Source organism: Gymnoscopelus braueri (assembly GCF_963280865.1).
Source record: "Gymnoscopelus braueri genome assembly, chromosome: 3".
Lineage (NCBI taxonomy): Eukaryota > Metazoa > Chordata > Actinopteri > Myctophiformes > Myctophidae > Gymnoscopelus > Gymnoscopelus braueri.
Window position 1 is genome coordinate 28,286,540 of NC_137612.1, and position 72,089 is coordinate 28,358,628.

The 72,089-nt window shown below is 41.3% G+C and overlaps 2 protein-coding genes across 2 annotated transcripts in view; both read left to right on the forward strand.

Moving 5' to 3' along the window:
* Positions 1 to 7,072: 7,072 nt before the first annotated feature.
* Positions 7,073 to 32,907, forward strand: uqcc1 (ubiquinol-cytochrome c reductase complex assembly factor 1). The gene is made up of 9 exons (XM_080424766.1): positions 7,073 to 7,272; positions 9,964 to 10,071; positions 12,699 to 12,812; positions 18,516 to 18,588; positions 21,165 to 21,222; positions 21,422 to 21,530; positions 28,734 to 28,811; positions 29,387 to 29,500; positions 31,305 to 32,907. Exons 1-9 carry the CDS (start codon positions 7,207 to 7,209, stop codon positions 31,437 to 31,439), a joined length of 855 nt encoding a protein of 284 aa, XP_080280892.1. The 5' UTR covers positions 7,073 to 7,206; the 3' UTR covers positions 31,440 to 32,907.
* Positions 32,908 to 57,471: 24,564 nt separating this feature from the next.
* The window catches only part of fam83c (family with sequence similarity 83 member C), a 19,383-nt gene continuing 4,765 nt past the window's right edge, over positions 57,472 to 72,089 (forward strand). The window contains exons 1-5 of the mRNA XM_080425267.1: positions 57,472 to 57,826; positions 58,515 to 58,949; positions 61,777 to 61,944; positions 64,094 to 64,218; positions 71,481 to 71,693. Of these exons, the coding sequence (XP_080281393.1) occupies positions 57,719 to 57,826; positions 58,515 to 58,949; positions 61,777 to 61,944; positions 64,094 to 64,218; positions 71,481 to 71,693 (1,049 nt within the window). The 5' untranslated portion in view covers positions 57,472 to 57,718. The remainder of the gene's footprint in view (positions 57,827 to 58,514; positions 58,950 to 61,776; positions 61,945 to 64,093; positions 64,219 to 71,480; positions 71,694 to 72,089) is intronic.

Consider the following 72,089-nt stretch of genomic DNA (forward strand, 5'->3'; position numbering starts at 1 on the left):
AGGCATGTACATATTTACATATATTTACATATAACATTTACATATAACCGTGAGTGAGAAGCGTAGTCACATAAGGGACTTCAGTATGCTCAATACCTACTTGCCATTGCGTTTCATTCAGTGAATAGAACACGTAACAAAAGGGGCCATGGGACCACGTCCCCTCTTCCGACTCCGGGAACGAGAGGGTCCGGACCCCTCAGGGGGTCCCGACCAAACGGGGCCAAGTCCTTCCCACCAATAGGTGGGATTTGCACAGGGCTACCTGGCCGGGCCTGGCCATGGGACCTCCCATCCATGGGAGCGGACCCCAGCCCCCCCACTCCAATCTCGGGGAGCAAGGGGGGGTCTCGGGGGGCCGCGACCAAACGGAGGTCCAGTCCTTCCCACCAACAGGTGGGACTTGCATAGGGCTACCTGGCCGGGTCCCCAGACCTCCCACTCCAATCCTGGGGGGGTACGGGGGGGTCCCGGTCAAAAGAGCGCCCCCCAGTGGTGAAGTCCGGAACCACTGGTAAATGGGACCATTCCACAAATTGGAACGATACAGAGGAGAATTCACAAATTGGAACGATACAGAGAGGATAAAGGAGCGCCCCCCAGTGGTGAAGTCCGGAACCACTGGTAAATGGGACACAAATTGGAACGATACAGAGAAGATTCCACAAATTGGTACGATACAGAGAAGAATTCACAAATTGGAACGATACAGAGAGGATTCCACAAATTGGAACGATACAGAGGAGAATTCACAAATTGGAACGATACAGAGAGGATACAGGAGCGCCCCCCAGTGGTGAAGTCCGGAACCACTGGTAAATGGGACCATTCCACAAATTGGAACGATACAGAGGAGAATTCACAAATTGGAACGATACAGGAGCGCCCCCCAGTGGTGAAGTCCGGAACCACTGGTAAATGGGACCATTCCACAAATTGGAACGATACAGAGGAGAATTCACAAATTGGAACGATACAGAGAGGATACAGGAGCGCCCCCCAGTGGTGAAGTCCGGAACCACTGGTAAATGGGACCATTCCTCAAATTGGAACGATACAGAGGAGAATCCACAAATTGGAACGATACAGAGAGGATACAGGAGCGCCCCCCAGTGGTGAAGTCCGGAACCACTGGTAAATGGGACCATTCCACAAATTGGAACGATACAGAGGAGAATTCACAAATTGGAACGATACAGAGAGGATACAGGAGCGCCCCCCAGTGGTGAAGTCCGGAACCACTGGTAAATGGGACACAAATTGGAACGATACAGAGAGGATTCCACAAATTGGAACGATACAGAGGAGAATTCACAAATTGGAACGATACAGAGAGGATACAGGAGCGCCCCCCAGTGGTGAAGTCCGGAACCACTGGTAAATGGGACCAATAGGACAAAAATTGGAACGATACAGAGGGGATCATTCAATGGTTTATGACCTAGAGGCCTAATAGAGGCTAGACAACTTAAGGAAACCATTTTTTTCAACGGGACCAATTTTAACAGTTCCGGCGTGAAAAAGTAAGTCAGACTAACTGGTTTTTATCAAAGAAGAAATTTTATTGGGTTTTTAGGGGCCAAAAAACCTACCCCACACGCTTACCTGACATATATCGAAGTGTCATAGACTCTCGAAACCAATTTTATTGGATTCCCCGTGTTCCCCACATACACAAATAGGTTTGTTATTTTCCAAAATGGTGTCTGCCTAACCCCTATAGGCTATAGAACATGGATGTTTTTCAAATTTACGGAATTTTACTGCTGCCGTTAGGAGTGTCATAGAGACATAAGACCAAGTGCACTGGATTCAGCTTAATGAGACGAAAAAAATGAGTACCTGATCGCGCCAAACGGGTAATATATGGATTATTAATGGATTTTAACGTGTAGGAGGTCACCAAAAATCCATTTTACAACATTTATATCTAAAATTTCGTCCCCCCCCTAATTGGACTAAGGGAAATCTAATGGTGATAGTCCGCGCTGTCTAAACAACCGAAAACTAAGTGAAAATGCTGTTTTGAAGTTTAAAAAATCCACCATTTCATGGATTTTGGTCATTATGCTCCCAGGTATTTTTTCCTAGAAAGAACTAATAGTTTAATGTCTGCCCACGAAACAACAACCCTTAATACCTTATAGTGATTTAGGAAAAAATCGTAGACTTCTGGCCCCTGTAACATCGCGTAGGAAGGTCGCCCAGAAATGAACCATATGTCAGTCTGTTTGTCTTGAGGAGTTCTATCACTTTCTAAAATATGGGACAACCAAGATCCTCCTAGGAGAAATTTTGTTTCAAGGAATAACTTTCAACATGGTGTTAGGAGTATAGCCTATAAGTAGCTTGTGGAAACTAGCAGACTCAGGCAAAAAGTGTCGTACAAGAATGAGACACATATACGCGTGTTCGTCTCGGCGAGCTGTACAACATATCTGAACGACGGATTCTAAAAACGTATCGTTAAGGAGTTATGTCGTGTTATTGCGTGAAAAAGGTAAACTAAGACCCCCAGTCAAAAAGGGAGAACGGTAAGGCCGTGTGCAAGGAGACTTACACCAGCGCGCTCGGGGCGGCGTGCTGATGTTAATACTGCTGTCCAATTTCATTTATACTGTTAAGGAACAGTTTCTCTATTATCCCAGCCACTAGGGTAGTGGCCACACCCCACTGAGTTCACCTTCATACTCACCCCCCACTCAGGTTAGGGTTAGGATAGAGGTTAGGTATAGGTCTAGAATACAAGTGTCCTCACTGACTCCCCCTAGTGGTCATCCCCCACTGAGTTCACCTTTCGGATTCACCCCCCACTAAGGTTAGGGTTAGGATGAAGGTTAGGTTTAGGTCTAGAATACAAGTGTCCTCGTTGACTCCCCCTAGTGGTCATCCCCCACTGAGTTCACCTTTCGGATTCACCCCCCACTAAGGTTAGGGTTAGGATGAAGGTTAGGTTTAGGTCTAGAATACAAGTGTCCTCGTTGACTCCCCCTAGTGGTCATCCCCCCACTGAGTTCACTTTCAGAATCACCCCCCATTTAGGATGAATGTATTAGGTATAGGTCTACACCGTCATTGTGGACTGTGCCTGGTGGAGAACTCCGATCTTCTGAGTCCATTTTTCCTTTTTCATTCATAAAGATCCATATGTGTTCCATGTTCCTTTCTATATAGAGGAATACTTCCTCCAAGCTCACATCCGATGTTGCTTTTCGGAGGTATTCCCATGGACCAACGTCATAGGATGATGTTCGTTTTGTGAGAGAGTCTGGCTGGGTTAGGTTTTAAGATCAGTCCCACAGAGGGGATGCCGACAGGAGAACAGGTACGGCTCGAAGCCCTGGGGTTAGGCACCCTCAGCCAGAACGTGAACGTGTAAAAACAGTAATCAGATAGTGACTGAGGGCCCGGCTGGCAGCATGTGCACACCTGCTACACACAATTTTACTAATCATCCTATCGTAGGTCCATATCTAACTAAAGAAATATTCAGTCCCCAGAGGGGGTAGTTGAAGGATCCCGGTAATGTATCCTAGAGTCCATCCTTCTTTCTATAATCCTTCTTACGTGAAGTGTACATCACGCCTCCTTTTTTGTCAGATGCAATAGCCACCCGGAGTACCCTCCCATCCATGTATTACTTTGAAAGTAGCAATGGAGTCCCCAGATCAGGTCACAACCGATCTTCCTGGTCCGGGGCTCCCTGCGTAGAGAATTGAGGTAGAGCCCGTGCTCACTCCGTCAGAGAACGCCTGCTCCCGAGATTCTCATCGGCCGAAGAAGCGTCATGCAAGAGCGGGCGTGAGATCTACTGATGGGAGACAGGCGAATCTCCTGTAAGTGAGCCCCACTCAAAACCCCACTCCCTTGTTCATTAGTCCCCATATAGTCCTCCCTTAAAATTGATGAGAACGGTTGAAAGGAAGGGGGCCGCACCCAATCACGTCCCGGAGACAACCTCCTCCCCTGGGAAGATAGACCCAGCTTGAAAATGTCCTAAGTGCATGGTCAGAAATGGGTCCAGTTCCACGGCAAGGAGAGGGCGTCGCTCCCAGAACACGACCGAGTAGCCGCGTCCCGTCCCCGCAAACGTTTCCTAGACTAAATGTTATGAGTATGATGAGTTGGTGTCCCAGGTGGCCACATCCGAGACCCAGGTAAGAGGATTTTTTAAGGACGTTCCAATGGTCCAGCGGTTCAGCATAATAGAGATATGTAGTTCCGTTATCCATCCAGGACCCAAATAGGAGGACTTTTAAGGACGTTCCAAGGTCCAGTGGGTCAGAATAATAGTATGTTTAACCATCCGTGAACGTCCTAGACCAATCCCAAACACGGAGCGCGCGCAGCGCGCGACTTGTACGTTAAGTAGGGAGTTGCGTCAACAGGGAATTGCGTCACCAGGCGAGTGCATACCTAGGAGAAAAATGCCCCCAAGTGGGCTAAATCATACTCGAAACTCAGACCAATCCCAAACACGGAGCGCGCGCAGCGCGCGACTTGTACGTTAAGTAGGGAGTTGCGTCAACAGGGAGTTGCGTCACCAGGAGAGTGCATACCTAGGAGAAATGTGCCCCCAAGTGGGCTAAATCATACTTGAAACTCAGACCAATCCCAAACACGGAGCGCGCGCAGCGCGCGACTTGTACGTTAAGTAGGGAGTTGCGTGAACAGGGAGTTGCGTCACCAGGAGAGTGCATACCTAGGAGAAATATGCCCCCAAGTAGTAGTCACCCCCGGTAAGAGGACTTTTAAGGACGTTCCAATGGTCCAGCGGTTCAGAATAATAGAGATATGTAGTTCCGTTATCCATCCAGGACCCAAATAGGAGGACTTTTAAGGACGTTCCAAGGTCCAGTGGGTCAGAATAATAAAGGAGCAGATCGGGATGGAGGCTGGATCCCATCGCCATCAATGGGTCTGCTGTAGAGAGAGTCAGCCGCTTCAAGTTTCATGGCGTTCACATCACTGAGGACCTCTCCTGGGATGAGCACAGTGGCCATGTGGTGAAAAAGGCACCAGGCAACCAGGTTTATGAACAATAGACACAAACAGCCTGTTGTTTGTCTGTTTGTTACACACGCACGCACGCACGCACGCACGCACGCACGCACGCACGCACGCACGCACGCACGTACACACACACACACTTGTGACTGCAACTTGTTCTTGTCCGCGGATGACTCGGCTTTGCTGGTCTCAGACAGTTGCAGGTTGAAAAAGCCCTTAGCTCTGAACTCGGTAGAATCTGCACCTGGCTCGCTGATAACAAACTAACACCTGGTTAAAACTGAATCCATTCTCCAACATTAAAATCGGCAAGGCCGACAGCTTCACAGTAAAAGTGGGTGACAATGTTATCACAAGAAAAGAGGAAAATCATTTTAGAGGTAAATCTTTCAAGTGATAAAATGGCAACTAAAGTAATCAAAAAAGTCAATCAAAGAACAAGATGTTTGCACAGGATCTCCTCACTGGTCAGTAAGAATACATTGAGCACTCATCCAAGTCACTTCGACTATATGCATAGCACCACAAAGGCCTTAAAAACAAGGCTCCAGACATTCCAAAACAAACTGCACGGGCTACTGCTTGGCCTTACATCTAACACATTTAAGCCCTGCTCATTTTGCCAGGGTGGGATGGCTCAGGGTAGAGGATAGAGTACAGCAACTTGCAATGGGCCTGGTCTACAAGATACGCTACACCACAAAGACACCCATGTACCTGCCAAACTACTTCACAAACGTCAATGATGTCCACAATCACAACACCAGAGGGAGCTCCGCTATTCAGGTTCAACCAAGATTTGTCTCAAACAAGGGGCTAAAACAGTCTTAAAGAAGTGTAAATCCCTACTTCAAAACCGCTCCAAAAGTGCACTTTCATCAGGTGGCTGCAATTAGAAAACTTTGAAACTGGCCCCTGTAAGAAGTCAAAGCCTACTGTCAAAGCCTAAGAAGTCAAAGCAAACTGTTTACTGTACATATTTTTCTTTTTTTAATATCTAACTGTTTTTATGATGTTTTGCAGCATAGTATTGTATATTTGTCTGTCATTAAATGTTTCGATGAATTGAGTACAAAGGACCCCAATGGAAACAAGCCACAGGCTTTTTTTTGCAAATAAAGTATTCAATCAATCAATCAAACAAACAGACACGCATGCACACGCGCGCGCGCACACACACACACACACACACACACACACACACACACACACACACCCACACACAATCTTGCTGCAGTGTTTGTTGAGGAGCCGAAACCAATAATTGTGTATCTCTTATACTTATGTAATGGGATGTATTCAATAACAATCTTGGCTCTTGAAGACACAAGAACTGACTTGCTGTATTTTATAATAAGTATTCATATTTTTATTTCACAATGTGGTAATCTTTTTTAACAGTCATTTACATTATTTTGCAAAAAAAAAAGAAGAAAAGGTTTAGCAGTCATTACGCAGGACTGAAACTACGAAACAAATTAAAAAGCTGAATTATGTTGTTGTAGGTGATATAGCATGAATGTGACTGGCGCCCTAACCTGGGTTTGCACTTTCTCCATTTATGGTCTGTACATCTACATAAAGGTTCAAATTTCAAATATAAAGTGCTTATTCTATGTTCACGGATGTTAGAATGATATACGGTTCCTTAAAATTACCCGTATTATCTGTATTATTCAATAAAAAGCATTTTAATCTGATTGGTGGCCATTTTCTCATAGAGTTATAATGTATCAGAGAGCAATACATCTCCTAACCAATAGGGTCGCGTAGTATGGAGAAATACCAAGAAATCGGATTAAAATACTTTTAATGTAATAATACGGAAGATACGGGTACTTTTGAGGGCCCGTACATAATTGTAACATCCGAGGGTAAACACTTTATATCTGACATTTTAACGTTTATGTAGATGTAGGGGCCAAAAAGGGAGAAAGTTCAAACACCAGGTTGAAGTTCATCCATGACGGTCATATAATATATGACATGTATCAGGGCTACTGGTGCCCTAGCGGAATCAGTATAAGCGCACCCTGTTCCAGACGGACAGAATTGAAAGTGGGACAGATTCCGTTGACATTGCAGCCAGGGAAAGAGGAGGTGGGGGACGGTTTATGCGTTACTGTAGGTTTACGGTAATTGGGAAAACAATTAAGTGACATATCATAATAATACTGTAGAACTCCTAACGCGGTCATGTATCGGCGACCGCTACAGTTCGCAGTCAGAAGCATTCATGTGACAGCAGCGACCAGAGGAAAGGTAACGTTGTTCATCACCAAGCGTCGTTACCTAACGTTAGCTTGGTTGGCTAATAATAGCTGTCTCTCAGCCTGAGAGCCAACCATCATGTCCTACAATGTTGTTGGTCAATAATAACAGGGTCAATCAGCTGTGATCCCAACATGATACTAACTAGAGGATTAAGTAAGAGCCCACCGTGAAACATGTAAACAAAACACCTACTACAGCTAAGCTAACTATAGTCAGTGGTGTAAAAAGTACTTTTGACTTAAGTTAAAGTATTTATACTGCAATGTACCTGTAGAAATACGCTGTTACAAGTAAAAGTCCAGAATTCAAAATGTACTTGAGTAAAAGTACAAAAGTATGTCGTTATGCAGAATGTCCCATTTCACAAGTTTTCAAATGTATACAAAATTAAAAATCATTTGAAAATAGCAGATCTGCTATTTTCAAATGGCCAAAGTTTAAATAGGGCTGAAGTAAGTATTGTATGTTTTGTAATAATAATTCAAATCTACAAAGTAACTAGTAACTAAAGTTTTCAAATTATTGTAGTGGAGTAAAAAGTACAAGTATTGAAAATTGGAAATACTCAAGTAAAGTAAAAGTACATTAACTTAAGTACAGTACTTGAGTAAATCTAATTACTTTCCACCACTGACACACCTACTGCTAGCTATAGTTAATAAGATTAGTCCGCCTACTCATTTATCTTATTAGCTTGTGGAGGTGAACTTGAGTCTTGGATTCTCTCGTATTACACATTTTAAACGGGACAGACCCACCTGTTGTATGTCTCTGATTGAATGAATGGCCTATGACCTACTCTTCTCAAGCTCAAGAGACATGGGCACAAAAATGACTGGCATTCACAGGGTGGGGAATTAACACTGTCTGCCCACCAGTCAAATGCATGTAGGACTTTGTCTAATGTCTACCCACCAGACACATTAGATTGTAGATAACAAGCCAGGTGGTTCTGTGCTTAAAGGGATATTTCACTTCTTTTTTTTTTATTGGTAATTTTATCGTCTACTCAGGCTTTTGTGAGCCCCCCAGACAGTTTTTAAGTTGCTTGATTCAGTATTTAGATATTTGATATTCATTTGATCAGACACGCCCCCTTCCTATACAAACCCATTATAACTTCAAATAGATTCATCAAAAACACCCATCGTTGGTTCTAGTGACTCATCCTGCCCTCCTAATATACGTGAGGGGCCTTGTTTTTTCGATTACTTTTTTCATTACATTTTTTTATTGTATTACATTTTTTCCATTTCCCCAAAAATATATTAAAAAAACATGAAAAAAGTAATTGAAAAAACACCGTCTCCTCACGTATTAGAAGGGCAGGATGAGTCAACAGAACCAATGATGGGTGTTTTTGATGAATCCAACATGGTTAAAATGGAGTTTTAAAGGGATATTTCACTTTCAAAACAACTTTTGGTCATTCTATCGTCTACTCAGGCTTTTGTGAGCCCCCCAGACCGTTTTTAAGTTGCTTGATTCAGTATTTAGATATTTGGTATTCATTTTATCAGACAATTTTCTGATTAATTAAAAACACCCGTCCTTGGTTCTGGTGACTCACCCTGCCCTCCTAATACGCGAGGGGGCCGTGTTTTTTCGATAACGTTTTTCATTTATTTTTTTGGGAAAAAATAAATAAAAAATACTTTAAAAAAATTAAATTAAATAAATGAAAAAAGTAATCGAAAAAACACGGCCCCTCACGTATTAGGAGGGCAGGGTGAGTCAGCAGAACCAAGGATGGGTGTTTTTGATGAATCTAACAGGTTAAAAATGGAGTTTGAAGTTATAATGGGTTTGTATAGGAAGGGGGCGTGTCTGATAAAATGATTATCAAATATCTAAATACTAAATCAAGCAACTTAAAAACGGTCTGGGGGGCTCACAAAAGCCTGAGTAGACGATAAAATGACCCAAATTTATTTTTAAAGTGAAATATCCCTTTAAGTTACAATGTGTTTGTATAGGAAGGGGGCGTGTCTGATAAAATGAATATCAAATATCTAAATACTGAATCAAGCAACTTAAAAACTGTCCGTGGTGCTCTGAAAATAGTGTCAAATACCTCTTCACTTTTTAATTCTCTAGCGGTCACAGCTGTCACCCTCAACCCTGTGTCCTCCTCTTCGCTCCCTTCATGTCTCTCCCCGTTTCTGATAGAGATGTACCGATAAAATAATGTCCTTACTCATTACGATACCCATAGCTTGCGTATCGGTCGATACCGAGTACCGATCCAATACCAGTGTGTAATATCAATATAAATCTAGTGGGGACCCTCTGGGTTCCTTGAGGGGGTTCCAAATGACCCTCACAGGTCTGTAACGGGTCCATTTGGTTCCATTAGAGTTAAGGTGGTCCTTGAAATTAAAACCGTTTGAGAAGTGCAACATCAACTGAAGCATTCAAAATCCCAAATAATTGATTACTGTAAATGACACATCATCATGTGATACATTATGTGGTATCGTGATGGCATAGACTGCCATACTCACCGATACCAGTATTTTAGGCCGTATGGGCAGCTTTTCCCATACTGGTATCTGTATCGGTCGGAACAACTCTACTTTCTGATGAACCACATTTCATTCTTAAAGTTTCTTCACGGTCATCTGCCTTTGCTTCCTTCTCTCTATGATCTATACTCTGTCTGTGCTTTAATCCATGTAGGTATTAGATCAAGAGGCCTGTTTGGCCAGAACATTAGTGGCCTGTCGGCTGGCCAGAACCTCTTCCCCCTTCCTGACACCATGTCGGACACTGCACAGAACCGCACAGGTAAAGACACACACACACACACACACACACACACACACACACACACACACACACACACACACACACACACACACACACACACACACACACAGGTTATGTACGATCTTGTTGGGACTGATTCATGCAGTCATAAGTAACATTACCACACAAACATTGCACAGAAGATCAAAAACTCAAAAGCTGCTTAATTCAAATGCACACAATGATGACAATTGTAAACCTATTGTAAATATTGTAAACCTCTGCAGAATCCTGACACTGTATCCCGATAATAGTTTTCAGACTTTTCAGTTCACAATAACATACATTTGAATGTGAGAATGCCGGAAACTTGAAATTGAATTTAGAATTATAAATAGCATTGTGTAAATCAAACACACCTTGATTACTCATCATGATGAGTCGTGAGTTTTGATTCTACCCTTCAATTGTCCCAAGAGTAGGGATGGGCATTTTCCATTTTCTCCGCCCAATAGCCGATTAGTAAAGATCATTTTCAAGTCAACATAATGAAATGCATCCAACAATGACAGCAATTTATTATAAGAAGTTAGCAGGATACATAGCCTGCTATATATTGGAGAGGTGCTGGCCTCACCAAAAGTTAAAAAAAATACTTTTCATGCCCTTCCCTATACAAGAGTATAAACGCAAGAGGTGAACAAACTTAGGGGAGCAATAGTTCTCGTTTTTTATTGAATTGTACGGTTCAATATTTACTTGCGAATTGTGGATTCTTGGTTTTGCAATGAAATGATTTTAACACTTTAAAAGTAAAGAAAAGGCCGCACACTCATAGCCACAACGCAGGATTTATTTAAAGAATACCAACATTTTGACCTGGAAAGGTCGTCTTCACGGAATTCAATCCCTGAAGAAGACCTTTCCAGGTCGAAACGTTGGTGTTCTTTAAATAAATCCTGCATCGTGGCTGTATTGAGTGTGCAGCCTTTTCTTTACTATTAGACGTATTTACCAAGGTCAGCAGCACCTCATCAATACTGGTGTGTGGCGTGCGCCCTTCTCCTGTTTGTTTGCAAGTTACTATACTTTACACACTTCTTACTGATGAAATGGAATCGTGTCTGTGTCACTGGAGAAAACGCCTCCCTGCGAGTGAATCCAAAAATGTTGCCTGCCAAAATTAACCGATCTACAAGCATCTTAACACATTGTGAGACTGTAGATCAGATCATCCATTTTTGACGAGCGACACCGTTGGATTAATAAATGAGCATAATGATTAGCCTGCTGCGTTGAAGTGATTCCATGATAGGTAACAGGTCATCAATTCACAGTTGTACACGGTTGTAATATTACAGTGCATGCGTGTGTGAAGTTGGATGCGCACTGTGCTGTTGATGTGATACAACACAGACAGAGCATAGAACCTATTTTGGGAGCAACATGTCCCTCGGCTTGTTTTCATTTTGTGAGGCCTCTCTCTGCAGTATGTGACATCTGGACGTCTTTATCAAGGCTGTTCTCACGCGCCCTCTTTTCACCCCCTTTTCCTATTTAACTCATCTCTCTGCCCCCCTCGCATTCTCTGGCCTCTGTTTTTCTCCGCCCATCATGCGCTCTCCCCTTCCCTACATCACCCTCCTCTCCTTTCTTTCTCTTTAACTCTCTCTTCCCCTCTACTGTACTCAAACTCCCCCCTTTCCCCCCATCAGACTCTTTTCCCATACTCTTTCTCTCTTTCAGTTTGCCATGGTTTATTTGGCATGAATATTGAGAACAGTGTTGTCAAAGCATCCAGATCCATATAGGATCAACATGATCTCTCTATTATTCAGTTTGTCAGCGTGATCACATAAACATCTAACAAACGTACGTATGTTACTATATAATGGTGCAATAACCTTTTGCGTCTTGAGGCTTTCCACGTGGCGAAAAAGTCTGGTTTTCATTCCCAACTAACTAGTGTGATCCGGTCTAAGGCGCAATGTTTTTGTTCCCCCACATGAATGCCGAATTGAGTAGCCTAGTCCCCGCCAGTCGCTACGAGTTAGAATAAAACATTGACATACCAAACACAATATACCAAGAAATACATGGATAAACTTGCAGGATTTGTACAGTTTCATAGGTTTATGGGTAGGCCCTACCAGAACCTGTTTTCTAAGGGAATTACGGTTAGTAGACTGGAAGGTTATTAGACTGGATCAGAAAACTGACTGAGTTGATGCCAGTCTAAATAAATTTAACCCATTCAATCCAGGAACACATCTCTGTAATTTTAAGATTTCATTGGCTATTCAAAAGTAGCAGATCTGCAAGATCATAGCGCTACAAGCTTGTAGTAGATCTGCTATTTTTGAAAAAATATATATATTTAAAGCGAACATTTGAAAAATATTTTGTTCCAGGGACCCCCAGAAGCAAAGATTTGAGTTATAAATGTTTGCTTAAAAATATATACCGTATATTCAAAGATTTGCAAAAAAAATCACGATATATTTTTTTTGCAGATCTACAAGCTCGTAGCGCGGTGCCGCGTTATGAGCTTGTACAGTATATCTGCTATTTTTGAATGGCCAAAGAAATCTTAAAATGACACATAATGCGTTCCCGATCTTAATGAGTTAAGGTCCACGTTCTTATCTTTTATCTCTCCCCCCCAGCTCTTTAATGTGAAGGACTCACCCCAGGCCCAGCACTCGGAAGAGGAGGTGGGAGCTTTCACCAAACTCATCGAGGCCATTGGCTTCACAGGACCCCTCAAATACAACAAATGGGTGAGTGATGGTCGGTTGGAGTGGGAGAAAGTGAATTATTGGGAGGCAGGATGCCTGGAGAGGGAGGAAGCGTGGAGCTTAACCAAGCGGCCATCGGCTTCACAGGACAATAAAATATGATAGATAGGCGAGGGAGTCAGGGGAGGGGGGAGCGAATGAGTGATTGAGAGAAGGTATTATGGAGGGATGAAGGAAGCCGGCATTAAAAATATACAGAGGCAAATGGTTGAAAATGGACCCAGATATCTCAAAATGCCCCTGAAATCAGACGGATGGGGTAATACTTGCTCCCAGTTTTTCCCAACCCTTTTTTTTTACATTTGCTTTTCCAGGTTAATATTTTGTCATTAAACTGCACTTTCAGAGACAACTGTTAATTAAAGGAGAATTTCGCCTTGGCGTTTTCCTACCTTGATTTGACGTTCTTAAGTCTTGATGAGAGGGGTCCCGGACCCCCAGTTCAAAACGAGCAAAGTTCTCCATTTCGCGGACCCCCCAAACCGCAGCTCAGAACGGCCGTCATTAGATCTAGGCTAAATCCGCTTATTTCCGTCGCTCGAAAATATTTTTTTCTTGTAGTGTGTAAAAGTGTATAAAAGAAAAGATGAAGGAAATCTTTTCTCAGTAAATCAACTTTACACACTATTTTAGATGCTGCACCTGATACTGCCAGAGATGCAATTGTATAGCTGTTAACACATTCGTTGCCAGAATTTTATAATAACAGATTACGTTCAGTGCCAGAAATCTCACCGTTGAGCTGCGCGGCGCTGTTTAAGCTGTGGACTCCAAGACGAGCAATCCATGTGAAACAAAGCATGCGTGCATTTTGCACGATGGTCCTGGCTAACGCCTGGAACGATAACATCTTTCACGCGGGTCACAATGGCGCAGCGATCGCGCATACAAAATGAGTCGTTTTCCCCAACGTAAAAAGTTTTGGAGTTATAGGGGTTTTAATGTGTTAATATGGTCCGTACATTTTTGAGGAAAATATACATATTTTCATTGTTGCAGACTCACAGTAGTACATTGTCTCCATATTGTCTGTTTAGGCTACATGACACCAAGCTGTGTTGTGTTTGAGCACTGCTTGGTTAAATGAAGCCCACAGACCTTTTGGCCATGGTCCCATGTCTGTATGAAGCAAGCATGTAGACCAAAGGTCATATAGGAATGAATATAGGCTAGAGTCGACGGGCAGAAGGTGTGTGTGTGTGTGTGTGTGTGTGTGTGTGTGTGTGTGTGTGTGTGTGTGTGTGTGTCTAAAAGAGGACAGGTGTTCCAAATGTGTGTTGGTTACATATACACTGTAGAGTCGGCAGATAAGGAAGCTGTCCTAGTGTCCTTACGTGTGTCTTTGTGTAGAAAGAGGTCAGATAGACAAACGCTATGTAACTAACACACATTTTGAATGTGTGGAGCAACGGACATCTACCTGTAAAGATCATGGGAAATCAGATGTGTGTGGGTTTGGATCTGGGTGGGTGACTAACTGGGTAATTATGTGTGGTGGTCAGGGTTTCCAGATCCCTTGTGGTCAGTCAGTCAGGCAGGAATGCACCAATCAATCCACCCAAACACGTATGATCTGTATGATGTCCAGTCGGCGACAGAGGCAAATATCAAACCTGCTAGATATCTAGAAAAACTCGGGAAGGCATCGCCGAGAGCTATTATCGCGGCCCGATCCTCTCGCAGAGCCTTTCACACACAGCGAGCAAAACCTCTGCGATCAAAGCCCGATCTGTGTCAGATTGGGGGTTTTGGCGGCGAGCGCCATAAAAGGTCCCCGACAGCATAATCGGAGCAAATATCCTGCAGTGTGTACTAGCCCTAAGAGTGTAGATATAGAGGGGAAAAGGAGCAGGCCTTGTATAGAGCCCTGGGGGACCCAGGTCAACTGAATATAGGGTTTAAGTGGTTAATATCAAGACCCTGGTCAACTGAGTATAGGGTTTAAGTGGTTAATGTAAAATATATTGGTAAGATCAACTGAATTTAAACCCAAAAGGTTATTTTATGATTTTGACTGTGATTCTTATTGACCTATTGTTTCATAGTCTTGTTGAAAACCTTATTGTTCAGACTTATTGTTATATTGTCTTGTTGAAAACTTTGTTGTTCAGACTTATTGTTTCATTGTCTTGTTGAAAACCTTATTGTTCAGTCTTATTGTTTCATTGTCTTGTTGAAAACCTTATTGTTCAGTCTTATTGTTTCATTGTCTTGTTGAAAACCTTTCTACTCTTCATTAAAATAAAAACTTTAGAAAGAAATTGAGCATATGTGTTCCCACAATGGATACAAATTCACGTTCATGTGTGAACTGTCATTGCTCCATTGAAATTAATGAATTCCGATTGCACTGCAGCCCACAGTCGGCGGAAAGCTGGTTCAAATTATACATACAGTTTAGAAAATTAGGAACACAATTTAAACACATGAACCCTAGAGTCCATATTCTGGCATGTCATAAATTATAAAAGACGAACGTTCTGCGAACATTCTGCGAAAATAGCAGATCTAAAGTACAATCTTACGACGCATTGCAATTGCAATTGCACCAAAAATAGCAGATATACAGCTCTCAAAGTGTCGCACTTTGAGAGCTGTATATCTGCTATTTTTGGTGAAGGGATTTTGGTGTGGAGGGAAAAAAGTAGTGGACCAAGTATAGACCCCTGGGGGACCTTGGTCAACAAAGTATATCATTTCAGTGATATTTCTCACTGGGATGAAATGTTTTGATGTGGTTGATATGCAAAAATGTTGATATTGATTATAGGTGCAGAAATCATATGGTACAGGAGTAATTGTGCAGTCTTGTGTGTTTTATATTCTGAGGTGTGAAAGCTATTATTGACACTATCACAGGTTGGGGGGGGGGGGTGAGAGATGGAGGCAATAGGGGAAAATAGTGTACAGCAGTGGTTTTCAACCTTTTTCATGCCAAGGACCCCTAAATTGATATACATTTGGCCTCGGACCCCCATCTGAAAATGTTTTGTGCCAGGGACCCCCAGAAGCAAAGATTTGAGTTAAAAAATGTTGGCTTTAAAAATATATATATTCAAAGATATGCACACATTTTCAAGATTTTTCTAAAATAGAAGATCTACAAGCTCATAGTGGTGCCGTGCTATGAGCTTGTATATCTGCTATTTTTGAATAGCCAAAGCTAAGTGGTTAAAATGATTGTGACGCTATGTTAACTAATTTAGCTGGGGACCCCCTGGTACCTCCTCAAGGACCACTGGTTGAGAACCACTGGTTTACAGTATACAAGGGAAAAAACCCCTGGCCTGTAAAAGGATGTGAAGTCACACAGATTGCAAATTGTGCCCACACGGGCACTGCTCAATTTTGCCAGTCCAAAAAGAGCCTAGGCTCTACATACCTCTGTTACACCACCTCTTAGAAAACCCAAACCCACGCTTGCCACTGCCAAGCCCTTCGGCCTCTCTGTCACATGTGAGCAACTTGCACAAGGATTGGAGCAGAACAACAAGCAAAGCAAAGGATAATTTTCCACTAGAGGGGACACTGGGAAAGATCTGATCACACAGACACTAGTGTATGGGAGATAGTGGAAGGGGTGGTGTTTAAGGGAATTACCACCGAATTACACCATTTAAAAGACCACTTGCTGAAACTGCAGCCTTTTTATCTCTGGGCTAATAATGATGATAGAGGCAATCATCCCTAATGAGATGTACTGTAGATAAAGATTTTTTTTTAGGAATGGTCTGGAGAGGCGTCCAGGTGTTGCAGGGGTACAGTTCTTGCCGACCACCATAGAGGCTAGGCTAGGAGTTTGAATCCCCTACGACAGGGACCCTTTGGGGGTCCAGGACCCTTTGGGGGTCCTCAGAGTTACTCCATGGGTCCGCCAAATCTTTGTGATAAGACTTTATATTTTATTTTACATTAACCACTTGAACCCTAGCATCTCTATTCTGAGGAACATTAGCCGAAAATAGCAGATCTACAAGCTCGCAACGCCTCGCGCTGCAAGAGGTTGTGCGCTTGTATCGGCTATTTTCGGCAACGATGTTTGGTGTAGATGGGGAAAATGAGCAAATCAAGTACAAGTATTGAAGGTTTAAGTGGTTAAATGTCTGAAATGAACAAAAAACATAAATTTACACCACTGATAGACAAAAACATTCATTTACACAACACTGATGAGTCAATGAAGCTATCTATGAAATCTATGAAAAAGTTTAATCTGCAACACAATTGTATGCAATGTAGTGGGGGTCCCTGCTTCGTCTCTCTCTCAGCTAGGGGGTCCTTGGGCTGAAAAACGTTGAAGACCCCTGCCCTACGGTGCACCTTGCTTGGCTGGGCTCTCCAACAAACATACTGTAATTGGCCGTGTTCACGGGCGGAAAGCTAGGCGGGGCCGGGGAGGGAGATTGGTCAGGGTGCCCGTTGAGCTTGGTGTGGAGTCAAATGAGCGTGGCCCTCCGCATGCGCTGCATCCTCCCCATGAAGCTCCTCACTGTCAGGTGAAAAGAAGCGACTGGTGACTCCATCTGTATCGGAGGAGACATGGTTGTCTGTCAACACCCATGACCAGCTGTAGGGGTTAGAAGTGATGTGGACTACACATGAGGGGAATACTCGGAATTGATATAACTACTAAATTGGGGGGGAATTGGGGTGTGGGGGAAGAAAAGAAAAATGTCTGGAAAGCATTCTGTTTTTGTGCAAAATGTTTCAAATCTTATTTTTACAGCCTCAAAACAGATGAGGCACCCCCCAGGTTGGGAACCACTGCTCTAGGACATATTCAGAAAAAAAAAAACAAGACAAAGGTCTTTAGTTGTGTGAGCAGTAAAGTTAATGTTTATCAGCAGCTCAATTTATGTTTTCGGAAGTCTGACACAGTCAGTAGGCCTACAGCTGGTGTTGAATGACTAAAACATGGGCCTAATCAAATCACCCAAAACATGTTATTTTCAAATCCAGCATGCTCATTTGGCAACTGTACATGTTGTGATGATGTGATTTCAAAATGGGGCTGGGCAAAATCAAATATCAGATTTTTTTGGGCCAAAACGCCTGTATCGATAGTGTATTGTGACGACAGTTTCATTAATACTTAGTAATATCTGCACTAATAGGAGATTTTAGTTGGTAGTTATAGGCCAAGGGTGCTAAATGACTAAAATGTTGACATTCACTTCACTGGGTGGTTCTGTTTTATGATGTAATGTTCCTAGAGGTGTGTGCTATGATTGGTCTACTTTTGATGGAAAGACATACTTTACAGACAATTATGTATACAGTATTGTCTCTGTACATACAGTCTGTCATCATCATCCGTTTTTACGTCTGGAGACTCCCGTCTAAGACCTCCTCAGGAGACTTGGCTCAGATCTGATTTGATTTGGCGCTAGGAACCCGTTGCGACCGCATGCCCTTGCTGACGTCTACCCTAGGCAGGGTTCGAACCCCAACCATCCGTACGAATGGCGTGTGCTCTACGCTAGGGCGGCACAGCATTGCACTTTATGTACAGACAATCCGTGTAGAATGCAAACCCTGTTTTAATAAAACGAAACCATTTCACTATTGTTTTCTACTTATGTATGTACATGGCAGAGCGTGTGTCCCTAGCTGGAAACACTTCTTTGAATAGTTGTTTTGCTAATGATATTTGTTTTCTCTTTTTCCCCCTTTGTCTCTCAACAGAAAATCAAGATTGCTGCCTTGCGGATGTACACATGCTGCGTAGAGAGAATCAATTATGATGACTTTTTTGAAAGTAAGTGTGTTGTGTATGTGAGAGGGACATGTGTTGTGTATATGAGAGCTGAGAAGAACGTTCTATGGCCTGGCATCCATTTCAATACTGTACATACAGCGTTTTTATTACGTCAAATTAACCACTTAAACCCTCTAGGCTAAGTACACTGGACCCGAGTTGGTCTGTAGTCTGTACTTGGACTGCTTTTTTGCGGTCCTATCAGGTTTTTGGGGACTGATCATCGATGCCGATCTTGTGCGTAATGGGGGAAATTCTAATATTTCCAAAAATGATTGTCAAAACCGTTCCCCTGTGTGTGGGGGGGAAGGGGAGCATGTCTGGTCCTGTCACAAAGCTGCGAAGCGATATTATACGACCATACATAGATTTACTTTTATACCACTCAAATGGTGGCCATTAAAGATCTGTTTCTCCGGATCGGGTAAATTGCCGATCACCGATTGAGTAATTTGAAGTGAAAATCGGTGGCCGATAATCGGAGCACATGTTCTCCATTTGTCTGCGACACAGAGCCACGATGAAATGAGCATTAAATGAGCATCGGGTCCAGTACGGGTCTAGAGACCAGGTCGGACCGGGTCTAATAACTTCGAATTATCCTCGGTCCGTTTCGGGTCCAGTTTACCCCGGTCCCCGCTTCGGCCCGGGTCCAGTTATCCACGGGTCAGTTTTGGACCGGGTCCAGTAATTTCGTATTTTTCCTTCGGACCGGTCCCATTATCCACGGGTCCGCTTCGGTCTGGGTCCGATTTCTTGGACCCATGCTACCCTCTACTCCAGGGTCCATTAGGACACACACACACACAGAGAGAGTTCAGTACTTGTTGTGTACTGGTACTGGTCCAGCTACACAGTGCCGCGTTGGTAATGGGACTGATCCAAACAAATATGATGGCCACAGGGACATTGTCACCACCCGCCTGACACATTTATAAGATGTTTTACTGCCACACACGCATGCACACATCTGGTTTTCCATTTCTCTCTTTTTCATATTTTTCATTGCTTTCTCCCGCTTCTCTTGTTTCTCAACAGCCATTATTACATTTAGTCTCAGCTTTGGATAATTGGCCTGTGGTAATTAGGCTTGTTCCGTTTAGTCGTATGTCACCAGTAGTTTTTTTCCCACGCCGATATTAAGCGATTTTAACCAATTAACCGAGATCTGACAGCCTGCCTCCATATGCCTGCTCATCAAAGCATTGCTCTGCACATTGGAGTAGTTTCATATGTATGAGATTATCTCCGCCAGGCCGGAGCGGCTGGGAGCCAGCACAGACACAGACTTTTCAAAGGGAGCTGCTGTTTGACTAGAGGATGCACTTTTATAAAAATCAATCGTTTTAATGTTTCACCTCTGACCGCTGGGTTAGGGTTAATATTTTCAAATACAAGACGATATGTTATCTTCACACACAAAGATCATCCACACTGGCTTTGATTTCACTTAGTTCTATACTGTGACCTAACCCTGCTGTAAAAGACTATGGAGGCTTATATTTACTCCAATAATAAACTCAACCCAAGTCTCAAATAAATCTCTCCGTCTCGACAAGCCAAAGGTCCAACTAGATCTAAAAACACATGCAATCCCCTTCCGCACAACTCCATTACCGTACTACCTCTAACACCCGCACATGGTAAATATTTACTGTATATGACACCCTTCTACTCCTGCCACCTCCTGGCGATCCAGTCATGGTCATGTATGTATCAGCGATTTGTAATGGGCAACGAATCACCATATGAAAATGGAAAGGATCGCCCCCTGCCAAGGGGTAATGAGACTGAATCTTTGAATGTCTTTTAAAGGGGCACTGTGCCAAGGTTGAACATCAGAATGTGTTTCCATGATCTGCTGAGTATTACATTAGCATGTGATGATGTTCTCAAAAGTGCCCTGTGCCTGTAGAGCGAGCGATGGAAAGTCTGAAAAATTTCCCCAAGTGATGTCAGGTAATCTGACCTGGTACTAGAGACTTAGCCTGGGACCAGACGAATCTGCGAGTGCAAAAAAAAATTGCACTCTGGGATTTGGGTCTGGCACCGCTCCATAGAGAATCCATTTCCTGCTCCAGAAGACGTGGGTAACCAATCACGGCCCAGTATTCGAATATGGGAGACTGTAATTGGTAGTTGGTTGTAGGTCTAACCAATTGTGTCGAGGGCCATTGTTTTGATCCCGCCCCTTGGGAAAAAAAACGTCCTCATGGAAGCACCAGACTCATATCCACGCAGTGATATAGTCTAGCTACGCCAGGCTACTAGAGACTACCAGTTAGTTGGTTATGCCACAACCCGGTCAATTTGTGTTGCCTCCAGTAGTATCCTGATTTCCCCGATCATCTGACATAAGAACGCACATCCTGGCGGGGAACTCATGTACATTGTAAATCTGACATGTTAACATTCTGGGTAAGAGAGTACTAACGTTTTTTTGCAGGTTGAAGCCTAGTCGGTAATAAAAGGGTCAGCATATCTCTGGTACTGCTGCATTGGTTTGGAGTAGACATTTCTTTATTGTCTAGCAACTTAGCAAAATTAAGTGTGTGTGTGTGTGTGTGTGTGTCTAGGATGCTCCCTCCCAGACACGCTCAACTCTTGGTTCCTGGTGGCGCAGCTACATGTATGGTGAGTTGCAACGAGAACCAAAAGTTACAGAAACGTGCACACACTTAAGGATATGCATGATTTGCTCACTATTGAATGCTCAGTGACTAGTTCCTGCCTTCACCCCCTACAGTATATGTCCACCCTGTCCTTCTTTGTCTTTAGTCTGTCAACCATTGTCTCTCTTTTTAATGTTTGTGTGTCTTCTCTGTCCCACCAGGATGTGTTTGGTGAGGATGCGGCAGGAAGGCAGAGCAGGGAAGTACATGTGTCGTTACATCGTTCACTCCATGTGGGAGGATGTGGAACAGAGGAGCAAGATAATGGGGGTAAGCTCGCGTTTGTGTGCTTGGTTTTACATTTATCCATGTGTATGCAGATTTAGTCATGTTTTTATTTTTATTTTATTTAGACATTTCTTTTATAGGATAAGCCCCTTCAGACGCATCATCTTGTTTTCAAGGGGGTCCTTGTTCATCCACACAGGACATGAATTTTACGCATGCCATGATTCTATGACACACACCACAGCACACTATGTGAGGAGGACACACACACTATATACACACACACACCCTAAAAACCCACCCCCTAAAGCCTGAGTTATACATGAAAATAGACTGTGTGTGTGTGTGTGTGTGTGACCTCACAAACTCCATAGTCATTTCTCATGTCTGACCCCTTTCTGTCATGTTGGACCCAAGGAGTAATACTAGAGACCTCGTAGTGTGTTCACCGCTTAACCTTGGCTCCCACTCCACAGCAGCATCATGGCACATGGAGCATCATGGCACATAGCTCCCCATTGAGCTCTTTATATAAATAGCACCAGGAGTAGCGAGCTACCTTACATCACATACTGTTCAGCGTTAAATATTTCATCCAGTGGCCACAGTGGCCGGTATTTTACCAATTCATATCACTCGGGATTTTACAGGCCCACAAGAGGTTTAGAATGAAATAAGAGCTAGACATTGCCCCTATATTTGAATTCATTTAAACAAATAAATTAATAAATGCAGTGTTTGACACTGTAGGCTACTCGCACTCAGTACTTGAGTCAAAGTATAGATACTCTAGGTCAAATATTATAAAGTGAACGTTCCTCAGTCAAGTTTGTACTTGAGTTTAAGTACTGGAGTACCCGCTTTTAAAAATACTCCAGTATTCAAAAGTAGAAATGACAAAAAATATCAACAGCACATCTGGCCCGGACGGTTGGCGTAACCATCTGGGCACCTGGGTGAGTCGCGGGTTCGACTCCCGATCCCGACGACCTTTGCTGTGTGTCACCCCCCATCTCTCCTCCTGTCAAATAAAGCCATAAAAGCCCAAAAAATTATCTTTGAAAAAAAGAGAATTTCACATCTACAAGGTCTTAACGCGTCGCCATCGCATCAAAATATAATGAATAACTTTTTGTATAGTTAGTATGTGTTGCAATAATGTGTGGTTGTTACAAACTCCCAAGACACACGTGGACATGTGTCACGGCACACCAGTGTGTTTTGGAACACCGTTTGGTAAGCCCTAGGCCTAGACCAACGTGGCTCATAGAATAGGCAAGCTTATAAACCACAGTTTAATTGGCCAGCATTTGGCTGTCACTACTCAACCCAATTTTCACCACAAAAAAGATCAACATATCTTAACCCATTAAGACACAGATACGTTCCGTATCTGTGTCATTTTAGATATCTTTGGCTAGTCAAAAATAGCAGATATAGATCTGCTATTTTTGAAAAATCGTGAACATTTTTGCAAATCTTTGAATATATATTTTTAAAGCAAACATTTGTAACTGAAATCTCTGCTTCTGGGGGTCCTGGAACAAAATATTTTGAGATGGGGGTCCGTGGCCGAATACATATCATTTTGGAGGTCCTTCACATGAAAAAGTTTGAGAACCACTGAAATTATAGCAACATAGGTTTTATGATTTAGAAGACATTTTCTAGAATCGGCCTCAGGTCTTAATGGGTTAAGTATTGTACTGTATCTTATGCCAGGTACATGTATTCCTCCAAACCTAAAGTACGGTATATGACCAAAGGTCAGTAGACACCTTTTCTAATTAGTGTTTTGTACTTAGTATCCTTTGTTCCAGTGATTGGAAATCTCAATGCAACATCTACAGTCACATTCTACATACACTTGTACAATTTTGTGGCAATAGTTAGTGGAAAGCTGTTTCAGAGTGACACAGTCCTCCCCCCCATGCAGTAGACGTGTCCAGTACAGCTGCTGAATCCACAGAGTTTGGCTCCCATGCTTGGCCCTCAGTTTGAGTATTATGTCGAGGCCAGTGGTGTAAAGTAACTAAGTACATTTACTCAAGTACTGTACTTAAGTACAATTTTGAGGTACTTTTACTTAACTGGAGTATTTCCAATGTTCAATACTTTTACTTCTACTCCACTACATCTCAGAGTCCAATATTGTACTTTTACTCCACTACAATTATTTGAAAACCTTAGTTACTTTGCAGATATACATTATTATATTATAAAACACACATTAACCACGTTAGCCCTATTTTATACGTACTGTAGGTCATTTGAAAATAGCCGAATTGTGAGCTTGGAGATCTGCTATTTTCAAACATTGTAGTACTTTTACTTTTGGTATATTGGATATTTTGATGCAAATACTTTTGTACTTTTACTCAAGTAACATCTTGAACACAGGCCTTTTACTTGTAACAGAGTATTTCTACATGGTGGTATTGCTACTTTTACTTAAGTAATACAGTGTAGATTGGGGTCTGGGGAGATGAACAAATTGCTGGCCTAAATGCATGTCAAATGTCAAGGTTGAGAATAACTGACACAAATGCTTGTATTGGGTATGTTCTACCAGATCTAGGATTTAACTTTGAGAAATGCACTCTTTACAGTAATCCCCCTCCATATGTTCTGTATTCTCTTAAGCATTTTACTAGTCGTTTTGAGTCATTTGAGTCGTCGATGTCAAGAAGCGACACGTTCTGGAGCTGCTCCATTCAAAATGATTAACTGGCCCCAAAGCGTTGTGGAGCCTGTGACAGCTGCCAGGGTTAATTTCCAGGGATTTTTTTGGCTACACATTCTGGTCCCGGACTGCGCAATTATGAAATAAAGGTCATTTGGGTGTAAAAGTTAAAATAAACATTATATAGTTCTCCAAGTTGGGTTCCCCATTAAAAGATGCAGTGGAACGGCTCCACTTTTTGTGTCATGGTGACATCACAGATGGAGAGTATTTGGTTCCCTGAGTTCAGGCTTTAGGGGGAAACGGTTCCTGTTGATGGGTAACTGAACTATTGGAAGACTAATGGACCAGGTGGTTTGGTGGGGTTTCCCTTTACTGAAAATGTCATGAAAGGCTTATAAGCATGCTCCAAGCTTCTAATCATTTTTTTATTTTTATATTTAACTTGATCTGGTGTGTCACTATTTGTTAGTTTAATTGTGAGTCACCCTTAAACCAATCTGGGAACCCATTCGGTAAATAACAATAATAATAATAATAATGCAAATTTGGGGCGGGTTTATCCCTAGACTGACTAGAGGCTTTTTTTTATCCACCCCTTGGAAATGCAGGTTCCACACAGAGACACTTAAAGGGACACTTAAGGGATATTTCACTTTCAAAAGATTTTTTGGTAATTTTATCGTCTACTCAGGCTTTTGTGAGCCCCCCAGACCGTTTTTAAGTTGCTTGATTCAGTATTTAGATAATTGATATTCATTTTATCAGACACGCCCCCTTCCTATACAAACCCATTATAACTTCAAACTAAATTTTTAATTTGGCTCAAGTCTGTCACAAGCCTGTGTGTGTGTGTGTGTGTGTGTGTGTGTGTGTGTGTCTGACTGTCCATGTAGAGCAACAGTCATACAAAACTTTGCTACTAATCAGATCACTTAAAGGGATATTTCACTTTAAAAAAAAAAAAAAAACGTCATTTTATCGTCTACTCAGGCTTTTGTGAGCCCCCCAGACTGTTTTTAAGTTGCTTAATTTAGTATTAAGATATTTGATAATCATTTTATCAGACACTCCCCCTTCCTATACAAACCCATTATAACTTCAAACTCAATTTTTAACCTGTTAGATTCATCAAAAACACCCGTCCTTGGTTCTGCGACACACCCTGCCCTCCTAATACGCGAGGGGGCCGTGTCATTTATTTTTAATATTTGTTTTGGAAAATGAAAAAAATTAAATACATTACAAAAATTAAATTAAATAAATGAAAAAAGTTATCGAAAAAACACGGCCCCCTCACGGATTAGGAGGGCAGGGTGAGTCAGCAGAACCAAGGACGGGTGTTTTTGATGAATCTAACAGGTTAAAAATTGAGTTTGAAGTTATAATGGGTTTGTATAGGAAGGGGGCGTGTCTGATAAAATGATTATCAAATATCTTAATACTAAATTAAGCAACTTAAAAACAGTCTGGGGGGCTCACAAAAGCCTGAGTAGACGATAAAATGACGTTTTTTTTTTTTTTTTTAAGTGAAATATCCCTTTAAGTGATCTGATTAGTAGCAAAGTTTTGTATGACTGTTGCTCTACATGGACAGTCAGACACACACACACACACACACACACACACACACACACACAGGCTTGTGACAGACTTGAGCCATATCTATATTTGCTCTCTTGACACACTGCATTGCCTGTGGGAACCTCGCTGAAAAAGACCATCCCAGTTTTGGGCACGTCACAAGCAAAAATAGCAGATCTACAAACTCACAAGATGTAATGCGATGTTTTGCAAGCTTTTGTTTTTGCACAAAAAAGTCTAAAGCGGGGCTTAAGTGGTTAATCAGATTCTAGTATAAAAAGATCTATTTGAGTGTTTTCAACCAATTGTCGATTCGTTGATGTAAAAATTAAGTACACTTCTTGATTCTTCAATTAATCGAAAAGTAAGTAATAATGGCTAAGAAAATAATCTATAGTTGCTTGCAGCCCTATTCTATTGTGTGGACTCGTGAGGACATGTGAAAATCAGACGCAAGACTTCTCAATGTGTTTTGTGTGCTGAGAGCTCGCACTAAGAAAATGGCAGCCAGATTGTCCAGTTTAGGTGAATGAGAGTGTGTTCTCAGCATGCAGAACACACCGCCTGGGAAGTGTTGTTTCTGATTTGCAGAGGTCCTTTCAATGGAATGGTAGGATTTACATTAACCCATGAAGACCCGTTGCCGATTCTACAAAATGCCTTCTAAACTAAAATGTTCAAACATTTAAAGATTTTCAAAAATCGCAGATGTACAAGCTTATCTGCTATTTTTTAATAACTTAAAGCAAAAATCTAAAATGACATGGATGCTTTCCCGGTAATATATGGGTTTAAGTAGCCTTGGGAACCAATGGTTCCCGAGTCATGTGGCCCATAAGGTCGGGAGCCTATCTCCTGTAGTGTGAGGCGGCTTGATGTACAGTACAGTAAGTACACCCCCCCCCCCTGGTCATGACACCTCCCAAATCTCAGGGCACTCAGGACAATCTCAGGGCACCCTAACCACAAGGCCACTGAGCTGGTGTAGGATTTACATTAACCCAACAGTATTCTGAAAAAACGTATGTTTCTATATCAGTGGTGCTCAATCTTTTTCATGTCAAGGACCCCCAACATTATATGTATTTGGCCGCGGACCCCCATCAAAATATCTTGTTCCAGGGACCCCCCAGAAGCAAAGATTTGAGTTAAAAATGTTCGCTTTAAAAATATTTATATTCAAAGATTTGCACACATTTTCACGATTTTTCTAAAATAGCAGATCTACAAGCTCATAGCGGCGCTATGAGCTTGTATATCTGCTATTTTTGAATAGCCCAAAGTGTAAAATAATGCTTTTTAGCTCAAATCTAAAAATGACACAGTTCCAGGTCTTAATGGGTTAAATATTGGCAAAGTTCTCCTTTGAGGAAATGGATGACAATAATGTTATGCAAGTACCCACGTGCCGGGACCCTAGTATTGCGAACTATTTTCAAAACAAAACGAAAAAGAATATGCAACACACTCAAAATTAATAAATAACAAAGTGTTTCCTGTTTTTGTTGTTTTAGCAAAAAAGAAAGTAATCGCTAAACAAATAATGGATATTTGCAGCCCTACTGTCACCCTCCCATAAGAAATGACCGCTATAATGCATGAGTACACATGTTGGTCATGGTACAGAGTAGACTTTACCCTGTTGTGTAAGCATGTTTTTCAGTGTGGCGTGTCTCATGCCTCTACTGTATATATGGTACGCTTTCGCTTTCCACCCTCATAAACAAAGTGTCAGTCAATAATGATAGTCAGTCACACAATGCCAATACTGTACATCTCTATGCGCCGGGAGAGACTGAGATATGACATATTGAACATATTGTCCTGCTCTAACTACACTACCCACCCTCCTTTACTGAACAGCAGTGCTCCTCCTTTACAGCAGTGGTTCTCAAACCTTTTCATGTCAAGGACCCCCAAATTGATATGTATTTGGCCACGGACCCCCATCTGAAAATGTTTTGTTCCAGAGACCCCCAGAAGAGAAGATTTGTGTAAAAACAATTCTTAACTCATTCTTTTTTTTTCTTTTTTTTCTTTTCTTTTTTTTTAAATGTTCAGAACCCAAGATATCATGATTTGAAAATGTTCTGCTCCATTCACTTCTTGTTTAACTTCTTACTGAAAAAGGCTGTATCTCGGCTCCTAAGCACTTTTTTTTTACAATGAATTTTGGCTCTGGCACTCGGAGCCAAACTGCCAGAAATAGGTTAGGCACTGAATGAGTTAATACTTTCAATTTTGAAAAAAATATATTTTTTCAAAAATAGCAGATCTACAGCTGTGAGCTTGTATGTCTGCTATTTATGAATAGCCAACGTATAAAATATGGATAAAGTGGTTAAAATGATTGTGATGCTGTATCAACACATTTTGCTGGGGACCCCCTGGACCCCTGGGGTCTTACAGTGCTTGAATGATTGACTTTAACGTTGGGAACCTGTGCTGTGCTGCACTGCAGCTGCCATGTCAATGCAAGTTTACACTGCATCAGCCGAGTCATGAAAGATTATTATTCATGTTTATGGGCTTCACTCCATAGAGTAAAGAGCAGTGGTTCCCACACTTTTTCGGCTCAAGATCCAAATTATTCATTTGGTGTCTCACAACGTGTCGCGATGCACTGAGCTTGTAAATCTGCTATTCTCACAATTTCTTAGTTTTTTTCATTTAATTATTTAATTTTTATTTATCTTTATTTATTTATCTTAAAATTGTTTTGTTTAAAAAAAAAAAAATTTTTACTCACGACCCATAGAAATGGACCGGTGACCCAAAAATAGGTCCTGACCCATTGTTTGAATGATCCAAACAATCTAATTCATGTTTTCATGCAGAAAAAATATGTGAATTCTGCAGAAAAAATATGTGAATTCTGAGAACAGAATGCTGCTAGTGACGAGTCACCTCGATATGAGGCTATTCTTTCTCCCTCCCTCTTAATCTGTCTCTTTGTCTCTTGTCTCTGCTTGCAACAGATTATGGCCATGGATAGAAAGGAGAGTATGACGGCAATGACGGGGACCTTCTATGCAGCTATATTTGGATATGATGAGGTAAGACAGTGACAGACACGCTTGCATGTGCGTGTAGACTAGGGGTGGGACGATATCGCGATATATCGCGATACTTTCTTCCGAGATAAATAATAATTGTATTTATTTTTTTGTTCGTGATACGTTGTTTTTCCTACTCTGTATTTGTGTAATGATGATTTTGAACTCTTTGGTGCTATTTTATGTGTTTATGAATTGAATACAAGGACTATCGTGATATATCGTTTGTGAAATTTCATGCAATATATTGTGATATCGCAATATATCGAATATCGTGATATTATTGTTATCGAGGGCCTAATATCGGCACAGATATCGTATCGTGAGATACCCATATCGCCCCACCCCTAGTGTAGACACACACACGTTCAGACATCCAGCCTTAAATCATCATGGGGTGTAAAAATGTACATGGGTTTGCCCACAGTACTGCTAATCAGGAGTAGTTTGGAGAGTTAAGTTCCAGTGGTATATACTGACACCAGACTGGACACTAGTGATTAGCCCAACATTGTTTCGTATGCTTACTCCGTTCATTTGTTTGTGTGTTAATGTGTGCGTGTTTGTGCGTGCAGGGAATCTTATCAGACGACTGCGTGTTAGCTGCAGCTCTGTGGAGAAACATGTTCAACCGTCAGTGCGAAGACCCCAAACAGCTGGAGCTCATGGTGGAGTACGTTCGCAAACAGGTACGCACACACGCTTGTTTGTTTCTATGTGTCTAGTGCATGTCTTTGAAGTACAATTACTTCCTCCTGCAAGACAGTATGCATTGTGTGTGCGTGTGCGTGCGTGCATGCATGCATTCACCTCGTTTGCCTTGTGCAAGTGTGCCTGCACATATGTTGACATATTTGATTTGCGTGTGTCTTTTTGCACTCTTGTTTGTGTACTTCCAGTATAAGTATCTGTGCTCGGATCCTTGTGTTTGTTTACCAGTTCTATTTCAGAGTGTTTGTGTTACATTACCTCTGGTATGACAGTGATTATTATTTGTTTCAAGGAACTGATATTTAATCCCTGCACTTTTTTGTTTCTCGTCTGCTTTCTGTAGACCGTTTGTTTGTGTATCTGTGTCTGAGGGCACCTCTGCTTATGCCTGTGTAATTATATGTGTGTGTCTGTGCGTGCGTGCATTTTTTTATTAGGAAAACACCTTTCCCACTTTCTAAGGATAAGCAGATTAAAGATGACGTCATTGCATTTCCGTTTAAACAGTGGTAGAACAAGCTCACAATGTGTGCTGCAACGCATTGTGAGCTTGTAGATTTCCGGTGCATGACAAGAGCACGCTAATAAGTATAAACCACAAATAATTAGCTTAGGTGATACTTAAAACAGCTCCTAAGACGCTGGAGGGTGGGGTGGTGCAGATGGTGAGTAGAGGCATTTCAGTCATTTGTGATAGAAACACCCTCTGGATCAAGAGCTACACTGTCAGATGTCGACCTCTACTCACTGTACCACCTCTCTTTTCTCTTATTGCCTCTAGTTTGAGGATGGTAACTTACTGGCACAGTTGGCTGTTAACTAATCAGCACAGGCCCTAATAATATATCTCATCAAAGCTGAGATTCTCAAGTATCATCAACCTAACCTTGATCATCACCAGACTTTCCACCCGATGGAAAGCCTGGTTTTCATTTTGAATTGACCAGTGTGATCCGGTCTAGACCCTGCCTACTCTAGAACTCTCCTACTAATATCCGTATCCGGTGCAACACAATGTTGTTGTTCCCCCACATAAATGCCCAATCCAGTAGTATAGTGTATAGTCTCACCAGTTGCTACGAGTTGGAATAAAACATGAACATACCAAAGTATTCCAAGTAAAGAAGGACCCGAAAAAACACACATTTCACAGTTTTTAAAGGTTGTTACACACTAGGTGCGTGCGTGAGTGCGTGCACTCATCCCAGACCCATGGCAGTTGTACGCTTACATCAGAACACAAACAAATGACATCCTCGCCACCCGACTCTGCATGTACGCATCTGCGTGTGTGTGTGTTTGTCTTTCCAAATGCTCTCTTTCTCTCTCTCTCTCTCACACACACACACACACACACACACACACACAGACGCACTTACTGTAGTTACACGCACACATAGTAAACAGGGACAGTGTAATTGTGTCTTCACAGGTGGAGCACTTGATAGAAATACAGAACATGGCGTTCATGTCAGCATGCTCACTTCTCTTCTCTTGCCATTGTCATCCTTTGTCCTTCATTGAGAAAAGCCCTTGATGAACTGACATGGAATTCAACTCACTGGACATTTGCTGTTGCTTTTAAATGTTTTTCACGTGAACCGACAACCGTCATTGAACATTAATATCCAATTTTATCATTACAAATTGAAGTCACTTGAGAAGGAAATTTATCTTGCCCTTTCCAAATGTAATATTGATCCACCCAGGTCCATTAAAGAAATGATTTCATATATGAATGAAAATGGTTGTGATCAGTATTTGTATTGACGTTGTGTACAGATGCAGTACATTGATGCGCTGGACGGAGAGGACCTGCTCTTGACGGGAGAGGTGAAGTGGCGCCCCCTGCTGGAGGAAAACGCTCAGAGCATCCTGAAGGTGTCCACGCCAACCTACAATGACGCAGGACTCTGAGACCACCCGAATCCCCCCCCCACACACACACACACACACACACACACACACACACCCTTCTTCCTCTGTTCCTCCTTTTACTCCATTGTCTTTAATTTTTTCATTGTTCTTTCATCCCTCTCTCCCCTTCCTCCTTTCATCCCCACACTATAATGATACTGGATGCAGAGAGAACTTTCCCCACGTCCGCCACATTTGTCTGGTATCTGTGGCTTATTTTTCTCTCCTCTTTGTGCTTTTGTTCTCTCCTCTCTACCCTCCTACCTTCATCACAGGAGTGTGTGGCTAAAACGGAGGGGTAGATCATTCCCTACTCTCCTGCACCCCACTCCTATTCTTTCATTTTTGTCCTTTGTTTTTGTCTTTCCCGTTATATGTACAATGAGACGGTAGAGAGAGAAGTCTCCCTCTCTACTGTGTGGTAGAGACAGAAAAAGAGAGCTTTTTCTGTCTCTACCACACACACACACACACACACACACACACACACACACACACACACACACACACACCTTACTTCTCCCTCTTTCCATGAAGACATCACCTCTCTCCGTCTGTGTGTGTGTGTGTGTGTGGTGTCTCTCTCTCATATTTGTCTACCAGAAGGTGCTATGTTCTGGAGACTTGTGTAGAAAGATTAGACCATCAGGAATTTCTGAACCTGATTTGCTCAAACACACAGACACGCTTTCTCAACAGCCAATCATCTAACCTGCCAACCCAGTAAGCAAGGGAACACCAACCAGTCAGAAAGCAGGGAACATCATCTATAACAATCTTCCTAGTAATTTCCTGTGCGTTCTGAGAGCCTCCCCACTTCTTAGATTGAGCCGTTCACCACTCAAACACAAGTGAAGAAGAGAACAAGAACCTGTTTTTGGCATATTTATATTTGCATGTATTTTTTTTTCTTGAATACACATATTTATAACTTCGTATTTTTAATGTACCTACAACTTCCAGTTTACAATATTCTTCTTTTTTTTTTACCAAAACGACAACTGTACACGTTCCTCTTCAGCCGGATACGACGACACACCTGACCCAGCACTCCTTAATCATTGCAGGTCAAGCCAATAGTTTCATATGACATACTGTATGCAAGGACCTAAATACGCCTGGTATCAAAAACCAAACAAAAAAAACGTTATAGGGAAGGCAGACGCATAAATGACCTCCAGGCAAATGGACCGTCACTTTCCCAGTGGTGGTTTGTCGTATGGCCCTGTTGCTGTTCTCCACTGGCTGTCCCGCCGTCTCACTTTCTTTCTTTCTCTCTGCCTCTCTTGGGTTCATTGAAGTGTTCTGTTCGCCAGTCTCGCACGTCACTTTTCCCACGACGCTCTCAGACCTGCACAGGAAACCCCAACTGTGGGAGCCTCAGATGCCATTGCTGTATTAAGACAAATGAGGCTTTGTCTTTGTTTTAAAACTGAATTAATAAAAAATGTTCTCTGGATGTATAATACTCCCAAGTCTGGTTTTGGTTTTTTTCGTGTTGGCTTTTGGACCTCACATGGTCAAATGATTGCTTAAAACAGATGGGAGAAAAATAACCGACCAGTCTTTGTAGCCCTAGAGACATTTAAGTAGACATAGTGTCCAGTGTCCACAGCTTGTCCTAATGGTTACTAGAAGATCACAGGTTCCATTCCGATCCTGATCAAAGTAGCATTCAGAATGGCACTACTGTTAACTTCAACTTTATTGTCACATGACAAGTTTACACCAGGTTTAAAGGTGCGGTTCAAATGCTATTTGTATGACCGCTGGCACCCCCACTAAGCACAGGCAGTGCCATTGCTGTAGGTCAGGTTTACATTTGATTTGATTTTTACCCTTTCTTTTTGGAGAATCTGACGCCTACATTTTATAAACGGTAGCTATTCTTTGCCTATTATATAACCCATGTAACATTTTATGATCATCCGACTCCTCACTGCTTGTGTTCGCTGCTGCCTAGTGCTGGAACGCTGAAGGAGGGAGGGATATTATCCTTCTATTGTGGTCTATGGACAATTTTCGCTACCATTCTGCTCACATCCTGCATTGACATTCTCAGTCACTAGGGAAGAAGTGCTCTTCTGTTTTAACCTACATTTCGCACTAATGCACAAGCATTACTGTGCACTTTAAAATACAGTTTTGGTCTTAATTTATTGATGGCTTTCCCCCAGATCAAAATGCAGATGTCACTTTAGTCACAGTTCCTATCAACACCACTTAGACTGAAAGAACGAATGATGTCTCTATCCATGCCAAACCACTGTCTGTGATGTCAGCCATATTGCATACTGTTCTTTTTTATATCCCCCCTAGGCCCTTTCACCAATTTAGACCAAACTGCCTTTGTTCTATTCATTCATGCCTCCAGGAAGCATGACCGACCCTATCACCATAAACAATCCTACCCTATGTACTGTATGAAGAGAAAGTTTCGAAAATTGCCTAAATAGGATCCTATCAAAAACACATTTTAGCCACACGCTGTGTTGTTGACAGTACAAGCCTACATTGTTGTGCATGGTAGATTTGGCCATCGTATTTGGCCTTGATCGATCAAGAAGTAAGTCTGTCTTGTCTGTCTCTGTTTGTCCATCCGTCCACAATGGCCCTGTTCAACTTGGCACCGCTCGTTATAGCTTGCAGCTACATTGCTTTTTGACGATTTTAGGGATGAAGCTACTTATACAAAAGACCTGGACATTCAGCTTTTTACCCTCATAATTGAAGAGTCATATGGATAGGACGGCTCTTGCCAATATGAACAAAGGAAATGAATACGCTTATGTAAATGTACCTGGTGCAGGCGTGCTCATATCCAACCAGCTAGCAGATACACAAAACTGACAAGCCAATCAGCTGAGCTCTTTGTCAGTGAACAGGGACTGCCGGAACGTTGCCATAGTGACACAGGTGTCGAGTTTCACAGCAAATGACAGAACCACCTTGATCTTATCGGTCTCTCTCGGTGACCTAGAGAACAGGGCCTAACGTGTGTTTGTGTGTGATCCATCGTCCATGGGGTCCGGTAGAAAGTCGACTCTGTGTCTGTGTGGGAAAGTGACGGTGAAAGAGTGGCTCATTATAACAATCTAATCAGGTCTATCAATAGCAGGACCACACTGTGTGGGTCCATCCTGAGAAAGTCTGTTAGAAAGTTTAGACAGACCTGTGTTTGTAAGCCCACAATAGGCTACATGTGTGTGAGTGTGAGGGAAATGGATCGCTTCAAAGAGAACGATGGACAGAGCAATCTTAGCCCTATTTGCTGTATTCTACTACAGACAGAACTTTGTTTGCATTTCTAGGAGTGTATGTGTGCGTGCACAAGAGAGACAAGATTTTGAAGCGAAAGATAAGGCTTGAATGTGTGGAAGCCGTTAGGTGGGGTAGACTGAAAAAAGACAAAGTGAGAGAGATCCACTGTGGTCTGTCTGTAGCAGGCAGGCCTGCAGGTCTGTCTAGGTGTGTGAGGCGAGAGACTAGTGAGTGTGTCTTGAGTGAGTTATTCACAGACTGAAAGAGTTTCATAGGTCTCTGCCCTCAAGAGTGGTCAGATTTTAATCCTTACATTTATAGATACTAAGGGCACCAGCATACTCGGGGTCCATGCATGTCGGGAAAGCATGCCCCACCCAGTGTTGCACTAACTTGTATTTGTACCTGTGTTGTCAAAGTACCCAGTGCGGTAACTACCATATGACCGATCGACCAAATATAGAGATATGGGATCCCTGAAAAATAAGTATTGACATCATGTTGATGACATACATGGGCGTAAAGGGGAGACAGTCAGATACAGACATTTTGTGTGTTGCCCTGTAAAAGAATTAGGCTATTGTGCACGTCACCACTTATATTAGTGCAGCGGCACAAAGTACACACAGCGCCGCTGTGAAGCTGATGGTTTGTGTTGACCAATCAAGGAAGGATAAGGATATAAGGATAATTCCTTTTAACAGGTCCTTCGTGAAAGTCCTTGCGGTCTTGTTTCCAATGAGAACCTGTGAGCAATTGGGGTTAATAGTCTTGCTCAGGGACAAATTTCATATCATCGGCACATATGCTGGGATAGCCTGGAATCGAACCTGGGGCAACCAGGGCCAGCTGGTTCCCTAGGCGGGCTCACTAACCACTCAGCTATGGCCGCCCCCAGAGCCAATGCCTTCTCCCAAAAAGAGGGAGTGTGATACCTCTACAAAAATAGGTATCACACAAGCATGGATGTTTATGGCATACCCTCTCCAGACCAACAATAGGGATTGGCAGTGACGGGGAACAAAGAAAAAAGAAAAAACATTTGGCAGTTAATCACCCTGAGAAAAAGCACTGCAATGCAGAATGCCTGCAAACCTCCAGATTAAACAGTATTAAGGTGCACGGCGCAACAATATCATGAAACTGAGAAAACTGCCAGCACACATTATATGTACTTTATTTTACCTCTCCACGGACAGAGCAACGGACGAGTTTCAACCTAACAGGTCTGACAGCGCTGAGGAAGACCTGTTAGGTTAACTTATGTGAAAAAGTTAATCACCCTGCAATGATCTGCTCACTCTGCTTCCATCTGTCAAACGGCAACGGAGCGTCTGTTCTCGTTCCAGCTGTTTGAGGGACAGTTCAGACTTCTGAACTACAGTTTACAGATATAGACGGTGCATCAGACCAGCAGAGGGCTCTACTCTCCACTGTTTAAGATATACTCCATACAGTAGCTGCCAGCTAAACTGAGGACCAGTCCTGGAACTCAAACTAAGTACATACTGTATGTATGAATGAATGAATGTCTCCGCCATGGAAGGGGGTCCTTTCTTTTGTGATCATTCCTGAGGATTGTTCCTTTACTTTTCATGTCAAGGGTATTGGTTGGGAGTTTTTACTTGAAAAATAACTCACATCTGTGTGTATGTGAATGAAGTTGGTATACCGGTATATACTGTATATTCTTGTTTTGAATGATTGACTCATTTCCTCTCCCCTCCCTCCCTCCCTCCCTCCCTCCCTCCTCCCTCTTCTAAACAAAGGCCAAAAAGAGGAAATGGTCAGAATCAGTCCTCTGATTACAAGGCCACGTGAATGCACACAGTAACTTCTGTAAATGTGTGTTCATTCAGACTATAACTCTGCTTCTCAGTTGTGCTCCGCTCACTCTTCTGTTGAACCAGTTTTTCACCCTGGGCAGAACACTTGCCACATACTGTAGGTCGTTCAGCTTTTGAAAGATCTGTCTCGAGGGAGATCTGGCCAAGGAATTGGAAAGAAAATGTCTCCATAGCACCTCCTGTCTTCAAGTCACATATATGTTGTGTGCTGTACCTCTATGTCAGCTCTGTGTGTGAGCTGACACAAAAGAGGCTTGTTTGTAGGTTAAATGCCCTCCCATCATAAACATGAAGGGATCCTACTGATCTCGTATTGCCTGTTTATAAGTCTCTCCCAAGATAGTGGGCAGTGATAACAAATCTGGAACGCAGGTTTTGACCTGATAACCTCCCAAGCTCTACATCAGTTCCTGTACTGCATTTGGGCTGGATCTAACCCCTCCTAGATCAGGTTTAATCTCAGTGGAGTACACCTACTGTATACACACACATGCATACACACTACCTCTATTATGTGTGGTGTGGTATAGTTCATGTCCTTACCGCACGTTCTAGATACAGACCTGCACACAGATGCAAACAAACACACAATTGCACATGAATGCATGCAGGGGACCCTGCACGTTGACAGAAAACGAGCTAAAAATGATACACACAAACACAGGATAACATCAGTGATACAATTGTACACATGGCCTGAGTCTCCTTATGATCAGATGATAGAATCCTCCTTTGTTTCCCATAACAATGAAAAACCTGTCACCCGTACTTGAGTGTTCTTGAAACTGAGATAAGATTTCACTGGCATATCCCTGGAAACAGCAACAAATGCATTTCCAAACAGGAAGCACGTTTCTTTTTTGTATTATCTGTAATGAATTTACTCTGAGAAGTACGATAGCATCACAAACTCGCTCCTCAGATTACAACCAGACTCAAGGGGAACTGCAGATTGTTCCTTAAAGACCATTTTCTTAGCATATCCAAATACTGTATATTTATTTACTGTTTTGTTTTACATGATGATGGGTACCTTTTACACCTGGTGAGTTTGCAAGCAATCGTTTAGGAATATTCTGTAATAATATGAACCGATTTGAGAGAACATTCTACAACTTTCTATTGGCCATAAGTAGCCTATCCCCTTCCCCCCAGTCCCACGAGTTCTGTGCTTGTTCACACAATTCACAGGGGTGCTCCCATATTGTTCCAATTCAAAGGCATGGCACATATTCCAACCATAAAACTGAGCATAAACATGTTCGTCAATGCCAATGCATGTAGGAGGAGAAACTACATACTGCTGTGGCAACATACTACATACTGTATTTACAAAAATACAGCAGTACTGTATCATTATAAACCGACACACTCTTCAATAGTGTGAAAGGATATGGAACCCATACGATTTATGCACCACACATAAAGTACAACCCTACAGGGGTGACTAGATGTGAAGTTAAGTGCTGTGAAATGTGTTCTTAAAAACATTGAACTGTGTCCATGGTGGTAAAAGGTATATTTAACTTTCAAACGTGTTTGAAAGTGAACATTTTTTTCTAAGCTTCTCTCTCTCTCTCTCTCTCTCTCTCTCTCTCACACACATTTTGTCTTGGCTTTTATATATACCAGTGTCCTGACCCCAAATGGGGTCAGCAGTGTGTTTCAGATGAGCTCCCACGTGAGAAGAGCAGTAGGGTTTCATTAACGTGAATCCCAGGGTGACAGAGACAATTTCTGACTTCCAGGTCACTGAAGTACAGAAGAAAAAACCTGTTAGGTCAAAGACAAGGCTCTGTGTTAGGAATATCAGAGCTGTTATTCTCTGCCAATATGCTCTGTTAAAAGAATATTAATAGTATTATGTTATCGTTGGCATCCTGTAGGTTCCCGGGCGAGAGTCCTCTCTATACTACTGATGTTCACTTTAAGAATGTCAGCACTGTTAATCGTGACCCGTTGTTCCCAAGCATTTGCTTTTAAAAGTTATCTTGTGACGGCCATTGCAATTCCCCTTATGTATAGAGTGGCAATATTATTACATTGTAATTACAGTTACAAAATTTGCTATCGCATATTTTCAGCTTTTTATTGAAAGCTTACTCAATGAAGTTGCTAAGTTGGCCAAGAGACCTTAGTGTTGATGTTAGTGAATAGTATTTGTTTTGTCAGATTGTACTCAAGGAAGTGCCTGTAGTACTAAAGGTGGACAGTTGCATCATAAGTGAAAGGGGACTCCTATAATGATCACCGTACATTAAGTGTTTAGCTGACAGTTTTATCCATTGTGACTCACAATTCCTGGGAGAGAGAGTCAGGCCCTGACATTTAGGTCATTGGAGGAGTTGAACAGCTCTTTGTGCCAAGTGTGAGAACACGGGACCGCCACTTTTGTACACAGTTGGACTATATTGGAACTACGTAGGAAATCACGTCGTGTAGTGTTTTGACTTTGTTTATTTGCAGTCTGTAGCACATTTTCCTGCTCTGGGGCGACCCACATTTCTTTCAGGCATTTAACAGACACTCGCACTTACAATCTGCAAGATCAGACTCAGAGTAAATGGCATGAACCCTAGCTGGTCAACAAATGACAGGGTCAGGGTAAATAGTCACATAAGTAGAGAGCAAAGAAAACAATGCTGTGCTATAGTAACTAGGATACCAGGTAAACATCAACCCTAGCATATAGTTATCTAAATAACATTGTTAGCATTTGTGTTCAACTGTATGTGAATACATAACCAACACTAATCACCAAGATACATTGCTATACCGCATTCTAGTTTCCGAATTCAGGGATTCTGATTACCTTAACAACTGAATTAAAAAGATGCGGCTTCACCCGATATTATTCTAATGCACAGTGACAGACACAGGAATTAACACACACTAGGGCATTCACCGAATAGTCGAATATTCGAATATCAAACCGACTATTCGACTATCAAACCACTATTCGATTATTCGAATGGCTTTTCTACAGCAGACACGCAGCTGTGAGCTCTGGTGTGACGTCAACTCGCATTCCTTGAGTCGAGTCATCAATGCCATTAAAGAAAAAAAAAAAGAAAATTTTTAATAATTTTAATGTTTTTTATTATTTTATTTTTTATAATCAAATCGATTAATTGAATATTCGAATACTTATAGGTCGAATAATTCGAATACTAAAAATCACTATTTGTGAATGCCCTAACACACACAAACACACACAGATAATTAGTAACATTCATACACACAAACCTGCACGCACACACACACACAAACACACACACACACACACACGCACACACACACACACCACATCTGTACAAACAGACATGCACACACAGAAACAGTACACAGACGTCCACACATGTAGGAGTTGTGCACATTCTAACATGCAAAAAGAGACGCACACAGTATCCTGGGAAAGTAGAAAACCGTTGGCATTCTTTAGGTGATGTCAGCCTTGTGCATGCAGCCTGCTCAGACAAGCACAACATAGCATCTCTGCTTTATTTTTTCAACACGCCACATAACCATCATTTGCTTATACACAATTACTTAATATCATATTGTTTTTGCTTTATTACAGTCTTTCATTTATTTTTCTATTCAGCCATTTCTAGTCTATATCTGTCTTTCTATCTCTGTCTGTCCCTATCTCTTTCATTTACATTTTATATTATTAACATGAATGTTTCCATGTTGCCAGTGTCATGGTGGACTGAGACGATAATGAAGTGATTATTATTATGGAAATAGCAGAACATTGTAAACATGCGTGTGTGTGTTCTCTGGTCTATGCCCTCGCTGCAGGGCTGTGTGCCTTCCCATTCCTGGAGGCTACACCTGCCTGTCAGCTCACATAACCATTCCCTCATTCCTAAAACAAATTTTTCATTATGTCTGCTCTTTCTGAAAACTAAGTTCATGTTAGGGCTGGAACATTAACCCAAAATATATCGAAACCAACATTTGGAACCTCTAACCGACTTCATCTTGCTCATGTAATAGGATAATTGAGATGCAGGTTTTTTGTTTACTTTTCTTATGCTATCAACGAATCGACACAAAATCATTCTACTAGATTATTTTTTAATATCAACTAAATCGATTTAGTCTGATTAATCACTTAAGCACATAAAATACAATATACTTAAATCACATAAGTGCTTCCCTTTTCCATTTTTTCCAAAACACTCTCACACACACACACACATGTATATAATTCACTTATAAATTACAGTATACATCATTCTAATAAACAAACAAACAAACAAAAAGTAGCCCCCACCCACCCAGGCACCCACCATAGCAGTTCATTTCCGAAAGCATGTTTTTGTACATTTTGTGTGTTTTCATTGGCCGACAAGTGATGCCTGTGGTGGTGAGATGGCCTTTGACCTGACTTCACATCACAAGCCATGTTTAAAATGCAACTGTAGGGGTCTCCGCACATACTGTAGGTGTTACTGTGTATGTGTTAGACCTACTACTACTACTACTACTACTACTACTACTACTACTACTACGATGATAATAATACAACAACATAGGTTCTGGAGTTCAAATCAAATACAATTTCCATGCTATCTGTTCACTCTATTCCCTTACTTACGTGATTCTTTATCACTCAATATAAGTATCACTTCCTTTCTTACCATATTCAATTGCAGAGGACCACAATGGAAATAAGCCATTGGGCTTTATTGTGTTTATTATCCTCTGTGATGATACAAATGTGACTGTAGGTTGTGAAGGGCTACTATGCTTTTTTTCCTGTGCTGTCACCAAATAAACAAAATCAGTCAGTCAGTCAGTCAATCAATCAATCAATCAATCAATAACTCCGCCCCTCGCTTACCTATAATGGTTGTTGATGACACTCCTCCCTCGCTCACCTGATTTCAATCACTTCAGATTGAACAATACCTCCCTTATCTCCTCCCTTCTCACCATTCAGTGAAGGTGTGTTATACTTCCTATGACTACCTGTCATTCGTGCATTGAGTTTCATGCCCCTCCTCCACCCCATTCTCCCTTTTCTTTCCAGTTCTCTCTACCCTATTCTTGACCTTTCAGGTTCCAGGTGGGGGTCTTTTGAGTGATTGAGTCCATCGCAGCTTGCAAACCAAAGATTCAGGGTTCTCTTGTGAGAAAATCTATATGTGGGCCTCAAAAGAAAGATATTTTGCCTCCAAGTTTAAATGCTGTGGTTGGCATTTTTGTGAAATTCAGCATATCATTTCAATAATGTCCCTTGTTAATATTTCCATGTTTCAACTTTGGCTCATAACCCACATAATAACATCATAAGTTACTGTAGGCAACCCATCTGTTAAATGACATTATAAATCATTGTATGATTAGGTCCATAATGCAGTCCAAACGGTTAACACGACAGGTGTCTGGCTATAGCAAGTGTTTATTTATAGTGTAATAACTGGGTTTATATTTTAGTCATATTTACACTGTGGGGAAACTTTTTTTTGTTTACAGTGTGTTCATAAACCAGTCTTGTGACTCATGAAGTCAATGTGTCATAATTATTTCCACAGCCCTCTGGGCTTTTCTGTCCTGCCCGTGGAAATTAGGCCTTGAGGCCTGAAATAGCAGTAGTTTTTTGTCTTTCTGTCTGTCTCTGCCTTTCCCATGCTCTCCTCTCCCACATTCTCTAGTCTCTGTTGTTGTTGTTGTTGTTGTTGTTGTTGCTCCTCCACCTCCTCCTCTCTCATGCCTAATTTATGTTCTGTTGTACGACAGTGTCGCACAACAATAATAGCTGATGGACACTTTACTTACTTTACTAAATCACTAATATGATTTATGTATTGCATGCACACGATTAAGTGTAAATATGCCGGATTTGGCATAAGCTCATTTCCATCCATAGTCCTCAAAACATTAAAACATACAGACATAACAATAAAGATACATAGATAATTTACAATCCCTTCCCTCCATTTATCTCTTCTATACCTCCGTCCCTCCACTTCTGTCTCTGTCTCATTCCCATCATCAAGAGTGAAACCACCACTTACTGTCATTTTATTGCATTTTAGCAACGTTGGTGTGTTTCTTGCATCCCTCCAGCCACAATTCATGTTGGTGTTACAGTAACTTCTTTGAAGGCTTCCATTGAAAATGTCAGACCACCACTGTTTAGTGTAGAATTCTCACAAGAGATCTGTTGTGAGGTTTATTTTAATTTCAACCGTTTTATGTGCTGCCTGGTAAGTCATGGCCGGAGAACAAATGACCGTTTGACAATAATACTCCTTTGGGTGGTGAGTGGGACCGCTGCCACATCAATGCCGACGCTGTCAGGGTGAAAGATGGGAGTGTGGAATTCTACACAACTGGATGACTGAGGTCTATTACTGAATACTTGAGCACTACCAGGAACTTCATGCTTTTATTCAGGATTCAAGTTTTTTTGATTGTTACATCTTATACAAGGTATCATTTGAGAAAACCTATGAGGGTGGCAAAAAGAAAGGAAGAGAGACACTGACATAAGCTAATTAATTTATGTTTGCAGACAAGACAGCATGTGTCTGTGACAATTCTGCATTCCCAATAAAACATTGACATGGTGTGACTACATGTACAAACAGTGACTCTAAACTTGGTATGAGGCAGTACCACCAATATATCTTGCGGCTACACTAGAACAATGCAGAACATTCCATGAAATACACATACAGTATACCGCACTGAACAACATAGGTTACTGTAGAATACACCTGTGATTGACTGTCACATACGTACATCAATCACAAGTAAATGGTGCATTTATATAGCGCATTACATAAGCGTGAGCAGGTTGAGCAGGTTGGTGCAATACACATATGCACACATATGCACAAGACATGGACACACACACACACACACACATTAATTAGGTTAATTACAAATTGCCATCCCCTGGGACCTCAAATGACGCTCCTTTATACCAGCACACTAGAGTAAAATTGCTGTTCCTTTTTGTTGCCTTTTAGAGCCAGAAGAGCAGTGTAGGATGTATTCCATTCTCTCATCATACTGTTTGATTGGCTGACTGCAACCTATGTAAGTTGCCAGCCACCTGATTTATGCATTGCATTCCAAGCTGTTTCTGTGGTTTTAACTTTAGAAAATAATTTCATTCATTGCCAGAACTTTTCCAGAACCTAGAACTTCACACAAGGACGCTTAATGTGACATTGCCCAGCCTGTCACATTGAATGACCCAACACTGCCGACCATCATAGAACAGGTCCTGCAAAATTAAGACTAAATGCTTGAATGAATAAGCCGTCTTTGACTGACCCAAGAGAGAAATGACCTCAGAGACAGTGTTTTGATGTGGACCCTGCCCTCTGAGAAACAGGCATGAAAAGTTACACTGAATCCCATGAGGAAAACACAACTCCTTTCCCTTTCATTCCCTTTCCCTTACTACAGAGGATGGTATTATCTCCAGAAATCTCAACTTTGTTGATTTGATCTGTTTTTGTTTCTTTGATTGATGGTTTTGTCTGCGATAGTGTGAAAACGGCTCTGATTGTCCATTGAAATGGTTTCACTGCTCCAAGAGCCTCAAGCAAAATATGTGGGAGCTCAATGTAACATGTACTCATTTTTGTTATCATCAATGACAGTAGTCAACCGAAGAATAGACCACTTTTTGTCCTAATAAAGGATTCAAGAACCCGCTCCATTTAAGCTTAACAATGAATGGGGATGTAAAACGATTGAAGTGTATTCTACATTTTATTCTTGTAAGGCTGTCAGCTCACATATCAGTTCACCACCATTCTGGATGCAACAGCCCATTGTGTTTATCCTGGTGAGGTAAGTAGAGGAAATGAAAGGCGAGGAGAGGTGGAGGGATTTGAGAGGTGTGAGGATGCTGTCTTGGAATTCAGTGTAGGCCATCCAACTCATGGTTCCCAGAAGGGAGGCTCCCTGCCATTAAACCATCTACACTACAGTAGTTCTGAAGTAATCAAACCAAAAAGTGACTTCTAACAAGAGGGCAGAGAGCAGTTTGGTGTTATGCTCGTGTGTGTGTGTGTGTGTGTGTGTGTGTGTGTGTGTGTGTGTGTGTGTGTGTGTGTGTGTGTGTGTGTAGTATCTATCTATATATCTGTCAATCTAAAGTCTATCTAAAGTTGCTGTTTCTGTTTCAGAACATCTCACAACCCTCATTTGGCCAAACTAAGAACAGCAGCCATTGAACGGACAGACTGAGGATCTGGTGTTCTCTGCATTAACAGGTCTGTTACACTGAAGCGTCATGGAGACTAATAATAGGGTCAATGGGCATTACATAACTCTCTATAAGGCCGCAAGGTGTTGACTTTACTATGAGGTCTTTGTGTGCCGAGTTGCTGTGCTAAGGTGTGAACACAGCATACATACTGACCCACACACCTGGGCGTACACATACATGCGCAAATGGCAGTGCCATACTCACAAGTAACCTACCCCCCCCTCACTCTCTCTCTCTCTTTCTCTCTCTCTCTCTCTCTCTCTCGCACACACACACACACACACACACACACACACACACACACACACACACACACACACACACACACACACACCAACCACAATGTATCCATTTAACAGGAGAATAGAGTTACATTTCCCAGATCCTTCTCCGAGAGGCGTGTGACTGTGTTTGTGTGTGTGTGTGTGTGTGTGTGTGTGTGTGTGAGAGCGCGTGGTAGAGAGAGAGAGAGAGAGAGAGAGAGAGAGAGGGGTCAACAGTAGCAGGTTTAACCTGATCTGTCAGTTAGCAGAGGAGACTTTGCTGGCAGTATGTCAGCACGCGCACACACACACACACACACACACTTACATATTGTCTCTCACACTTTTCTCCACTATTCTTCTTTCTTCTGTCAATCTTTTTCTTTTGCGTGCAAACACCCCTTTCTGTTACGCACACGTTCTATCTAGCTGGCTTGCATGAATGTTCCTTTACAAACTATTATTTTTGCAAGAAGGCATGGCAAGTTTATTTGTATAGCACATTTCAACAAGGCAATTCGAAGTGTTTTATACAAAACATTAAGCATTAAAGCATTAAGATATTCAGAGCATTAAGACACAAAATAAACACAGTATAAAAAGACATATGAATGCAATTAAAAATAAGATACATTTAAAACAAAACAGAAATATAAGAGCATAACCATATTTTAAAAATAATGTATAACTAGAAAAAGTGCTCCTCGGAGCACAGGTCTCCGCCAGGTCATGTACGTTATTGTGGCCTCCTGGTGGCGCTACAATAGGCTAATGTGAAAAGGGTGCCATTTCTTCTTAGGCCTTTCACAGCAATCGGACTCTGCATTCATGATTTGAGGCATTTTGTTCCAAAAATGTGTTTTGCTAAATTAGACCTGCTGGTGGCGCTATAACAGGACAATGTGAAAAAGGTGGCATTTCTTCCTCGGCCTAGTGGGAATGTGCGTGTGAAATTTCACGGAAATCGCAAGCTGTGTGCGTAATTTGAGGCATTTTGTTCAAAACGGACCATTCCTGCGAACTTTGGAAGCCAACCTTAGCCAATCAGGATGGAATATGGGAAATCGGACATATCCGTGTTGATCACATAACTATAGAGATACTGTGTACCGATTTGCATGACATTTGGATAAAATCTGTAGGAGTAAAAAAATAAAAGGGTTTTACACAAATCGGCCTCCTGGTGGCGCTATAACAGGCCCATGTGAAAAGTTTGGGGCAGAGGTTCAGAATTGGCATCCAGGGAGTGTGTGTGCACAGTTTCACAGCGACCGGGCCAACGGTGCCGGAGTTTAGCTGCTCGCGGACGGACAGGACACACGGACACACGGACGGACACACAGACGGACGGACATGGTGCAAAACATACTCTCTCGCCATGCCTTTCGGCCTGGCGGAGACAATAAAGTATTTGGCTTTGATTTAAAAGAACTGAGAGTTGTACCAGACCTGCAGTTGTTCCAGATACAGTATGTGGTGCATAAAAACTGAACACTGCTTCTCCATGTTTAGTTCTGACTCGGGGATCAGAAAGCATGACCTGACCTAGATGACCTGAGAAGTCTGGTTGGTTCATGATGTAACACAAGATCAGAAACGTATTTTAACCCTTGCTTTATAAACCAACAACAGCAGTATTTTGAAATCATCGACAGACAGACAGCCGGTGTAAAGATCTGAGAACAGGAATTGGAGATCTGGAGAACTGGTATTGGTGAGGACTCGACTCAATCAACTGCAGATGTCTGATCGATTCTTTAGGGCAGGGGATTTCAACGTTTTTCAGGCCAAGGACCCCTTAGCTTAGAGAAAGATGAAGCAGGGACCCCCACTACATATTGTATAAAATTGTGTTGTAGATTTAACTTTTTCCTAGGTTTCATAGATAGCTTCATAGACTTGTTTGACAGCACTATCATGTTGGGTTCATGTTAATGTGTATTTTCAAACATTTAACCACTTACAATACTTAGTAAACTTGACCTTTCACTCTGTACTTGGTCTGTTCTTCTTTCCCTCTACTGCACCAAACCTCTTTGCAGAAAATAGCCGATCTACAAGCTCACAACGCCTCTCAGTGCGAGGCGTTGTGAGCTTGTGGATCTGCTATTTTTGGCTAAAGTTGTCCTCAGAATTGGGATGCTAGGGTTCAAGTGGTTGATGAAAAAAAAAGTATCCTATCACATACAGATTTGGCGGCCCCCCTGTTGTAACTCTGAGGACCCCCTAGGGGTCCCGGACCCCCTGTTGAATACCCCACCATTGCAGTGGTCAATTATACTGCACAGGTAAGCTCACACATACAACCCCACATACGAAACACACATGCAAGTAAGAAAGAATTCACACATTGAGCATCCACCAGAAACACACGCAGCCACATGCAGATACAGTGAATGTGCTGACAGAGAAATGCATTAGCAGTAGCTTCAATAAATCACTGGGAAGGTATTCTAAACCGGTTTTCTTGTTCTCTTGTACAAGGAACCGATAAGGTTGACATGATGTGACATGATGTGTGACATGATGTGACGCAAATACCAGAAATATGGGGAGCCACTCAGGAAGGCAGATAAATAGATTATATTGATATAAAAGGCATTGCTTCCAGTCTTTTTTTCTCATAACCACAGATATCTCGAACTCTCGAACTCTCAAAATGAAGGTGTTGTCATGGGGTACAGAATTTACGTAATTTAAGTGGCTCCCCTGTTGAAAGCAGGGTACTTGTGACTCGTGGAGTCGTGTTAGGTTTCCTGGCATGGTGTGGTTTATTTCTACCAAACAGAACAGTTTCAATTTTAACTTCTACAGCAGTGCCAGGTGGCCAGCGAAGGATTTTGATGATCATGAAAGTGACCTTCCTCAGCCTTATCAGCCATCAGATCTCGGATAAAGTAGCTGAGACAAAGCACCAAATCAATGCAGTCACGTCATAGTACCAGACACGTGTTGGCTCTGAGGCAGAGCTGACTGAAGTCATACTGCAGCTTATGGTGACTCATCATATTAAGACAGGTGTGATGACTAGGTAGTCTAGTCCTTTAATGCTCTTTACTGTATGCATAATGCATTGCCATGCCAAAGCCCTCAACCACCAGGCACCCCAATACATTTCCGACCTCCTTCACAACCACGTCCCCACCCGTTCCCTCAGATCCAGCGATGCCAACCTCCTCAAATTCCCCACCAAAAAAACGAAGCGCACCTGGGGTGATAGGGCATTCTCCGTTGCAGCACCCACCCTCTGGAACCCACTCCCACCTCACATCAAAACCGCCCCCACCCTTGCCGTGTTCAAAACCTCCCTCAAAACCCACCTTAAGGCCTTAAAAACAAGGCTCCAAACATCCCAAAACAAACTTGTAAGGCTACTTCTTGGCCTCAATCACAGAACCCATCTAACCCCTGCTCATTTTGCTAGGATTGGATGGCTTAGGGTTGAGGACAGAGTACAGCAACTTGCTATGGGCCTGGTCTTCAAGATACACCACAACATTGGGATCCCCCTGTATTTGTCAAAATACTTCCAAAATGTTAATGCAGTCCATGATCATAACACCAGAGGCAGCTCCACGGATCATGTTCAACCCAGATTTGGCTCAACTAAGGGTATGAACTCGTTCTCATGCTATTCAACAAAAATGTGGAATGCCCTACCAAAAGGAGTAAAGGAGTGTAAAACCCTACTCACTTTCAAAACTGCCCTAAAGATACACCTTCAGGAGGCTGCAATTCGAAAATGGCCCCTGTCTAAGTCTTAACCTACCCCCCCCTACCCCCCCTCCTTCATTTTCCTCTTTTGTATATATATATATATTTTTTTCTCTCGTCATACCAGTAACCTGAAAGCTGATTGTATGACATTCTGTATAGTAGTGTGTATATCTGCCTGCCTCTTATATTTCATCATGATTTGTGTGCATGGGGTTCTCATCTTAAACAAGCTTAGTGCTTAATGAGGGTTTCCAGTTTAGTAGACCTTGTATTGTGAATTTGTACTTCCATGTACTGTTATGTACTGTCATGTACTATTCTCATGTCTTTCTAAATAAACTACATCAATCAATCAATCAATCAAACCTCTTCAGAACTGCTTTCCCCACCTAGCTGATCTCCTACCACCCTAGTCTCAACTTCTGCTTTATTCCCTGGCCTTCTGTAGCCTTTTTAACTTTTTATTCTCTGTATTTTCTTATTAAAGTTGTTTTGTTTTGATTGTGTTCTACTTAGTTTAGCTTTGTAAAACGACTTTGAGTACTCAGAAAAGCGCTATATAAATCCAGGTATTATTATTAGAATTACGTTTCCAGGGTACTTGCTTCTATTTACCTACAGTAGTTATTGCCTCTACGGGTTATTTGCAATTTTGCACACTGCTCACATCTCAGTATTGTAGTGCACTGTTGTGTTGTCTTGCTCCATGTCCACATGTGCTAGTAGGCTACTCTCCGAGAGGTAGGGGGGTGTGTGTGTGTGTGTGTGTGTGTGTGTGTGTGTGTGTGTGTGTGTGTGTGAGAGAGAGGGGTCAACAGTAGCAGGTTTAACCTGATCTGTCAGTTGGCAGAGGAGACTTTGATGGCAATATCACACACACACACGCACACGCACACACACACACACACACACACACACACACACTTGCATATTCTCTCTCACATTTTTCTCCACTATTCTTTCTGTCAGTCTTTTTCCTTTGCGTGCAAACACCCCCTTTCTGTTACGCACACATTCTATTTTTGAATGTTCCTCTACCAACAATTTTGCAACGTCTTTAGACTGTAGCTGAGACAAAGCACCAAATCAATGCAGTCACATCATGATAGTACCAGACACGTGTTGGCTCTGAGGCAGAGCTGATTGAAGCTATACTGCTGCTTATGGTGACTCATGATATTAAGACAGGTGTGATGACTAGGTGGTCTAGTCCTTTTAACCATTTATGCATAATGCATTGTCATGCCTATTTGAATTATATTTCCAGGGTACTTGCTTCTACCTGTTATTTACTTATTAGTTATTGCTTAACAATTTAAATATTGCTTCTACAAGTTATTTGCAATTTTACACACTGCTCACGTCTACGGTATTGTAGTGCATGCACTGTTATGTTGTCTTGCTCCATGTCCACATGTGCTAGTACTTTATCATTAATACTAGATATAAAACAGTGGAACTAAACATTGTTTGTCTAATAAGCCTTCTCTAGAAAGCAAAACCAGTACTTTGATTTTTCTACAGTATATTACTGACCATGTACATGTATGTATGCACTGATACATTTACCCACAGACACACAATCATAGTACACAATAGACACAGACTGTCTTTGTTTCACTCTACTTCCCATTGTGTTTTCCCTCCATTTTTGTGACTCATTCTTGTCCTATTGTCATAAAAGTTACAGTAAAAAATATTGCATCTAAGTACAACGTAATACGTTGTACATCTCTCTCTCTCTCACGCACGCACGCACGCACGCACGCACGCACGCGCACGCACACGTACACGTACACACACGCCACTCCACACATGACAATGACTCATGACTCAGTGATTTCTATTGGGTAATAGATGTCATTCATTTTGTCTGACTCACCTCGGATGAACAAACCTTTATAAGTGTGATTCCTAAACCTGTGCACTACAAGTAATGATTAAGTAATAACGAGTGGCACTGGCAGGATTTTAGGAATTTCATTCTTGACACTCAAGATACTGTGGATACCTGGGCAGTTCAGTGTGCAGGCCAAGTGGTAATGATTGTCCAAGCTGAGAGTAATCTCAGTAATAGAAAAACGCAATTTCTCACTCTCCTTGAAATTGAATGAAAAATGCAAAAAAACAACCTTTAATTGAGTCAACCCACCCACATGTTGGGGTCTCAAAAAGGGCTTTGTTTAAAGTGCATTGGCCACAGCATGCGAGTCATTTCACTCATTAAATTGTTGTTTTGTTCTGAATGTTGAATGTTGTGGTGTCGCCCTTTTGAAATTTGAAAGCAGACATAATCCCACATTGAGTTTGAGTGTGTCCATCTTCTTTTACCACACATGACATGTGTAAAGGGCAAAATGCAAATATAGTAACTCTGCTTATGATAAATGTCAAGCTTCTCCCTGCACAAAGGTGTTATTTTGTACATGTTTATCTGGTTGGAAAATATAAAAAGGCCAGATACAGTATGACTGTGTTTTCTATTTTAAAAAGTAACTTTTTTAAATGGTTAATGTAATGTAATGTAATGTTACTGTTAATACGCTATACAGTATTTGATGTTAGGATATAAGAAAATGAATCAATCAATAATGTTATTTTTAACTCTGCAAAAGTAGGTTATACGAAAATGAATTGCTGCATTTTCAAGAAACTTTGAGGGAATGGTTAATAGGCTGCCCTGGGGAAATGATTAACTTTTGGGTTGAAAAGGTCAACTGTCAAGGTCACAAACATGGCCATGGACAAAAAAGAACAGATGGACAGATTTTCATGAAATCTGGTGGGAATGGCCAGTAGACTGACCCAAAGAGATTATTACCGTTTGGGTCAAAAGAGGGCAAAATTGCTTACTCACATGTAATGTAGAAATGACATATTTTGACAGTTGCATTGAGTGTACAGACTACTTAAGTTGTATAAACAATAATATTTGTACACTTATGATGCGCTTTATCAAAACAGATAGACACTGTTATATCCATTTTAATAGCATATTTACATTTCAAATGCTTGTTAATGAAGTAACATTTGTAGTAACGCAGAGCTGTTATGATTAGATCTGAATGAATGTGCCACTCCCCGCTTAGTAAATATTAAGTCTGACTTAATCATGAGATTAACACGGATGTTTACAACATTTCTGGATATCATGCATGGTCCCGCCTCTGCTTGCACCTGATCCAACAGTTTCTCCATGGCTCTTTCATCACTTATCACTTATCCATTGCTTACTTTTAGGATATACATAACTGTGTAGAACAATTCTAGATATTATGTACCTTCTTGTTCTACTGGCACCTGATTCAATGTTTGCTAGCTTTACCTGCCACATCTCTGTTAGACATAGATAAAGAGAGTACAGCATTGATCAGACAGTGGTCACCAAACTATAGGGTCCTAAGAGCCCTGTGGTACTGCTTTTCTATGCTATCGGGTCCTAACTTCCTAACCCCTAACTAGTTCCTGATTACAATGCTACAGTAACCAGGACAAGTTCTGTTTACTACATGTCAGAAAACAGCAGTACCACAATGTCCAGTGTTTACTTTGCAACGACTGATGTCGTAGTAGGTAAACACTGACTAGACTATCTCTTAACTACTAGGAAATGCTGCTGACCCCACTTAGCCTTGACCAGAAATCATTTACTTCTTCATGAATGAAAGCTGTCAAAGTGAGACACATGTGACATGGGACACAGCCTACAGCAGATTGGGAAACATTACTTAAATCTCTTTGACTTGATCAACCGGCCCTTGCAGCTGGCTGTTATATATTTTGTTTAGTGTTCTTTTACTTTGATGCTATCTGAACAATGCAAACACAGTTGCATGACCTGTATTTGACACCATAAGCTGACATTTTGTCTGACTTTCCTTTATACTTTATATATAATGTATATCTTTTTATTTATACATATATATTTCTTCACATTTAATGCATAGTTAAATACAAGATTGTCTGATATAAAGTTTTGTCAGCTTGTCCAGAAGAAGTGTGGTGCTTCATTTCCTTAAACAATTGAAACACAGACCAACCCTCTTCTAATCTAAATAGTTTAACCCCCTGGGTGCCACGTCATAAAGAAACATGTTTGTCAACCTTAAAATACAATACTACGAAAGGTTGTCTGTTGTAGTCATGTAGAGTAGATAGTGTTTGCCTGAGGGAGTATGACTGTATATTGAGAAACCTTTACAGAGCCAACCTTCATAATAAAGGTGAAGAACCTCACCTTTATTATGACTGAATCTGTTATTAATCCTCTTCGTTCCTCTGCGGAACATAAGGCTGCAACTATCTGCTTCCATCAGATCTGGTCCTATCCTGTGCAGCATGCTGTGCTTCGCCTCAAGTTAGGTTTGTCGTTTTCAGTTCTGAGGTCACAGTTCTCCAAGGTTGTTTTTGGCCTTCTTTGTGTCTTCTTTCCAGGTGGGGTCCATATCAACGTCACTTTATTAATGCAGTCCTGGAAAATTCTGAGGACATGTACAGTATGTGTCATCACAACTGTCAATGTTTGATTTATAGCGCCACATTGTGACAGTTTGTGTTTTGGGGTTTTTGTCCTCATTGGAGATCTTTTCTGGTCAAAAGATGTGACATATCTTCCAGAGACATCCATTGTGTAATGCATTGATGTTTTTCATGTCACTCTCTATTCTCTAATAGTAGGGGGTACTAAGTGAAAAATCGTTACGCGGCGGATAAAAGCATGAAATTTGATACAGATGTCCCTTGGGTCATCCTAAAACATCCTAGAAGGGGTGCCCAAAAAAATCTTAAACAGGAAGTGAGTTATGGACAAAATCCAAAATGGCCACCTAAACTGTTGACCGTTGACTCAAAAGACACCAAAAGAATCTCCAAAAAGCATAAAATGTGGCACACATGTCCCTTGGGTCATCCTAAGACATCCTAGAAGGGGTGCCCAAAAAAATCTGAAACAGGAAGTGAGTTATTGACCAAATTGAAAATGGCCGCCTAGTGTTGTCGATTGACTCAAAAGACAACTAAAGAATCTCCAAAAAGTATAAAATGTGTCACACATGTCCCTTGGGTCATCCTAAGACATCCTAGAAGGGGTGCCCAAAAAAGTCTTCAACAGGAAGTGAGTTATTGACTAAATTGAAAATGGCCGCCTACAGTGTTGGCGATTGACTCAAAAAGCCTATAGAATCTCCAAAAAGCATACAATTTGGCACATATGTCCCTTGGGTCATCCTAACACATCCTAGAAGGGGTGCCCAAAATAATCTGAAACAGGAGGTGAGTTATTGACTAAATTGAAAATGGCCGCCTACAGTGTTGAAAGATGATGCAAGATACCTAAAGAATCTCATAAAAGCATGAAATGTGGTACAAATGTCCCTTGGGTGATCTGAACGCATCCTACAAGGGGTGCCCAAAAAGGTTTTAAACAGGAAGTGCTTCTTAATATATCCTAGAGGGGTTATTTATTTGTTTGTTTGCTTGTTTATTAAACTTTTTAGGAAGGGACCATGTTGAAGAAATTCTAAATGGCTGTTTAAACAGTTGACCATGGCAGTCTGCATATTATGCAGACTCAATACGACAGGTTATGCAGCGCATACCCTGCCGTATTTTGTAGTCTACCTTCTGTTTTCATTTCTATATCACTTAACTCTCTGCATATTCTTATTTATTTTACTCTGCATCTTATCGTACTCTGCATATTCTTATTTCACTCTCTGCATCTTATTTATTTTGCACTCTACATCTTCTTGTTTGTTTTACACTCTATCTTCTCATGTATTTTCTTCTTGATCATTACAGTTTTTTTGTGATTAGTGTTTAGTAACTACATGTATTCATGTGTGCCATTTCGCAATTACCAGCACATTGGCATAATGCTCTAACCCAGCATCCCGGCATCTACACTTTCTCGAACAGAAGGGCTCAGCTTTGCAGCCACACTTGAGTTCTCTACAAACTTAAGCAGCCTCTGGCAAGAGTGTCCATAAAGGTGTCCACGAATCAGCGACTTTAATCCATCCATATTTGTCAGGAGATGGTAGAGATTGCATAGCTTTCAGGCTTCTGGACCAAATGCCAGATTGGCTGCTCGATTTGAATATTGTTTGTAGCAGTGCAGCCCGTGTGGGAGGAGTGTTTTCCATTGAGAGACTATTAAAACTTTTTTTAGCACCCCTTAGGATGCATTCAGATCACCCAAGGGACATTTGTACCAAATGTCATGCTTTTATGAGATTATTTTGTATGAGTGTCTTTTGCATCATCTGTCAACACTGTACATGGCCATTTTCAATTTAGTCAATAACTCACTTCCTGTTTCAGATCATTTCAGGCACCCCTTCTAGGATGTCTTAGGATGACCCAAGGGACATGTATGCCAAATTGTATGCTTTTATGAGATTCTTTAGTTGTCTTTTGAGTCAATCGACAACACTGTAGGCGGTCATTTTCAATTTTGTCAATGACTCACTTCCTGTTTAAGATTGTTTTGGGCACCCCTTCTGGGATGTCTTGGGATGACCCAAGGGACATGTATGCCAAATTGTATGCTTTTATGAGATTCTTTAGTTGTCTTTTGAGTCAATAGATAACACTGTAGGCGGCCATTTTCAATTTTGTCAATAACTCAGTTCCTGCTTAAGATTTTTTTGGGCACCCCTTCTAGGATGTCTTAGGATGACCAAAAGGACATGTGTGCCAAATTGTATGCTTTTATGAGATTCTTTAGTTGTCTTTTGAGTCAATCGACAACACTAGGCGGCCATTTTCAATTTAGTCAATAACTCACTTCCTGTTTCAGATTCCTTTGGGCACCCCTTCTAGGATGTCTTAGGATGACCCAAGGGACACATGTGCCAAATTTTATGCTTTTTGGAGATTCTTTTGGTGTCTTTTGAGTCAACGGTCAACAGTTTAGGTGGCCATTTTGAATTTTGTCCATAACTCACTTCCTGTTTAAGATTTTTTTGGGCACCCCTTCTAGGATGTTTTAGGATGACCCAAGGGACATCTGTATCAAATGTCATGCTTTTATCCGCCGCGTAACGATTTGGCCATTTTTTGTGCTTAGTACCCCCTACTATAACACTCGCCAGCAATCTGAGCCATACAGAACAGCTGACGTTACTGTTATACAGTTGGATCTTGGTTTTTAGGCTGTACTGCTTGGATTTCCAGATGGTTTGAAGGCTTGCAAATGTGCTGCAAGACATTCCGAGCCTTGCACTGATCTGTGGCTATGCCTGGAATTTAATACCACAGGCTTATTTTCAGTATAGCTATTAATTGAAATGTGAATCTATATTTCACTGTTGATACTGAGCAACAATAGGACTACAATACAAGGTCCAGAGGCCGTAATCTCCTTTGTCGCCTGTTAAGTACTTTATCCTCCGCCCAACAGATGGAGGTGTGTGTGTGTGTGTGTGTGTGTGTGTGTGTGTGTGTGTGTGTGTGTGTGTGTGTGTGTGTGTGTGTGTGTGTGTGTGTGTGTGTGTGTGTGTGTGTGTGTGTGCGTGCGTGCGTGTGTGTGTGTCCGTGCACACATGTGCACGCGCAGGTGTTAATTGTGTATGAGCTCTTATGTGAATTGGGACTGTAGCCTACATGCCATGGAAAGAGAGAGGGCAAGTCTCTGGGGATGACAGGGTAGGGCTCTGCATTTCATGCACCATGTGACCAGAGCCAAGGAAGATGAGATAGCGAAAGAGAGATAAACAAAGTGACAGAGAGAGGAAGAAGTGTATGTATGTAGCTTACTATTTGTGAGAGATGACTGAATGATAGATTGATAGACTTTCGAAAGATAACATGTGGGAATAATTTATGAGCCTGATATTAGCCTAATAACAATGTGAATGTATTAGTAAGCTGTCTCTTAAATGTGTCTTCAAATAGCATAGTAGGCTATAGGTTCAGCTCTGGTTCTGATATAAACACGTTAAATTCTTCAGAATTTTGCTGATAGAAAGATAGAAATAGAGAGTGGGTGCAAGAGGGGAGAGGAGGAGGGAGTAGAAGGAAGGAGGAGTCAGTACATGTTGCAAACAGTGTTGCCATGTCTGCTTGTTATAAGCAACTTTGGGCTTGTTTTTCTGTGCAAGTTGCTTGTAAATATTGGTAGTTGCGGGTTGCGGTTTATTTGGGGCTTGTTTCTAAAGTGTAGTTGCTTATTTGGGCTTGTTTCATAATGTTGTTTAAACCAGTGGTTCTTAATCTTAAACTATTATTTTTTCTGAGGAGTGAGGACTGAAAATATGTTTGTGCCAGGGACCCGTGTACCAGATTTGTGTGTTGTAAACAATATTCCACATTTTGTCAAAATGTTTCCATAATTCTTTTGAAAATATCAGATCTACAAGCTGTGAGCTTGTAGATCGGCTATTTACAAATAGCCTATGTATATAGGAAGTGCTCATGTGGCTTGTTTTATAGACCTTTTGATTGATTGATTGATTGATTGAATACTATAGCAGTTTGGGGGAAAAAAGCACAGGAAAGTACAGTTCAATACAAGGTCTGCTAAGAGGATTTTAACCCCAAGAAAGCCTGTGCACATGCTTGTTTCCATTGTTTCCACTGGTTGCTTGTTTCTCTCGCAAAACCATGGCAACACTGGTTGGAAACCACAGCAGCCACAGACTCACAGAGCAGGTGAGGCAACCAGCAACAGGTGAGCAGAGAGAGAGAGAGAGAGAGAGAGAAGAGGAGAACCGTATGATAACTAACCAGGGCCCCGTGGGGAATAACACAGGTGCTCTCTGACATGGTAGGGAATTAGAGACGCAAGGACCATTTCAGCTGCCGTATCACTACACCGTCTCGGAGCGGAAACCCCATTGTTATTTGGCATAATATAGGATAGTAAACCGTTTGGTGGATTTGTTTTACGCGACGGTTTTTATCTTTGTTGCTGCTGCTGACGACGACGACAGCAGACAGACGGACATGCTGAGCTCCGACGCCCTGCGGCCCCCGGCGGCCCACCATAACGGCAGGAAGCCGCTCGGGAAGCTCGCCTTACGGCTGGAGGAGGTGAAGAACCCGTGGCGACAGGTCAGTGGTGGAGGAGGAAGAAAGCACTCACATATTTTTTACTTTAAGTGTAGCAATATACCACAATGTTAAAAAAAAAAAAGCTCTGTTACCTAAGTTAAATGCCCTGTGTTCAAAATGCTACATCTAAATATACTTAAAGCAAGTAAAAGTACTGAAATGTTTGAAAATAGCAGCTCTGCATGCAAGCTCACAACCCTCACTATGAGCTTGTAGATCGGCTATTTTCCAATGGCCTGTATGAAATAGGACTGAAGTGGTTGATGTATGTATAATGTCTGTTTTATAATGTAGTAATTTATATCTGCAAAGTACTATAAAGAAAACATCACATGGATGCACCATGTGATGTTTTCTTTATATGAAAACATATATTTATGCCTCTGAGATGTAGTGGAGTGGAAGTAAAAGTACTGAAAATGTTTAATACTCCAGTTAAGTACAAAAATACCTCAAAATAGTACTTTTGAGGTATTCGAGTAACTTAAGTAGCCTACTTAAATACACAGGACCCCAATGGAAACAAGCCATATGGTGCTTTCTTGGGTTTAATCCTTTTAGCATCCTTTTGTATTCAACTTTACTCTATGTGCTTTGGTTAATAAAAGTATTCAATGAATCAATCAATGAATCAATCAATGAATCAATCAATAAATACTTAGTTACTTTACACCACTGTCTGCGACAGGTGTCCACGCTGGAGCTGAGCCACAACGAGGCGGCCCGGCTGGCCACGGACGCGCTCCTGGAGCAGGGAGAGAAGGAGTACCGGAGGGTCCTGACCGAGGAGAGGGAGCTCGGCTTTCTTTCCTCCCAGGAGATCCGGTACATCACCGAACAGTCTGTAGTGGCCAGCAACAAGAGCAGCTCCTCGGACTGCAACGGCAGCTCTAATGGCAACGACCATGGGGACTTCATGGAGGAAGGGGACGCCGCGGTGTCGGAGCTCACCTCCGGGACTTACTTCCCCATGATGTCCGACGAGGAGCCGCCCATGCTGGAGCTCGGCTGGCCCGAGTCCCCCATGAGATACGGACCCTCCGAGACGCAGATCTACTTCCAAAGAGACAAGTCTCACAACGTCAAGGACCTCATCAGGGGCTTGATAAACAAAGCCAAGAAGGTAGGCTATTATGATCACTTTACACATTATGTTTATTTATATGCCCATAGGCATATAACTGCATGTTGCAATGGTGATTGTCTCCGCCAGGCCTCCAGGCGAATGTTTTGTACCCTGTCCGTCCGTCCATCTGTCATTCCATCTGTGAACAGCTAATCTCAGGCACCTTTGGCTTGATGGCAGCGAAACTGTGCACACACACTCCCTGGATGCCAGAGCAGAACCTCTGCCCCAAATCTTTCACATGGGCCTGTTATAGACCAATTATTTGTTTACCAACATTGAGACTGGATGCACAGGTGATTGTTTAATGCAATCAATTCTCAACCTGTTGTTTCGGGGTGCGCTGGTTTCAGCACACCCCAACCCCCTCTTGTGTGTTGGCTAGTGAGGCGCGTCCTAGCGAGACCTGACAGAATGGGTTTCATTGCGCGCATACTGGTTGCACGCATACTGGTTCTTATTAGTGTGACGTCGTCTGTTAAGGGGTCTACAGCGCCACCAGGAGGCCGATTTGTGCAAAACACACCCGTCCGTCATTCTGTCTGAAAATCTAATCTCCGGCACCATTGGCATGATGGCAGCGAAACTGTGCACACACACTCCCTGGATGCCAAAGCAGAACCTCAGCCAAAATTGTTTCACCTGGGCCTGTTATAGCGCCACCAGGAGGCCGATTTGTGCTTTTCGAACAAAATGCCTCAAATCAAGAACACAGCGTGCGATTTCTGTGAAATTTTGCATGCATATTCCCACTAGGCCGACGATCAAAGGCCACTTGATATTTTTAAAATGAGCCTCATGCCCTCATGGTAACAGGCCGATTTGTGTTTTTACCTATAACTGCACCGATCTGTGTAAAACTTTGTATGCGCACTCCCTAGAGGCCAAGGAAAAACATTTGCCACTAATTTTTCACATCTGCCTTTTATAGCGCCACCAGGAGGCTGACTTATGTAAAACACATGTTTGGATATTATTCCTGCAGATTATATCCAAATGTCACGCAAATCGGTACACAATAATCTCTATAGTCATGTGATCAAGACGGATCTGTTTGATTTTTCATATTCCATCCTGATTGGCTAAGTTTGCAGGAGTGGCCGGTTTTGAACAAAACACAGCGTCCAATGTAAAGTGAAACTTAACATGCACATTTGGACTACGTTGAGGACCAAATGCCACCCTTTTAACATTGCCCTATTATAGCGCCAACAGGAGGCCGATTTTTGCAAAAAAATACTTTTTATATTACTCCTACAAATTTTGTCCTAACATTACGGAAAGCGGTACACATTATCTCGATAGTCAAGTGATCAAGACAGATCCGTCTGATTTTTCATATTCCGTACTGATTGGCAAATTACGAACATTGCTGGCCCACCATAACCTACCTGACCTGGTGGAGACCTGTCCTTTTTCTAGTTACACATTATCCCACTTTATACCTAACCCAAACCCTGTGTGTGTGTGTGTGTGTGTGTGTGTGTGTGTGTGTGTGTGTGTGTGTGTGTGTCTCGATGGGTGGTTTCCCATTTAAGTAGGCTAGCCTATACATAAATTATGTACAGAAGTGGTTTTCTAAGTTCTTTTGCATACAGACAAATTGGGCCTCAGCTGTAGGCTACAGTCGCTGATGTTGATCCTGGCATGGTGCTATTTGTTGTCTTTGATCTGCTCTTATCTGTGTATGGCTTTCAAATAGCCGACAGACCAGCCTGCCTGTCATCATGTCATTTATTAAATGGTATTTGGCACACACACATCAGGAAGCCTAAAAGGCTTTCTCTGATAGATTACACAGAACTTCCTTATAGGCCTGAGGCCTACTCTGATTAAATTGACATTTAGTATTGTTTACAAAATATGTTCTTCTATAATACTATAGCCTACATGGGCCATAGTCTTAGTCTATATAGGCTTTGCGTTGGGTATGCACTGTGTAATTAATTATTATTTTTGTTCTGAATTATTAGTTCCGGGTAGGGAATTCTGTTATCAAATGAAATTGCCTGATATGGTGAACAGAGGCTACTTATGCTAACGGTTTATTTTGCCACCTGTATTATTGAGATAAGTGATGATTGACCTTTTATAGCCTGATTGGCTAGGACTCTTGTTTTTGAGAGGTGTACCTTGTACAGGGAATATTCATATTTAAGTATTTATTTAAATGATATTGTGATTTTGGGGCAATTGCTTAGAGAAAGTTGTATGCTAAGTGATTGCATGGCATGCACACTGTAGCCTAATAATATTAACTTTATTTGCCCTGGCTGATGTGATCATAAAGGGACAGAGAGGGTGATAAAAAGCTAGGGTTATTTGGTCAACTGCCCTATTATCTTCCCTAGAGATAATAAACTGTAAGTTACCTTGCTGCTGAAGAGACTCACCATGTCAAACGTGTGTGCATAAACAGGCATACTTCTTCCTATTGTTCATGTGTTTGACATAGGCTAAGATGTTACCTTATTTTTCATTCATCCAAAGTCCCTCGCTGTAAAATGAGTGCATATAAGCAAAGATAAGGTGGTTCCCACAAAGGTAACCCAGATCCATGGCAGTGTTGTGTGCCATCTGCCATCATGTACTTCCCATTCGGCTACTTTAGGAATTCAGCTACCCTGAAAGTATTAGTGCTTTGATCTACCCATGTCAAGCTACTGAACAGATGGGTGGGGGATCACTAGACTAGAGGGATTAACCTGTATCCACTGCTACAGCTAAAGTGTTTACACCAATACGACCATGTTTCCTGGCAAATTTGTGAAAAAGACACTGAGACTTAAAACAGTGGCTGTCTGTGTTATCCTCCCTGTTCCAGGTGATAGCGTTGGTGATGGACGAGTTCACGGATGTGGACCTGCTGTGTGACTTGATAGAGGCATCCAACAAACGCCGCGTCCCTGTCTACGTCCTGCTTGAGGAGAAGAACATTGGTTATTTCACCGAAATGTGCACTGCTCTCGACATCCAGAACTCCCACCTGGGCGTAAGTACAAAAGGGAATAGTTTCAGTGTGTGTGTTCTGTGTTTGAAAAAGGTATGGAAGCATTTGTGTATCTTTGTCTGTGTGCATTCTAGATTTGAATGAATATGTGTGTATACGACAAAACTCTTTCACAGTTGATTACATTATTATGACATAGGAAACGCATAATGTGTGTGCACATGCATGTGCTGGATAGTGTTTGGCGTGGGTGTTCATAGCATGTCATTTCCACTGACCTACTGTATGGATATTCGTTACGATGTAGAAGTCACACTTAGGTGTAAGTAGAATGGGCTTTAACAGGTAAATATGAACTGAGGGTACAGAGCATGTATGTGTGATTGTGCGTGTCTATACTGTAGGTGGGTAAGAAGAAGACTAAGGCTTTGTTCAGGAATGCAGGTGAAACTGATTTGTTTGTCAAATACAATCTTAGGACTGACTGTCCCCACTGTAGTAGATCGGCTATTTTTCTGCATGCAACACCCGCCATATGGCAAATCAGGCATCAGTGTCCAAGCATCCAGACTGAGATACATCTTTAGAAGTTGGATTGTAATCAAATTTCATGGAATGTGGTTCAAATCTGATTAGCAAAAATCAGTTTCCATGTGGTTTTTTGTTTTGTTTGCTGTTCAGACTTGATAGAAAACTGATATGATTCCAGTTTGGATAGGCCAAAAATCTGATTTGGGCTGCCTGTCTGAACATAGCCATAGAGGCAGTGGGACTTCGCAAAGTGCACAAGAGGGCGTAGGTACTGGTAGATGGATTGGTGGGTACATTGCATGTTTATGGACAAGGATGTGACTGCACATGCAAACACAACACCGACTCTTTGAGTCTGTCACGGCACGGTAAAATGGAGGTATTGATGTGCACCTTGTGAATAAAAGGAGGGAAGACGTGAGGTGACAGCTTACATAACTGTTCCTGCAAGTCTTGGTAGAATGTTGTCTTTGCACAAAGTGTACGTAGCCATGCACATGTCCATATCTTCTAAGCATTGCCAATATGCTAATAAGTAGAATGTGTATGTTGTAGAAATTGCAGGACTAAGGTGACAATATAATGTGTTTGTAATATGCCAGGCCCTAATAAAGTTGAACAAATATGGCCAATTGAACACTCGCATATGGGAGAAAATATATTTTCACTTCAGTGGCCAAAATATGTATAATATATATTTGTGAATACAAAGAAAAAACTAGCGTCTTGGGAACTGTGGAAGAACTACATGGTTGAAATGTATGTGTGCCTGATTATGTATTAATCAGCGTAATGACACTTTGGTAGAGATTTGGGTTGTGTACTAGTTACCTTGCCAATAAAAAGTCATCTCCAGATTGACAATTTTGACATGCATTGCACCGTAAAGTAAAACAGAAAGTAAGTCACTCTCTTACTGTAGCACATAAATGAACACAAACAAACTAAAGCATATATATAACATTAAAAATCCGACATGGCATTTTTTTGGTTTGTTTTTTATGAAGGCCAACTTCCTGTTGATTTTACAATTTAATTATGAAGAAGATCCAGGCTGGATCGGCAAATAGTTCCAGGTTATATAAAGGAAACAAAAAAAGACTTCACCCCACTCTGTGTCATGACCAAAAATGTTCGCCCAGTCACCTACAGTATCTGTTACTGTTCCATTTTCTTACTCATGTTTAATCATAAATAGATATGAATAATTTCTAAGTAGTGGTTGGTGCAGTTACACCAGGGTCCAGGATAGGCACATCACATACAGTGTGTTGTAAAGAGACCACAGGAACGTACTTGCATGTTTGTGATGGGTGTGATACAAGCACATAAGTGATGTTTTGTTGATACTGTTTTCTAATATTAATACTGTTGATGGTGGAGGTGGTACTGCTCATTGTGGTTCTCACTATGGGTCTTCCCATAGTGAGACACCCACTCATTCTGCTCCAAGAACTCAGAGAATGAACTCACAATGGAAACAAATCCCCAGGATCTTTTTGTGTTATCCTTTTAGCTTTAATGTCTTACTGTACCATGTGCTGTTTACATTTATGACTAATAAAGTATTCAATCAATCAAAACCGTATCTGTGTTTAGATGCATGTGCACCAGCATAATGTATTAATGTGTCTATTACCGTATCTGTGTGTTTCTGCAGAACATGCGTATTCGTACTGTGTGTGGCGACACGTACTGTACCAAAAGCGGCAAGAAGTTCTCTGGGCAGGTTCAGGAAAAGTTCATGATAATTGACTGTGAGGAGGTCATTGCTGGCTCGTACAGGTGAGGAAGGTTCAGGTTCAAACCTGCTACTGTTGACCCCCCCTCTCACACACACACACACGCACACGCACACACACACGAAAGGGCAATTTTTCAGATTTACATATTATCCCACTGCTGTACCTGTTTTGGCTGCTTTGCATCCTTGCTCAGATTTAACTTGGCAGAAAGTGGATTATTAAGTAGAAGCTATGGAAAAACAGTATCTTAACTAATAGAACATAAATCTTCTTACAGCACTGGCTATATGAAATCTCTGTATCTTTTTCTTATCTCTTTCACTCGTACACACACACACACAGACGCACGCACGCACATACACACATGCCAACAATCTATTGTTCATGTTACATGTGCGGCCTTCCTGATAGGCAGGCTAAAAATGGCAGACAATGGTTTGGCGGAAGTTATGGAAATAACTGAGCCATGATACATAATGACATCGCAAATTGCCGTGAGGGTCGGCTATGGAATAGCTTGTGTAAGTGTGACCTACTGTCTGTGCTTGGGTTTGCTAAGGAGCCGTTTGGGGTTACGTGCAACAGCTTGGAGCATACCTGAGCATTAGGTGTCGTAAGTCTCAGTTGTCAAAGTATGGCCAGTGAACTTGACATTGAAGAAGGGCAGGGTTTTGTGTTTTTTCAGGATTTGACCCAATTTGGTCTATAAGTGCTTGGTAAGGAAATAAAGAACCAGGTAGCATTAGGAACGTTTCCCTAAAGGGACTGATACGTCACAGTAAGTGAAGAATCAGTCTGTTTTTGTTTTTGTTTATGTTTTGTTCATAGCGTGTCTGTTAGCTAAATCTCCTTCATTCGCTCCTTAATTTTATTGGCCGGTGCATTTCAGGCCCAATGGGTGCTTTTTGTATGTGGTATTATGTTTGTAGAGGTGTGTGTGTGAGCACATTTGTGTTTGTACAGTACATGCATTTGTCTACTGTATGTGTGCATGTGTTCTGTATATGTGTTGCTGCTTAAAGCGGAGCTGCTGGACAAATAGTGTGTTGAGAAACTCTAGGGATTTTAACAGCTTAGTGTCACAGTCACAGAGGGAGGGAGCGAGCGAGAACGAGGAAGGGAGGGGACACAAGAGAGAGAGAGAATATGGAGACTCTATTTTCAGTCTTGTTCTACACAGTATATGATTAGGTGCCATTTCTTGACTTGGCTAATCTCTCTCGTGTAATGGTGACTTTCCACAGGCAGACAAAGCAAATTGCGAAAATAGCCATGTAATAATAATATTAGATTTGGTTCTAGGATGATTGAAATTATGTGGGCTACTTTGGATGGGAGCTAAATGTGAACCTCTAGAGGTTCTCCTGCTTATCTATGGTTTACATGTTACTGTTATTCAATGGTTCCCCACGCTGGTCTTCAGGGACCCCTCTACTGTTGGTTTTCTATCCTAGCAGGAAGCTCGCTATATTCACCTGGTGTCCTTGTTATTCTAGATGCCTAACACAGAACTTGTCAGGTGGAAGTCACTGGTGTAACCAAAGGCTTTATTCGATGTTAGTTGTTTTATAATGTTACATTTGAAAAGGAAGGCTTGCAACTCACTTTTCTGTTCTATAGTTAACATTTCAACCCTGTTGAATCTTCTTCAGGTTAATAATGAATATTTGAACCAGAAGAAGATCCAACAGGTTCCAAACATTATTTCACTTTACAGTTTGGCTCAGTGACAATGTAAGGGGATATGCGTGAAATTGATCACAAATGTTTTATAATGTCCTCACTTTTCATTTAACTATGGGGTAGTCAGAACTTTACAGTGTAGTAATATATATGTCGGGTTAAAGAACTGAGATAAGGTGGTTTATCTTTCATGTCCATAACAATGATGACACAATGACATATTTACATGGCATCACATGAACATTCTAAATGATATAATATGTAGACTGTGCTGGTCATAAAGGTGGAGTGTCCTCCCATTGTGCTACTTTGTAGCGTGTAAAAACAAATGTCTCGTCACGGACAGTAGAAGCGTTGCATTTCTTTTCACTGATCTGTTAGTGGTATCTGTGTGTGGCAACTCAGTGGGTAGAGACAATGCAAGGCAGCGTGACAGGAATCAAACGCTCAATGTGGAATGTGTTTCATGAGCATCATTCCAGTGTTAATATGAAGCTTGTACAATTAAATATCTCGTCACGAACAGTAGCAGTGTTGCATGTCTTTCCATAGATCCGTTTGTAGTATCGATGTTTGGCAACTCTGGGTAGATACGGTCCAAGGCAACCTGTCAGGAATCAAATGATTAATGTGGAATGCATGGGTGAGGCTTATGTTAAAGTTCTGTTTCATCGTTGGCTTATCATCCAAGCCAATACAACATAATGGTCCAGATGTCATGGTATAAAAGCTTGTAAATTGATACACTTAAAAATGCAGGACATAAAACTCAGCAGATTATATCTGTCTGTCTGTCTATAAATTCAAAACAAATACAGGGACACTTATATCATCATCAATATACATACTGTATATTTAATTTCATATTTAACATGAGAAAGGGTTCCAGAGCATTGCAAATGGAGCTAGTTTTGATGACATTTAACAATGTACATATACCTGTAGGTCAATATTGTAACAAGTACAGTCAATACAGAATGTACAACTAGCAACATCCTCCACTTGTGATGTCATAATTATTCAATTACATTGTGCTACCTGTACAGTCGCCTTTTCGTTTCATTTCCATATAAAAAGCAACTAAAGTTGTTGTCTAGATATGACGTAACTTCTCGATGCTGGCTTTACTTAGACATGTGATGTTGAGGTTGTCCCTCTTTCTCTATAGCCTTTGTTAGATTTGATCTGAAAAACAAAATGGAACACCATAAAATGGAAATAGCGTCTCAAACTGCTCTTTGAATTGATATCGAGACATGTAACTAGGCCTAATGTTTTACATATGTAACAGTCTTTGTATGCAACCTTAAACGTAAAATATAACCATGTTGTATGTAAAAGATCTGACCGCAGTTATTGAAATTCTATACGGTGTCTGGTGTCAGTTTAGAGAGTTTTTCAGTTAAGGTAATCATTTTGGTAATCCAGAATGATTCTGTTCTATTTCAAGGTTGTCTCTTTCATTTGAACCCTTCAAGCAAATTAAGATCACAAGATTCGGCTATCTTTCAGAACAAATACAGTACTGGGCCTTTTATGAGCTCTCAGCATTATATGACATTGTTAGTAAGGTGAGGGAAGTTCTGGCTATGAAATACATTCTTATCGCACTCTTGCAATGAACTTGTCTTCAACCCAGTAATTATGACATGAATGCAAACTTTATGATTTACCACTTAGTGTAAGTCAGGTAATCATTGACGAGAATACATGGTAGAGTTTTGGATTTCATAACATATAACACTGAAAACCCTGCATATTAAATACTAAATCATAAGACCTGTAAACCGTGGCATCTTGGAATTGTCTTAATGCACTCTTATTTGATACCCCTGCTTACATAATTCTGTGGAGTTATGTGTAAGGCAGCCTAGGGCTCCCTGTAAGTTCTAGGAACAGTGAGTGGGTTCAAGTGATAAAAGCTGTCACGCAGGTTAGTCAAATGGCAATGAAACTGACGGTGGCTCTGTTGTTTTTGGGTGATGGAAAATGCATTCACTGTTTCTGAATGTGTGTGACAGCTTTTCAAGGCTTTGACAGCTTCAAATGATAAAAAAAAAGAAGGCTTAAGAGGTTATTTAAAAAAAAAAGAAACGTTGTGCGATGTGTCAAACAGCGAAAATAGTTTAAATGCGTAAAATCTCACGCCTCACATCGAGTAAAAGCTTGTAGCTCCGCTATCTTTGAAACATATTTGAAAATGTTTGCCTACTTGAATATGAATAATGACATTCTCAAAATAGGGATGCCAGGTTTAAAGTGGTTAAAGTAAGTGCAGAAATTCTTCTTCTTCTTATCTTACGTCTCGTTCCCATGGCCTCCGTGTCCGTCCAGTCAGTGTGTGGAAGTATGCCTGAGCGAGACACTTAAGCACCCTAACTGCTTCCCTTGGTGCTGTGTTAATGTCACCCACATGTCATAATAGTTAGGATGGGTAAATGCAGAGGACAAATTTGTAAATGTACAGTGACAAATAACCTAACGACAACATCGTAGCTCCATGCTTCCATATTGATAACTTTATGATGGAGTTTTTGATAGATAAATTATACCCATTTGTTGTGATATTAAGGCACTTGGGTGACTATTGTTACCATTGTTTACATAATTTGATAATAATGGTAATTTACCAACCAAGCACTTATTTATTTATTCATTTATTTATTTAGTTGCAGTTTTCTGGCCTTTGTTTATGAGCATTCTAGATTGTCCAACCAAGCTCCCAGCTGATTGGTCCTCGTACAGTATGTAGGGCAGTGAGTCACCACACAGTGACCCGGTTTGACCAGGAAGTTGTTTACGGAAAATTCAGGATGACTTGATATCTTATCGGTTAGATTTGAGTAGATATTTACCCAAGGCCAGTTAATAGGTTGTATAATGAGTCAATATAGTGAGTGTTTCACACTCCCTAGTTTAATCAGAGATGCATGATGGTACGGTGGATATATTTAATAATTATACCTGTCAGCATAATTCTGATGCCTGTTAAATAGTTCATTCTGATGCCTGTTAAATAGTTCTATCTAGAAGGAACTTCAGTATCATTAGTGATGCAACGACCTGTTTTTCTATTTCCTGTCGGTCTGCCTCCTGCTTAGTCAAAGAACTTCCATGGAAAGAAGTGGCAGCTAAAGCCTGACTGATACTTCGTTGCGTGCTAACAGCTGGGTGTGTGTGCACATGCTGCTATGCATGAACCACTTACGCCTGATTTATACTGTGTCGTGCACCGAAAATAGCCGATCTACAAGCTCACTACATGTCGCAGTGCGATGTGTTGAGGTTGTAGATCTGCTATTTTCACTACTATTGTGCGACACTATTGTATGATGAAGTAGTTCCTTCATTTACGAAAAAAATACATGAAAATATAGAGATACAGGGTTTCTGCCTGACAGCATCGATATGTGACTAAAGTGGTATAATGAGTTCCAGTGTATGCATGTCATCGATACAGTGATTTCAAGCAAGTTCTACAGAGGCCAGTCACTAGACTCCAAACAGTGACGGAGACACAAACATGTAAAAACACATAAGTAGAAGAACTTAAAGGAGAATTCCGGACAAATTAAGTGTTATCTTTGATGTCTCGTTACTCACCTACCGATGTGAAAAGTAGCGTTCTTTTTTTTCATATATTCCCCTGTCGTCATTTTTTAAACCCCCTCCGTTGTCATAATGGGAGCGCGTGGCTAAGGGAAATTCGTCTATTATAACCGACGCAAAGTTGTTTTTTTCACTACTAGTATTCATAGTAGAGTCTCATGATAGTCAAACATGCGTTGAAACTATCTGCGAGGCTGCCGTCAATGGCGAACGATTTAACACTGGTTGCTTGTTTCCAGATTCTGGCAACACGAGTTGCCAGGTTCTGGAAGAAACAAGCAACCAGTGTTAAATCGTTCGCCATTGACGGCAGCCTCGCAGATAGTTTCAACGCATGTTTGACTATCATGAGACTCTACTATGAATACTAGTAGTGAAAAAAACAACTTTGCGTCGGTTATAATAGACGAATTTCCCTTAGCCACGCGCTCCCATTATGACAACGGAGGGGGTTTAAAAAATGACGACAGGGGAATATATGAAAAAAAAGAACGCTACTTTTCACATCGGTAGGTGAGTAACGAGACATCAAAGATAACACTTAATTTGTCCGGAATTCTCCTTTAAGACGTATCTGCTGGTGTAAACCGTCCCTCTGTTAAAAGTTGTTATTACAGTCAGATAACCCAAAGCTCATAGCCAAGTATATTTTGGCTGTTACGTATATGTTAATCCATTCCTGCCTTGTGCCGTTGCGTTAATTCATTTTTTGTACTTTTATATGATTAGATTTTATATAGATACAGTTAATGACAACATTGTTCATTTGTCAAATATATACACGATAGTTCTCTTGGTATCAAGGCTCTTTGGCCTAGTTACTATTGCGTTTCAGGGCATGTATCGAAATTTCATATCGTGTTTTAGTTTGTTGAATGTATGTTCATCTATATTTATCACTTTGAGGTTGTACAGAACACAGAGAGACATGCAGCGAAGTTTAAAGAGCCTGAAGCGGATAAACATCCAGGATGTTGTACACACGCAGTACACCTACAGTATGAACTGGTAGAGCTGCCTGAGCAACTGCAACTTTTAACTGACATGATCCCGGATCAAAATGTTGTCACAGCAAATTGACATCTTTGGGAGCTTCTTAACAATCTGTGAGCACTAATGAACATAACGGATTACTAGCGTTTTCAAGTGGGGTCAATATCACCAGCGCCGTCTACTTTTCATTGTAAACAAACATGTTGGAACCCGTAAATCTTTTACAATAACCTCCTTTTTCAGAAATGAACCATTGAGGGTTAATACGGGTCTTAATGCTATTATCATAGACAGTAAAAAGTAGGCTAATATATATATTTATATTTATTTATTATTATTATTATTATTAACATTATAATATGTATTTGTATATGTATTTATATATATAGATATATATATATATATATATATATATATATATATATATATATATATATATATATATATATATATATATATATATATATATATATATATATATATATATATATATATATATATTTTATATTATAGATATATATAAAATAACGATTTAGTCTTCTCTTTGTCGTTGCCAGGAAAGCGGTAGAATGACACTTTAGTAGTTCTTTTAGTCTCAGATCTGTTAAAACAGCGAGGGACACAGCACTGCGTATATTGGGAAAATACACATTTGGACCCCGAAGTTATTCTGGCGGGGCGCAACGTCACGGCTTAACAACCGAATTGTATTACTATGCTTTTTAGGTTATTGTGCATGGCGAAAATGCCACTTGCCTGATGATCATGTAAGCATCAATGTCTGTTAGCAACGCAGAAGCCTATATCCTCATTAGTTGGCTCTTTTTTTGTTAAACACGTTTTATTCATTTAAATTCATATGACCGGCAGATAAATATCATCCGCATATAGTATTTGTAGCGACTGGCGTTTGATACAGGTTGCACAGGTGTTTTCTCTTGTACACTTCAATAGGATATAATTTCCTGTTTCCTGTCTTACATTTCCTGGTTCCTCTGTCTCTCTCCCCCCATTTAGTTTCACCTGGCTATCAGCTCAAGTACACAGTAACATGGTTATGCACTTCTCTGGACGCATCGCAGACAGCTTCGACCGAGAGTTCCGCTGTCTGTATGCAGACTCACAGATCGTCGACTGTTTCTACAACCAGGAGGAGGAGGGTCTGCCCTACTACCCCTCATACCCCTCCATGATGGGCCAAGGCCAGGTTCAGGATATGTTTACTGACAGGTAAGAAATTGCCATCAGGACCTCAGAATAAAAATAAATTGATATAAACAAATAGACATAATGCTTCAAGCTAGCATAACATTTGAACAAATCATGGTACTTTTTATTTTTTTGGTTCTAAATTGCAGGACTGAGTACCGACTAGGTTAATTACTCTGCTCAATTCTCTATTTCAATGAATAGTGGACTAATTCACTTGCCAGTCCATCCCAAAATGTAGCAAGAGAATTTTTCACTTTTTCACCTTTAAGTGTTATCATACCTATCGGATCATGGTGGATAATTGTGAAATATTTGTCCCTGTACAATATGATGCGTAGCCCACAAGCTAGTCACATACGTCACTCCAGTACTCAGTGGGTTATGTAACTGGCGTGTCACTAGCAGCTGACCTTA

Coding starts and splice junctions, on each gene's coding strand:
- uqcc1 (XM_080424766.1), top strand. CDS start 7,207: ATGTATCGGCGACCGCTACAGTTCGCAGTCAGAAGCATTCATGTGACA. Junction 18,589..21,164: donor TTATGATGACTTTTTTGAAA/GTAAGTGTGTTG, acceptor GTGTGTGTCTAG/GATGCTCCCTCCCAGACACG. Junction 28,812..29,386: donor CTATATTTGGATATGATGAG/GTAAGACAGTGA, acceptor TTGTGCGTGCAG/GGAATCTTATCAGACGACTG.